Here is a 72,089-nt window from a genome sequence, read left to right as displayed (position 1 = left end):
TACATTCAGGTGTAAGGACTATAGGTCCAAAAACATTACGTTTATTTAGTGAATCCAATTCAACCTGGATGACATCTTTTCATTTATCCAATCCTGTCGATTTTTACATTCAACAAAAGATTTTGGTTCACGATCTTCATTATCATTTATGATGTCGATTGCCACATTATAAGAAAATATATCATCAATTTCTTTTATATCTTTTCGGTTCCATTTTTTTCCAGTATTAATATAATTGATAGAGATTTCACGATTCTCGTCAGTTTGTGGTTCTGACAGAACATTTTCATCATCATGTGTTTTTTCAGGAACATCATTCTCTATTTTGTGATCATCGTGTGTTTCTTCATGAACATCATTTTCTATTTTGTGATCATCGTATTTCTCTATGAATTTTCTTTTTCGAGGATTTTTATCCTTGGAATCGACTGGCCTTCCACGCTTCAGGCGTTTTATGACATCATGAGCTTTTTCAATTTGTTTTTTTGGAATTTCAATTCGAGCAGGAGCATTTACATCATGTATATATGATTTAGTTATCCCTTTTGTATCTGTAAATGCATCTGGTATTTGATTTGTTATTCTTTGCAAGTGCACAATTTGTTGTACATCTTTTTCACATATTTTTGTTCTTGGATCCAGATGTAACAATGATGATACATACCATGTAATTTTTTTTCGTTATGTTTCTTGTCTCCCCCTAACATTGGGAAGATTTCCTCATTAAAATGATAATCAGCAAAACGTTCTGTGAACACGTCGCCTGTCTTAGGTTCAAGATATCGAATGATTGATGGACTATCATAACCGATATAAATCCCAATCTTTCTTTGAGGCCCCATTTTCTTTCGTTGAGGTGGTACAATAGTCACATACACCATACATCCAAAAATTCTCCGCTGAGAAATGCCTGGTTCTTTACCAAATGCAAGCTGCAATGGGGAGTATTTATGATATGCACTTGGTCTGATGCAAATTAATGCAGCAGCGTGTAAATTGCATGTCTCCATATAGAAATAGGTAGCTTTGTTTTCATAATCATTGGTTTAGCAATCAGTTGCAGACATTTAATCAATGATTCAGTCAATCCATTCTGTGTATGCACATGAGCAACATGATGCTCAACAATGATTTCTATAGACATACAATAATCATTGAAAGTCTGGGAAGTGAATTCACCAGCATTATCAAGTCTAATTTTCTTGGTTGTATAATCGAGAAATTGATTCCTCAATTTTATTATTTGAGCAAGTAATATTACAAATGTAACATTTCGAGTTGAAAATAAACATACATGTGACCATCTTGAGGCATCAATTAATACCATAAAGTATCTAAATGATCCACATGGTGGATGAATTGGTCCACAAATATCACCCTGAATACATTCGAGAAACATTAATGATTCAGTTTGGATTTTGGCTAATGATGGTCTTATAATAAGTTTTCCAAGAGAACATGCTTTACATTGAAACTTATTATTTTGAAAGATCTTCTGGTCTTTCAGCGGATGACCATGTGTATTTTCTATAATTCTTCGCATCATTGTTGAACCAGAATGTCCTAATCGATCATACCAATTGATTAATATTGAAGAATTATCAACTACCATGTTTGATTCAATGAGACTTATATGTGTATAATGCAATCCAGTAGGGAGCATTGGTAGTTTTTCAATCACATATTTCTTTCCTGATTTATATGTGATAAGACACATATATTTCTCATTCTCTTCATTCATTTTTGAGTATCATACCCATGGGAATATATATCATTAAAACTCCAAAAATTTCTTTTTGATTGTGGTGAATACAAAGCATCATTGATAAAAAAATTTGTACTATTAGGTAACAAAAATAGTGCTTTACCACAACCTTTAATCAAGTCTACAGGACTTGATATTGTATTGACCATTGTTTTTGTTGGTTTTAGTTCCAAGAAATATCTTTTATCTCGGAGGATAGTGTGCGTAGTACCACTATCAGGTATGCAAAATTCAGCTTTGTTCATAGCATTTTCCATATTTGAACTTCAAAAAAATTATGCAATGAAATAAATTACTGACAATACATTTATAAAAATAAAATACAATACAAAACATATGTAAAAATATATTACACGATAAAGCATTATCATACGAGTACATGGAAAATTAAAATATTTTACATATTTATTCCACCAACAAATTGATCATTTTCCGAGAAATCAATCAGAAAATCTCCAGCATCAAAATGAGTTGAATCACTTAAAGTTTCAATGTGTTCAATGAAGTTGGTCTCCTTCTCTTTCCCCTTTATTGATTCTTTATAAAGTTCACAAGGTGCTAAGAGGCTCGACAAATACCGGACCAATGTCCTGGAGTACCACATCTAAAACAAGAACTTTAAAATCTTTTTGAGTGATTCTCATTAACACTTGTATTCTCATGATGTCTTTTCACTGGATGGTTTGGGACGCTCTTTTGAGATGAGTTATAGAAGTAACTATCTCGATTATTTCAAAACCACGGCCGCGCCCACGACCACGAACACTTCCACGTCCACGTCCACGACCTCGATTTCGTCCTCGACCAAAATCTTGTCTATAACTTTGATTTTGGTTTCCAGATTTAAACTCATTTTTGCTTACGACATTTAATTCAGGAAATACCGTTGAACCAGTGGGTCGTGCCTGATGATTTCTCATTGACAGCTCGTTATTCTTTTCTGCCACAAGGAGACATGAGATAAGTCCAGAATATCTCGAAAATCCATGCACTCTATATTGTTGTTGTAGAGTTATATTCGATGCATGAAAAGTGAAAAATGTTTTTTCAAGCATTTCTAATTCAGTAATCTCGTGCCCACAAAATTTTAATTGTGAGATTATTCTATACATCGCCGAGTTGTAATCACTTACTTTTTTAAAATCTTGGAATCTCAACGTATTCCATTCATCCCGCTTCCCTTATATGTTCTAGTGAATTTTTGTCATGATGCATTGCACAAGTACTTTTTTGTGGAAACGATTTACATCCATTCAACGTATTAGTTTTTTAATTTCACTAGTATTTTTTTGTAAACGATTTACATATTTTCTAGTGAATTTTTTTCATAATTCATTGCACAAGTACATAATTTATATTAGGTATTTATTTATTAAAGTTATATTTGTGTTTCAATAATTATTTCTGTTGCATGTTATATACTTGTTTTAACAACACCAGAGCACAACACTAACTTCTGATACACACATCATAATTAATTTCATGTTCGTTTATGATCAACAACACTTTTTCAAGTGGTATCAGAGTCAACTCTTGATATACTAAGTGATTGATTCAGGTTTACTGTTTTTTTACATGAAATATAATTATAGCTCAATGGACTCATTGGCTTCAAGTGATGCCATTAGACCACCGGTCTTGGATGGATCAAAATATGCGTTTTGGAAAATTAAGATGAGAATGTAGATAAATCCATCGAGGAACGAGCTTGGAAACGGGTTCTGGATGGTTGATCACCACCTAGAATTGTTGATGCAGATGATGACAGCCGAGTTAAATCTGAGAGTGCATGATCTAATTATGAGGTTACCATCTTTACCACTCTTGATGTAAATATGTTCAGCCTTATTTCATATTGCACATCTGCCAAAGACGCATGGGACATTCTCCAAAAATACTGTGAAGAATCAGAAAGTGTTCGTAGAACTAAACTAAAGATGCTGACCTCCAAATTTGAGAGCCTCATGATGGAATAAAATGAGACCATTGGTAAGTATAAGTATGATCGAAGCATTTGGGACATAACTAATTAAGCTTTTAGTCTCGGTGACCCATTTTCTAATGAAAGGCTTGTCAGCAAGGTATCGAGATCCCTTCCAGAACGGTTTACATCAAGATCTATGTCATTGATGAGTCAAAGGACACGTTTACATTGAATCTGGAAGATTTGATAAGCCCCCTTGAGACATTTGAGATGAATTTCGATATACAAAGAATAGATAAGAGGAAGGTCATTGCATTACAAGCTTTTGATGACTCTTTCAACAATCTAATTCAGGAAGCAAATGAATCTAATCTCGGTAAGGAGTCAATCTCCTTAATTACTAAGAATAGAATGAGAGACAAGAAGAAAATTATGCAATCACCGAAACCTTCTTTTTTGCCCTTCTGACGAAAATAAACTGCATAAACCTCCTGGATATGGTATTATGCAAATGAGTGTGCCAATAGACTTCAGTTTTCTTGAGTTATGAGGATTCTGATGAAGAACTTGAATCCAGTAAATGGGATGATTTCACCTCTATGTCTGGCATTTTGAAGAATACAAGCCAACTACTAGTCAACCCACTTGGTGTTCCAACATTGGGCTGCAACACCATCTCAAAATCATTGTGCTTTAATGCCAAATCTCTTGGGAACTCAGACTGTGAAAAAATTCAGGAATATGACCAAGAAGAGCATACTATAGAGACTGTCCAAATGATGTATGAAGAGCTGTATGATGATTGGCTCAAAATAAATGAGACAAATTTGATACTTTCGAAAGGAAATATTGAGTTAAAAAGCAGTTTGTCTCCATTTGAAATCTTATTGAGTAGAAAGGATCTTAAACTTTGTAAAGTCAATGATGATCTTGAGAAAACCTCAAAAACTCTGGTAAAATTCAACTCAAGTTCATCAAATATTGACTCAATACTAACAATGGGAAATGATAACAGAGCTAGTCTTGGATATGTTGAAAGCGTATATCAACATGGTGAATCTTTCAACTTCGGATCAAAATCAACTGTGTTTGTAAAGGAAAGTGAAGACAATTCAGTCTCCTTGATGGTTGCCCTACTGTGAAGACTATGTCAACCTCAAAGCTAGTCTCGGAACAAAGGTCAAAACAAATCAAAGTTCCCTCGACTATTTTGAAAGTTAATACTCCAGTGAAGGTTTCACAAACAAAGAATCTAGTGTCAACCTCTAAACCAAAGCAAATAAAGAAGCAGTTTTTCTGCCACTAAAGCCATAAGCCTGGGCACATCAAGCTCTTACGCTACAAACTAAGAGATGACTTCCTGAATTGGCAATTAAATCAGGTGTTCAACAACACCAAGCACAACACCACAGTAAAAAATTCTTCCACAAGGAAAATATAGGTACCCAAAACTGTTATTCGATGCAATTTCATTTATACTTCTTTAAAAACTAACATTACAAGTACGTGGTACTTTGATAGTGGATGCTCAGCCACATGACCGGATCTATAGAACATCTCAGGGATTTTGTTGAAGTAAAAAGTGGGCGTGTAACCTATGATGGTGGTGCTAAAGAAATGATTGTAGGCAAAGTAACCCTAAATGTTGATGGGCTTCCTGAACTTCACAATGTTCTACATGTTGAAGGACTTAATTCAAACTTAATAAGCACAAGTCAACTCTGTGATGATGATTTGCATATCATGTTCAGTAAAAATAATTGTGAAGTTTTTAATGATGCCAAAGTTTATGCAATCTCAGATGATCGTTCTGCTGACAATTGCTATCAATTAGGAGAAGATGGTGATTATCGAAGTGCTAAGGTAAGTGATTTGGACCTATGACATCAAAAACTAGGACACATTAGCTTCCAGACATTGAAGAATCTGTGTAAGTTTGATGTTGTGAGAGACAATTTGAGTTCAGGTAATGCATATATCTGTGGATGGTGTCAAAAGAGTAAGCAAACCCGTGTTCACACCCGGTGTTGCAACACTTTGGGACAACAAGGTGCCTTGAATTTTTGCACATGGATCTAATGGGTCCAATGGATGTTGAAAGCTTGGGTAGTATGAAATATTTGTTCGTTTGTGTTGATTATTTTTATCGTTTTACTTAGAGAAAAATATGATACTTTTGATGTTTTTAAGAAATTGCATGCAGACTAACAAATTTGCATGAAGTGGGGGTGGTCAAAATTAGAACTGATAATGGTAAGGAGTTCGAAAATTCTCATTTTACTTCTTTGTGCGATAAGAAAGGTATTACTCATGAATTTTCAGCTCTTAAGACCCCTCAACAAAACGGCATAGCTGAAAGGAAAAATCGAACCCTTCAAGAAATGACTCGGGTCATGCTAAGTTCTTAAAATGTGTCAAAACGCTTCTGGGCCGAAGCTTTAAACACTGCATGTCACGTTCCCAACCGTGTATTTTTAAGGAGTCTATCTACCATGACATCCTATGAAATCATCATGAGAAAGAAACCAAAACTTAAATATTTTCATAGCTTTGGTTGTGTTTGCTACATTTTAAATTATCGAGACCATCTTGCAAAATTTGGTTCCAAAGGTGATAAATGCCTATTTTTTGGATATTCAATGAATAGTCGGTCTTATCGTGTGTTTAATTGAGAACTATGACAACTATTGAATCAATTAATATTGTGTTTGATGATTTTGCTGACCTAACAAGAATAACCAAGGAGATGATATTGAAGGACTGTTGGACGTAAATGAACCACTGACCATAAATGGTGTTGAATCTGGTGTTGAGACTAGTGAGACAATAACCAACACAACAACATCGACAGGTGAGGCAACACCCATCACAACACCGCCTCTGAACCGAACAGAAACACTGGAGAATGTGGACCATGATGATGGGCATAATAATTGGTTTAGTATGCATGAGCTTCATATTTTCCCAGGTAAATCACTCTTGTTTTGTGTCTCACATTGAACCTAAGAACATTAACGATGCACTAAAATAAAAATTCTGGGTCAATGGAATGCATGAAGAACTTTAACAATTTGTGCACAATGATGTATGGGATTTGGTCCTAGACCATCAAATATCAATATTATTGGAACAAAACTAATTTTCTAAAATAAAACAGATGAATCCAATAACATTGTTCGAAACAAGGCTCGGTTGGTAGTTCAAGGATATACACATGTTGAGGGGGTGGATTTTGATGAAATCTTCGCTCCTGTATCCCGAATTGAGTCAGTCCGACTGTTGCTTGCCATAGCTTGCCACATGCATATCAAATTGTATCAAATGGACGTAAAGAGTGCTTTTTAAAATGGAATTTTTAATGAGGAAGCACATGTAAGTCAACCAAAATGATTTGAAGATTCACATTACATGGACCATGTTTACAAGCTGAAAAAGGATCTATATGGACTGAAACAGGCTCACGAGCGTGATATGGTAGGTTGGCTGTTAATTTAATCAAATTGGGCTTTGAACGAGGTGAGGTTAATAAAACCCTCTTTATTCCAAAATTGAATCATGATATTTTGATTTGCCAAGTCTATGTAGATTATATTATTTTTTGTGTTTCCTCAAAAAAACTGGTTGATAACTTTGTTTAGTGCAAGTCATCGCAATATGAAATAAGCATGGTATGGAAGTTGAATTTCATTCTTGGATTGCAAGTTAAACAACTACATGATGGTATATTTCTGTGCCAATCCAAGTATGATACGAATCTGGTTAAAAAGTTCTTGAATGATAGTTCTAAGCATATGAAAACTCTTATGGGGTTAAATGAAAAATTTGTTTAAAGATAATATCACCGAGGGTGTTGACAATGCCATGTTCCGCAGCATCATCGATAGTCTTTTGTACTTAACTACTACACGCCTCGATATTATGTTTTGTGCATGTTTGTGTGCTAGGTACCAAAAAAATCCAAAAATATCATACCTAAAAGTTGTGAAACACATTATTAGATACATTGCATGTACACTAGAGTTAGGTTTGTGGTACACACAAGAGACAAACACAAATTGATAGGTTTTTCGGATGCTAACTGGGCCAAAGATCTAGATGATAGAAAGAGCACTACTTCTAAGTCAAAATAAAGATGGAAAAATCTACCTATCTAGAGGAGTCTTTGAAGACTGTTATTCAAACGTGGGAGCTACTACTTCTAAGTCAAAATAAAGATGGAAAAATCTACCTAGACGAGTTTTTTGAAAATCGTTCTTCTACTGCAGGAGCTACCATGCCTAAATCAAAGCATTTTTGTGGAATTATTGACTCATAACCAGTGGTATTGAACGATGGTGTTGCCAACATCAAGTTCAAATACAACACAACTTATACATTGCCTGAAATTTTGATAATTCATCATATTGGAGGCATATTTAGGACATGCATATTGATTTTTGTTATGTGAATTCATCATGTCCAGTGACATATCAGTATCTGACCTATGACAGTTGATAAAAACTTTGATTACCCAGATTTTGAATTTATGTTACTATTTGTGTCAGTGAGTTATAATCGACATGTGTTTTAACTGGATAGTCTTCTGGAATCATCACAACTGAAGTTTGAATCATTTACCGTTTGATTTTGGGGGTAAAAACGGTGTTTTGGGTGAATTCATAAATATTATCGTTGGGACCGGGGGCGTCTGTTACGGTAGTGCGATTACGATTTTTTCCTTTATATTATTTGATTATTTATGCTAAGAGTGTCTGCAATGTAATTATTATAATGATTCAACATTTGGCTTCTATCTTTTTCGCAAAATCTTACTTTCCTTGCAATTCCTTCGTGATAACTCTCTCTTTCATTCTTGCTTAATCTAACAGATGGCTGGCAATCAATTCGACCCATTGGATATAAGGAGTGAGATGGCTGCCAGCCGTGGTTTTCCACCCGGTGTAGAAACACCGACCTCAACACCACCAACAACACACCCCACTTAGATTCCGCTGTAGATGGTTCCTGCTGCCTCGGAGGCCATCCCATTGGAAAACTCTCGCTCCGAGTGAACCTGGTAATGAATGGGACATAAAAAATCCACTGGATTACGAGGCCTATCGGAGGGCTTTTTCCCCCCTCAACCTATGCGGAGGCGCTCCAAACGACAAGCAGGGTATGTCCCTGATTTTACTCCAGCAATGAAATCACAGGTCTCCTCTTTCATTACAAATGTTTTGGACCCTGATTTCCCTTTTGGGGATTATTCTAATGGGATTTTGAACCGGTGGCTCATCCAAAACCAGTTGTTGCTGAGAAGCTGTAGAACCCGTAATTTGGACTGCGTATAAGCCATGCATAATTTCTAGTAATTTAATTGCAGGAGTATTTAATTCTTTCCTTTAAATTTATTTATTTTAGCAGTAGTTTAATTGTCACTTTTTTCAGTTAAATAAGTGAGGCCGGACCGGAGATGGAGTATTGAGATAAATTAATAAAGACTTATTTAAGAAGTGGTGCTATAGCATGTTCATTTCATTACATTTCAAAAGTTCGTGTATTAAGATTTTTAAGTTGCATTTCACGTTCGAACGAGGATCGGAGACCAGAGAATTTTCAGGAAAATTTATTTTATTTCACGATTAATTTTTATAAATTAATTTAGAGCATTTTAAGTGTATTTTTCTATAATAGGATTTTTATTAGGGTATTTTTACCCGCGAGACTTTATTTTTAACGGTACGTGAATTTTATCAAATCGGAGGACTTTTTAATGGTTCGGTTAATATTTTAAGAATCTTTTCAACTCGATATATTTTTTCAGGAGTGCGTTTGGATTTAATGGGTCAAATCTTAAGCTCGTTGGGCTTAATTCTCTTTTAATCTTTTAATTATCAAATTAGGGCCCATTATCTATTAGTTTATTATATAATTAACACCTAAACAACAAATTAACCTAAACCTAATCTCAAAACAGCCGACACCACCCCTCCCCCAGCTGCTCTCTCTCGGTTACAGCACCGTTCTTCAAGAAAAAAATTACGGTGGCCTCTTGTCCTTGCAAAGGGAGCTTCCATTTCTCGTTTTTTTATCGTCACGCATCAAGACACGCATATATTCTTTCCTTTGTATCATTCATGCCATTATTATGTAAATTTGTGTGTAAGTGCATAGCAATGTTTCGATCCAGCCATGAAGGGGGAAAAGTTCTCGATTTTTTTGTTTGTTGTGTTCATTCATTTGTTTTGTTGTGGCTCACGGCTTTGATAATCTGTGCAAGGGGCTGTGGCTTGGGGCTGTTAAGGGTATGATGGTAGTGTCACGATAGAATCTTGGTGTGAAAATTGATCGGCGCTGCTGTAGGAGGAGAGACCGAGAGGGGTGCCTTGGGTTTTGTTCGGTAGGGCATGACTGAATGATTTGGAGGTGCTGCGATGCATGGGCTCGAACCAAGCGGTGTTTCAGACCGTGTAGAGTCTAGTAAGAAGTTAGGAATGAGCCATGAGTGTAGGGTCGAGGGGGAGGCTCGATCCTTGGAAGTCTAGCGTGAATCATGTTGAAGGTGCTAATTTCGGTTGGTTCCTGCACGTGGCTTGTGCAGCGGCCTGTTGTATCGGTTTAGCTTGGGTTAGAAGGATCATAGGACCCTATTGATGTGCCTTAAGTGCTGGACAGGTGGGGTAATAAGGGAGGACCGAATGCTTAAAGAATTGGGGGGCATGTGATGTAATAGGATTATAAAAATGGGAAGGACCGTGAGTTTTGTGGCTAAGGCTGAAAATTTAACCGAGGGTCTTTAGGCCTGATATTAGAAATTTAGGACCTTTGAACTGTTTTTAAAATAAGGTAAAAGTTGGGAAAGTTTTGGTTACATTTCGGGTCGATTCGGGTTAAAAATCGGGACCCCGGTCGAAGTTTTAAAACGAATTAGATAAGTTATGATACAGCCTCGAGTTTACGTTTAAGAATACTTTTAATAATGTTTTGGGACATTTTAAGGAGTTCGGTAAGTTTCGGGTAAATTTTAGAGGTCCAGGGTTAAAACGTTAATTTTTGGGTTTCCAGGGGCAAAATGGTCATTTTGCACTCGGGACGAGATTTTGGTCCAAACAGCGCCCTGAGCACAAATCATAATATTTTTGAAATGTTCATGCATTACGTTTACGATTTTTACGCTATTATAATAATTATGGTACATGCTTAATTTAAAGGAATTAAGTGAGAAAGTGAAGAGCACTCCGTCTCCACCGCGCCGCGTCATTATTTTGTTTGTTTTCAGTCAAAACAAACCAAGGCATGTTTATATCTTCTTTCACTCTTCAATCAAGTCATATAGGTATTTTTAAATATAGCAAGTACATGATTTTAATGCAAGAAGATCGAAATTGTTCATATTTAATTATGCCATTTAATTATATTACGTGCATGAAAACAGAAAATGATTATTTTTGAGATTTATGCGATATGGCTTGTGGTGCATTCACTATGTGGGAGCATTATTTATACGGTCGCCAGTGACCGCTCAGTTCAGGTTGGTACCACCCGGTCGCCAGTGACCGATCAGTTCAGGATGGTACCATCGGGTCTTCAGTGACCGCCAGCTCAGTTCCAGGCTCCCCGGTAGTCAGTTACCGATCAGTTCAGCTTAGTGCAGTGGCCACAAGCGTAAAACATAATCTCAACAGAAAATTTTATCAGTTATTTCAGTACAGGCTCCAAGGAGCAAATATTTTTACTGTGATTATCAGTTCAGTTATGCACGTATTATAATTGCTCAGATCAGTTTATTTTCAGCATGAGTACAGATTATTTTCAGCATGCCTCATGACATGATATTTTACCCCATGCATATTTTTACTCAGATTTTACTCGTTACCTGCGATATATGCATGCTGAGTCTTTAGGCTCACTAGACTTGATTGTTGTAGGTACTGATGAGGTCAGGGCCGAGGGCGGGGACCAGTGAGCCAGCTTGGGTCGGCAGTAGTGGCACCCGAGGACCTCAGTGCAGCAGTGTTATTTTATTCCGCAAACATTTTATCAGTTATTGAACATTTTTTTAAATTTGTTATTGTTGGCAAATAATTATTTCCTTCCGCTGCTTTACTTTTAAACATCAGACTTGATTCATCAGCGATTTTATGAATGAGGCCAGTGAAGTTCTTTTAAAAAGAAAAATTTTTAATTTTCCGCAAATTTTCAAGCAAGCTGTTTTAGGGCCTTCACAGAAGCCTTCAAGTTCATTTTCTGCGAGGCCAAGTAATGCAAACGCCTCCTCTGATGGTGAACACACACTAGCTGACATCCTTGCAAGTTTAAAGGAAGAAAGAATTGGAAACCAAGTAGAACAGGAGTCTAATGATGAGCCTGACCAAGAAATGACTCAAGAATTTGAAGAGAATCGTCCGGGTTCTACCTCAGTTCCTCATCTACCTCTGATTTTGAAAATGAAGAACTCATTGAAGCAGAGTCGTCTGATGAAGACTCTGAACCAGCTGTCTTTTGAGAGAAGAAAAACGTAGCCCCTTGAGAAGAGAAAAAATTTAATAGAATTAAAGTCTCTAAGGTGAGAGAATAAAAATGTATCCATAATGTTTTATGGTTTGTATGTGACAATATATATATATATATATATATATATATATATATATATATATATATATATATATATATATATATATATATATATAATTGGTTATCTGTAGATTTTTATATATATAGTATTAAAAATATAAATACTATTTGACTTTTTAAATTTTACAAAAACTAATTTTGATACCACTATATTTCTATAAAATTTATAAAAGTATCACTAGACTATTAAAATATTCCACAAAAGTCAAATAATATATTGAAAACACCATTAAATCTAAATAATTAAAAAAAAAATTTTTAACTTACAAAGATATTTACCATTAGTTTAATTATATACCTTCAATTAAATATATTAAAATTATATTGAAGAAAAAAAATTAAAGAATTTTTTTAAATATATTTTAAAGCAAACAAGTAATAGTATCTTCATGCTTTAGCAAAAGATGAAATTTAATAATGCTACTAAAATAATACTTTATGTATATGACTAATTCTTATGCTTGAAAATTAACAATGTTATTACCCTAATAAATATTTAAGAAAAAATCTAAATTCCCAACAGTCTAGTTGAATATCGTTTGAGTCTATATTCTACTTTAAAATAATAATTACGTTTTCTAAGAAAAAAGGATATATATATATATATATATATATATATATATATATATATATATATATATATATATATATATATATATAATAAATCGGATTTACACAAATCCAACCGAACTAAAACATATCAAAATGGAAACAACCAACCACCGACTCCTATTCCAATACGTCCTTCTTCATATTTTATGTTTATATATATATGTATGCCGATTTCAACGAAGAAGAGGGAACCAACGTTTCTTGTGGAAGAATAAGAAATCAGTAGTAGGGGAAGCTCGAGCGGCGGCGGTGGACGCATCGGCTGGCCAATCTGATTAAGGAACGGTGAATCCACCGCTACTGCCTGAGCCATTTCTACTGCCTGTTTTCTTCTAAATATGCAAGACTGAGTGGTCTCGGATCAGTCGAAGAATAAGAAAGATGGTATGTCGTAAATCTTGGTGCCCATTTTTTTAAATGTAAAGTTTTCGTTATAATAGTTGCTTGATCATGTGCTCTTTCTCCATAATTTGTGTTCTTGAATCGATGTTCATTTTCTTGATATATTCATCAATATTGAATCTGCAAGTTAATTTTTGTTTGGAAAACAAGTTTAGTTTGATCAGACGATATCTTTCATATATTCATATTAAATTTTTATGTGTTGAATTCAAGAAATTCATGTTCAATTCCTACGTTTCAAGAACAATTTTAATTTCGATTCCTAAATAAATTCATTGTTTAGTTGTCTCACTACAAATAAACAGAAGTTTAAATTCTTGAATTTAGTTAAAATCAAACTGCTGACTTTTTCCAACCTAAATCTTCTGTTGGGATACTTTCATTCTAACAAGTACCGTAAGTACCAAACTAAAATCGAGAAACGGTATTTCACAATTTCTCTTATTTGGATGTAAAGTTTTTCATTGTTCTTCTATATGCCGAGAAATCTCCTTTATATATATATCGATTTTAACAAACAACCGACGTTCGTTTGGAAAAAGAGAAATCGGAGAAGTTCGTCTCATCACGAAGATGAGTACGTTCGGGAAGATGACGATGAGTCCACCCGGCGGCGAGATGATTTCGGTATGAATGATTTTCTTGAATACGTTTGTTGAAAAATTCACAAAAATCTTGGAGTTGATATTACTCAAATTTTTTTACATACCAATGGAATAATAGATTAGTTTTTTCACCAAAATTTTCTGCCATTAAGATTTTTAGTGAAAGGAATTTTGAATTGTTAATTTCATTTTGAAGATATTATTTTTTATCTTATTTTAAAATGTTATTTTTGTATAATATAATGTTTGTTTTTTTTTAAAAAAAAACTAATAGTTGGTAGACCATTTGTTAAGAGTGAGACTTGGACTAACTCAACCCCAAAAGGAATGGGTGATCTAACTATGGGTAGTCCAATACATAACGATCGAACCTGAGCTCTGATACCAGGTTAAGATTGAGATTTGAAACTAACTCAACCCAAAAGTTAGCTCAAGGGAAGGATTGTCCAAGATCATATATACAATTCCTAAATATTTTATCCAACTAATGTGAGACAACTAACACCTTCGTTCTTCTTTTACGCTCTTGATCAAATTCACCGAAAAAGCATTCCTGCAGTTGCACCGCACATTTCTCACAAGAACGTGCTTCGTCGTTGCTTTAAGATCCGCACGGCTATGGATGAAGGCCAATGGACCAGTAGTACTGTATTAATTTATAGGTAATGGATTTTATTGGTTGCTGGATGTTTTATTCTTTTAAATTAAATTCGACTATTAGTTTTGGTCCTTTAAATAACTTAAAGGTTTTATCATTTATTGTTTTATGTCTTAAATTCAAGAAACTTCATGCATGTTCCTACGCTTTAAATGTCAACATTTCTACCATGATTTGACGAAGTGGGATTTTTGTTTGATCTCGGTTTCTCTCGTGTCCAAATCACAGCGAAAGTTTTAAAATTTTATTTTGACATTCAAAATATTATTTGGACACTCGGTTGATTTTAATAAATTAATATTCATAGGGCGTTAGAAATTTCATACCTTTGGTGAATTAATCACACGGCTCCAACTATTTCGGGTTTAGCGGAGATAGCTCTTTGATGAAAACCCTACGACCTTTCTTCAAGAACTCCTTTCTTCTAATAAGGTTCACGACTAGATGGTGATCCTCTCTTAATTTGCACTAGAAAACTAGAAGATATTTTTACGTTGGAGATTGAAAACGAGAGACGGCTCTAGTAATGGCAATTTTCCCCACATGTTTGGGGCCCCACAGGGAAAACTCGAAACGGGAATGAGGATCCCCGATTTTTCGGGTTCGGGTTCGGGTTCGGGGATTTTTTTAAATCCCCAATGTAATTCGGGGCAGGTATGAGATTACTATCCTCATCCCCGAAATCCCCGAACCCGCCCCGAAAATAATATCAATAATAAAATAATAATATTATTAATATTAGTAATATAATAATATTATTATTTTTTAAAATATTAATAATCTTATTATTATTAATATTGATATTAATATTAATATTATCTCTAATAATAATAGATAATAATAAGTTTTTGTTTGAAAAAATCTCTAAATTCGTCATCGTTTTACCATATTAATATTTTTGAAACGGGGATGGAGGCGGGGATGGGAAGTTGATCCCCGGTTTTGGGGATTATCCGAACCCAAAAAAGCGGGGAATGGGGCGGGTATGGGGGTGGGGATGGAATTCGGGGATGGGGATGGCAAACCCGCCCCTGCCCCGGCCCATTGCTATACCTAGACGGCTCAAAGTTTTCCTTCAAAAAGAAGTGGCCTACTTTCTCAAGCTTTGGAAGAGAGGTTTTTCGAAATTTGTGAAGGTGGTGGCTATGGTTTTGACTTCTCAACACTTATTTATAATTAACTCTTGACCTAACACATATAATTAACATTAATGGGATTGATTAATTAATTGAACTAGTCCAACTAGTTTAATTAATTTAATCAAAGTCCGTTAAACTTTAATTATTAAGTATGTTGGACTTGTACTCCTACAAGCCCATTAAACATACTTCTCACTAATTTTAATTTAATATTTAATCAACTGAACTTTTGAGTTTAATTAATTAAATTCATTATAAATTCAACATTTGAATTTATTATTTAAATTATAAATTCAACTCCTTGAATTTATATCACCTTCAAAATTTAATATCTAATAAACTCAATATTTGAGTTTAATAAATTAAATTCTCAAATTTTATAAATTCAACTCCTTGTATTTATTCTCTCAAAATTTAATTATCATAAATTCAACTCCTTGAATTTACTATATAATATAAATTCGGCTTCTTGAATTTATTCTCTCAAAACTTAATTATCATAAATTCAACTCTTTGAATTTAATATATAATATATATTCAACTTCTTGAATTTATTCTCTCAACGGGAACAAACGATCCAGTTCTTGTGTGACCCTCAATGGTTCAGAGATACAGCTAGCCGTGGGTTCACAACCCTTTGTGATTTAGGACATAATCCTTTATCCGGGCTTACCCTAGTTAGCCTCATTCTTTTCATCAACACATTGATCTCATTTCTGATTGCATCCATCGGATCATGGTAAGAGCGTCTAGTAGCATCGCTCCATGATCCCCTAGGTATCACTAATAGTGCCTGCAAGAACCAGTCGATTATGATTAACGTACAGTACGGTCCCTTCATCTCATATATCACGATCGAATCTGCAACTATTGGTTCATCGAGGGTTGCATATTAATTCGATAACTATATGTGATAACTATAATAGTGGCATCGCGTGTACTATTTGAGAACTCTTTCTCTAACATACATCTCATACTCTGGCCAGAGATTCCATGCACTATTATTTCATCAGATCACACAGGATATCAACACCCGTAGGTGAGCGGAGAATCCCCGACTACAACGCACTGGCTCATATATGTGTCGCAACTGTACCCAACCTCGCCACCTGATGACTTTCCTGGAGCCGGTAAACAATTCAAAGCACAGCCCTAGCATATAGAGCCTCAGTGTTGTCCCGGGTCATAAAGACTAATGGTTTACAATCATAACCACAGACTTATCCTCTCGATGAATTATAACCACTTGGAAAGTTCGAGAGATGATTGTTCGATATAATCATCATATGACTGCCCATCTGTATGTTTGGACATCTCTATGCCCTTACAAAGAAACGCGGTACACAATATCACATATGCTAGTCTCGAGCTCAAGCGACATTTATCCATGTTTTAGGTGGCTGAATCAACTAGAAATGAATTTAGATTAGACAGTGTTTACAAATGAGTTTCAACATTGAATTACGATTCATTTGTATTAAAGTATAATCAAGGACTTTATCTATGTTGATCGCATGGATATACAGATAAAGTGAAACGAAACCATTAAAAGTTAAGTTATATTAAAATAAAGATTGTTTATTACAACTGAGTCAATAAAATCCCTAGACAACCGTTGGCTTGCAGGGCATCTACTCTATCAATTTTACCTAAAGACAAATTGAAAATATTATCACAAGTGGGTTACGCTGTTGTTACATCTGGTGATAATCAAACTCGAGGTTGTAAATGGCGGGAGGCGGGGGGCGGGGGGCGGTCACCTCGGCCGCCTAGGCGGTTGAATTTTTTTAAGTAATTTTTTTTTATAGATAATCATGTAATAAAATAACAAATAGTCATCATTTTTTATGTGAAATGTTCAATTAAATAATATTTTAGTACAAAGAAGATTCATATAATATAATATCATCTATATACGTAATTAATGCTATTATGCTAACAAAGTAATATAATTACTTTCGCCAAAAAACTGAGTTTAAATTTCAAAGTTTCAATCAATTATCCATCATTAGAACAAGTAATGGGCCAAACATAACTAATGTGTGGTGGTTGAGACTTGAGAGTGAAAACCAAAAATAAAATAAATAAAGTGATGTGTGCTAGGTTTTTTATATTAATATTAGTTGACTTTGACTAGGTTTTTAAAATTGTTGACTAGGTTCTTAAAATTGTTGACTACAACTTAAAAATTTTGACTGTCCGTCTCGCCTGCCTGCTCGCCGCCTAGCCCGTCTGCTCGTCACCTCGACCCGCCTCCCCAACGCCATATAGCTTGGGCCGCCTAAAACACCTGCTTCATTTATAGGCGATGCAGTCGAGGGCGCCTATCTGTTAGACTGCCATTTAGAACACTGATTAAACTGTGCTTATAGACCGATTTTATATTTAATAAACTTTTGGGTGTTTTAGGGTGCAATAATTGTAGTTTGGGCTTAATATTTTTCGTGAATTTCTCATCTTAATATGGGTTTTTATTTTGTGACACCCTAAAAACAAATGTGCATAAATGTATTTTTATTAGTATAAATTTTACTATTTTCATTTTTGAATTTTTTCACCTTATTTTTCGGTACAAATTTTGTTTGTCCAAAGTATCTAGAAATACATTAAAATACATCACAATACACTTAAAAATTCATCAAATACTATGAGGTTCCCATTCCAAAACCAAATGCCCAAAAAGCAATTAAGTACAATAATTATTAAGTTCAATGTAAAATAATTTATAATTAGGTTCAATACATAATTAGGTTCAATACATATGTTTAATATAATATAATAATTAGATACAAGAATATAATAATATTAAGTTTGGATAAACATAACATTTTTTTTATTTAATAAATAAATAATACAATTAGTAAGGATAAGCATGGAATTTTGGCTATATACATACCTGAACACTTGTTCATTTTCATTTCGAAACCAACCGAGAAGAAGAAAGAAACGGAAGAGGAAGAAGAAGGAAAGGGAAAAAAGAGGAAGAAAAAATAGAAGAAAATGCATACTCCTTTCCAAAAAATTTCGATAAATCATCAACTATTCAACTCATATCTGAAAACAATATAGCACTGGAGGTGATGTAAGAAGATTGATCAAAGAACAAGAAATCAAAAAAAGATATCCCGAGAAATGGCAACGGAATCCCGTTTCAAGTTAGGTATTTTTCGCTCATTTTTCTTATAGTTACACACCAAACTAGAGGTTGACTTGAACACAAAAGTTGTACCTTTCGTTGCATAGATAAGGTTCATACCGTCCGTCGTCCCAAAATATTGCCGGAACTAACATTTTGGGAATGCCGGAGTACCGTAGTTCACCATAAGACGGTATTTAAATCTGGTATTGATCGGCTAGGAATTTGAAAATGCTTTCAACATAAGAAGTAAAGATCTTGCAAAGTTACATAACCTGGAAAAGACCCGGCCGCCGGAAGGCCAACCACGCACCAAAACCGTCGGCGTGTGTACCACACGTGCCGCCATAACGGCATTTCTCTTGTGGCCGAACCTCCCAGGTGATGTTTCGAGTTTGTCAAATTTCCTAATGCTTAGAGATATTCTCTAATTAATATGAATTTGTGAACTTAAGTAAAATCAACCGGGTTAAATTTTGAACAAAAAAATAATCTGGAAATAATAAGCTATTTACTTAAAACTCTAACATATAAATATCATTTCTAATATATTTTTAGGACTTGCTCCAACAACTCGGATTACTAATAGAGCCTAAAATAGTTATCAGGTGAGAAAATTACTATTTATTCTTCTATTAAATCCTTTGGCATTTGGCCTGGAAATTTCAATAGCTGTTATTTAATGTTAAAATATCATCTACAATTCATTTCAATTACTGATATATTTTCTTGCATATTTATGAATAGATTGATATACCATTAATGAATGGAGTCATGGACAATGGATTTCGGTCCGGAAATTGAGTCCACTGGACAACGTGGCTTCGGCCCGAAAAATGAGTCCAATGAACAACGGGTCAAAAGTCTTGGGTATATGGTTCATCTGAACAACGCGCACCGAATACTTCGATCCGGAGAATGGTTCATCCGGCTCGTCAAAAGTGCTCAATTAGAGCCACCAATGTTAATTTATGAAAATTTCATTTATCTATTATTTCATTGCATGTCATTCATAACATCTAAATTGTTATGCCTATTACTTCATGCATAATTATGATGAAGCGCTATTTTAACTTATTTAAAAGACATATATACTAGTTTAAACTCACTAAGTCCTCCAAGACTTAACCCTCTGTTTTTTTTCGTCTATTGTAATTTCCAGACACATGAACCTAGAATTGGAACATGAGCAAAAAACTGAAGCTGAAATAAGAACATTTGAAAGTCGGGATGTCGTTTATAAATAAATGTTAAACTTCCGTTGTAAAATAATTGTACATATTTGAAATAAGAATGTAAATATTTGTATATAATCTTTAAATGATAGTAGAAAATATTTAAATTTTTGTCTACAATATCTATTTAATAATAATAATGGTAAAAATAAAAATAGCAGTTCAATCAAGAAATCTTGAAGGTAAATATGGCACTTAGTAAGGGAATAATTATGAATTCCTAAACTGGGCGCCACATATTTTAAGTTGGATTAATGTGTCTGGGATGATTTTTTTCTAAAAGGAAAAAAAACAAAAAAAATAGGGATGGAAGATTTCAGGACCAAATTTTTTTTGTTAATGCCCACACATAACAAAACAGATAAATAATAATAAAAAAAAGTCCTCCACATTTGGATATGATTTTCCTACCGCATTTGAATAATATTTTCCTCCACATTAGGTTCGAGTAAAATTCCAAAATAAAGAATCACCCAAAACAAACCCAATTTATCGAGGGCAAAAACTTGTGTGAGACGATCTCACGGGTCGTATTTTGTGAGAAAAATCTCTTATTTTGGTCATCCATGAAAAAGTATTACTTTTTTTGCTAAGAGTATTACTTTTTATTGTGAATATCGGTAGGTTGACCCGTCTCACAGATAAAATTTGTGAGACTGTCTCACAAGAGATCTGAACTTAAATTTACATATTAGTATAATTAAGGGCAAATTTGGTCAAAAATATTTTGGCATCCTTCTAATATAATCAGGTATTATAATTAGTATAGAAGTATACATACTATAGATGATAATGAAGGGATACAAAATTTATTCAGGGTTCTTCCGAAAAATCATTATCTTATGAAATGATCGAAATTATTAATTTACCAAACTGACTAAAGTCCTGAATGAGGAAAAATATTATTTTAAAGAAGTTATTATTAGTAATAACAAATATTAATTTATCGAGATTTTATCATAGTATATTTGTTAAAAAAATTGATTATAATCAATTACTTGACAGAAACACTAGTAAATATTTGAAAAGAAAAACCCCTAAATATTCGGCACTATTTTTTCCCCTAATTTTTTTTATTTTATTTTAAAAAAATTATATAATGTATCTTGAATATTAGGCTCTCCATAATACAATATGTATTAGACCCTTTACCATTCATCGTCGCCGATTGTCCTCCTTCCATCGATGACCCCTCATAAGAACACAAAAGTTCCTTTCGTTTGGATTTAAATCAAGAACTGAAGAATAAGAAAGCAATGGTGGCGGCCGCAACAGCCGCAGCAACGGATCCATATATGCTAGTTGAATCTATAATAGCAATTGTCGGATTACGAAACGTTGAATCCATTGCTGCTGCTGTTGCTGGTCACCACTTCCTGTTTTCTTCCTCTATATATATATATATATATATATATATATATATATATATATATATATATATATACATGCGAGAATGAATCAAGAAACAGGTACTGCGAATTCTTGTAAATTTTCTTTAACTTAGATGTAAAAATAATTTCATTGTCATGTTTGTTTTGTGGCAAGATTGTTTTTCGTACATGTTCTTGCAAGATAGTCACTGCTAGCTTCCCTGAGGCACACTCGATTTATATGTGTTTTTATTTTATGTTTATATATTTAAACCATATAAGAACTGTCCTCTGTATCGAGTTTAATGAGGCATATCATGTTGGTTTAAATTCTTGAATTTAATTTTTATTGACGAACAAAATCTTTGAAAATCGTCGTCTCTTATACGTTGAAATTGTTAGTAAGTTCTTGAAATGTTTCTTGCAAGTGTGTGTGTGTGTGTGTGTATAAGAAAAATCTATTTATACTGATTTCAACTAATAAAGAATCAACGTTTCTTGTGGAAGAATAAGAAATCAATAGTGGGGGAAGCTCCAGCGTGGGCATGGCGGCAGGTCATGTTGATCAAAGAATGCTGAATCCACGAGCCGCCTCTACTCCATGTTTTCTTTTATATATACAAAGACTGAGTGGTCTCAGTTCATGAAGCAACGAACAAGAACTGACGATATTATAAATCTTGTTATCCTATTTTTCTGTCGATGTAAAATTTTCATGATTCTTGTTCTGGTTTGAATATTGAATCTGCATGTTATTTTTTTGTCTGAGAAAGCAATTTTGATTTGATCAGATGACAACTTTCATGCATGTTTCATATATTTATGTATAATATTAAATTCAAGAAAGTATAGAGATAAGAACATTTGTAATTATCTGATTCCTAAATAAATGCATTGTTTAGTTGTTTTAATAAAAAGAAAAATAAGCAGAAGCATAAGTTGGTTTCAATTAATCTTGAATTTAATTAGTTGGTTTTTATAAATAAAAGCTTCCAAAAACCGTTTCTTATAGAGGATCAATGTATGTATATACGTGTAATGGTGAAATGCTATAACTTAAATCAGTCCTATAAATACAAATATATAATTTATAAAAATAGATTTTTTTTTTTGTGAAGGTCTTGAAACAGGTCGACTCGGTCCATATTTGTAGTTAAAATTATACTTTTAACACAAAAAACAATATTTTTTCATGGACTGGCTAGAATAAGATTTTCATCTCATAAAATTGATATGAGATGGTATATAATAAGAGTTTTTTTTAATATATATAGTGTCGAAAATATTGACTTTTATTCCTTGAAAACTTTTTATGTTTTTGTTGGATTATGTAAATTCACACACGTTTTTTAGAGAAAAGGTTCCAAGGTGACCAATGATGGATATGATTGATAATTAAAGATCTTTTTTATTTTCTTAAATTAAATTAAACTAAATTAGAAAAATATCCCATCATTAAAAATAGCTATTGCATGATAAAATCGTTAAAATAACAAAAACAAATATGAGTTTCTATAATAAAAAAAAATTTATGAATGATTAATTTTTAAAATAGGTGGGTTTTATATTGCCAATTATTTTTTATATATGGCATGATGATGTGTAACTAGTCATAATGAGTTATTTGAACTACGTCTCACATTATTTTTTGTGTAAAATTTTTAAATAAAAGGCATTTTCACGATTGTCTCTTGTTTTCGTGTTTGCTTGAATAAGTTGTTTTTATTTTTTGAAAAAAAATAATAAGTATTGTTATGCGATATAGATTTTATTGGTAACATGATAAAAAATTTAAGAGTAAATGTAATAAAAATTATTGATATTAGTAGATAAATGGTATATTTTTATTAAATGAACAAAATGATGCAACAAAATAAATAATGGCCCCAAATTGTGAACGTTCATATAAGAATTAAAAAATTAACGAGGCTACTAATTCTTATTGATATTGGAAATAAACAAAATTAGAGAATTTTAAAAAATAAATCTGCAATACATAATTTACGTAGATTTTAATACTGACTGTGGGCAATGTAACAAATAAATAGAAGAGAAAGTTTTGAACTTCTCTCTAGTACACATATATATATGTCTCATGCAGGAATAGCAGAACCACCATTACACAAAGAGCTTAAACATGTAACAACAATGTTGAGTTAAACGTATATGAGTGAAAGTAATATTTGGATAAAGACCTTCAGAAAATCTCTTTTGAGTAAAGTTTTTGACGTTGCACTATTTAATCTGGTTAACTGAGTGAGCCGTAAAAAAAAGATGTTCAGATCACAATGGGTAAGTTTGTTTCTACTTGGGACATGGAAAACAGAAGATGAATTGTAAGAGTGATCTCGAAAATAATATGTGACAACACCAGAAGTGTGACAATCTGAAATTCCAGCAGTAGCAGCAGCTAGCAAATTTCAGCAGAAGCTAAAAATTCCAGCAGAAGCTAAAAATTCAGCAGAAGCTAATATTTCAGAAGCTGGTATTGTTCCAGCAGATTGAAATCCAGCAGCAGACAACAGATAAAATCCAGCAGCAGCAGTAGCACGAAATTCCAGCAGACAGTTACTAATTCAGACAATAACTTGTAACTGAATCATTTAACACGAAATAAAGATTGTTAATGTCAGATTATGACCCTTAATTGGGAGGCTAACAGTAAGAATTTCACCTATAAATATCACCCTCAAACCTCTGAATTGGTTTACCAAAATCTTGAGTTATCACTTGAAATTAGAGCTAAGAGAGTGCATTTTCGAAGCTGTAAAATCCAGTAGCAAGGCAAGCAGATTTCCAGACTTCAACCGAAATTCTTTAAGCAAATTACAGTAAGTGAGCTTATATATAAATATTGATCGAGCAAAACTTACACAGTGAAATCCAAATAAAAATATGGTGTTGTATGCTCAAAATTTATCGCAAGTGCACGATGTCAAGTAATAGTATAGTGTACGTGAGTACGAGTATCGTTCCACTGAAGACTGTGTTTAACAATTATTATTCCAGTTATTAAAACTTTAGCAACGAAATTTGAGTGATTGTTTTATAACTAATAAAATTTAATAAAACTAAATAAACAAGTTCAAAAATTTAATGATGAGATATGAATGCTAGATCAATTGATTAAATTTCAATGATAAATGAATTTGTTGGGAATTCTGGTTCACCTACCCCTTATTAATTTGTTAATTCGTTCAATCGTGTTTATATGCTTCCAACAGGATCTCCTATTCTATTGAACACTCTCTCTCGAGCTATGCCAAACTAGTTCTACTCAATGAAGTAATTAAATATCTTTAATTATTTATCACGAGTGAATCACATTCCGATATATGAAATCCCCTAGTTTTCGACCTAAGGACTATGACTATCGGCACGTATCCAATCTCATATCTCTATGTAAATTGTAGATCCGTGGATTATACTACTCGATCATATCACTCGTTATTCTCTCGAACTCACTCGTGATATGAAAACGTGTTAAAGTTAGCTACGCTTTAACGACACAATAAAATAACAGTATAATCAAGAATCACGCAACAATCGAATATAAATTAATTCAAATCAAAGTTTGGGGTAGGATCCCATTGAATCCCAACAAATATTAAGGTTTAGCTACTAGAATTCATAGTAAAAATAAACGCAACAACGTTTAAAATGAAGAAACTAGATTAGAAATACTAGGCGAGACGAAATCTGCGAAGAACGATGCCCGGAAAATCACGAATCTTCAATTCCAAGCTTTTTCTCCAAGATTTCTCCTCTTTGGCTGTTGCAATCTCTCCAGAATCGTCCTAGAATACCTCACAAACGTCCAAACTCCCCTACCATATCATTCTCCTTCAGAAAATAAGGAATGGAATCGTCTAATATTTTTTCCAAAAATACACTCGCGCCCGGGCGGATATAAGTTTCCGCCCGGGCGGATGTGTTTCGCAACAAGAATTTTTTCCCAGATTTTTGCGCGCCTGGGCGGACATGACTTTACGCCCGAGCGGATGACTCTCGATTAAACTTCTTTATCCAAGCTTGAACGCGCCCGAGCGGATGCAAATGTGAGCCCGGGCGGAGGTCTCTCGACTTTCTTCCTCTTTTTTTCAGTTTCTTCACAAATCTCCTGCATTTTCGCCACTAAACACATGAGCGACACAAAGACATAGATTATGCTAAAACAACACAAAATGCACGAAATCTAAGTGATAAATGCAACACAATGCAACAAAACACGATATGAAAAACAAGTAAAATCCACCTCTATCAACCCCCCAATACTAACCTTTTGCTCGCCCTCGAGCAAAACAGGTGGCAAGACAAAACTGGAACGTGACACAAAGTAACCCGACAGTGAACTCATAATCATCAACTAGCCTCAGCGAAACTCAACATATTCCCTTGTCGATCAATACAAACATAAAATCTTCGCACTTTCTTAGGTCTAGACATGGTTTCAAATAAAGCATGAACGTGTGTGTTTTGTTAGTCCTAGCAGCGCACATGACAGAGAGATCCATTTCCAATCATTGTAAGAGAATTAAATCAGCCTGTTAGTGTAAATCTTACTCTCCTTTATTCCACTGCACTCGGTATCCATCAGCATGTAACTATTTTCCTAATTTTTTTCTTTTTTTGAATAGAAATGCAGTAATGAAAGGACTATATTTGAACTTTTCATTTCAGATTCAAATCCATGCTTTACATTTCTAGCCAGGAATTGGATTTCATTCCTTTATTCGGCTCCCCCAACACCTTACATCTCCAACTTTATCCAGGAATAGGATTTCATTCCTTTATTCGGCTCCCCCACACCTTACATCTCCAACTTTCTCTTTTTTTTTGTTGCTGATAGATACCTCGATTCAAGAGAATATAGTCAAGCTCAATTCACACCGTCAAACATCTTTGTTCCTCTCTTTAGTTTAAAATTTTCACCATCTTATCATGCATGCTTTTAGTTCTAACATTCGTGTAAAGAGAGTTCAATACTCGAAATAAAACTTCATGTCTCTACCACAGTAAGTGCTAAAGAAATGCGAGTAGACGATCAACAGGGCATGTCTCATCACTTCTTAATCATCCTTGGCTAACAAGTACTATATCGAATACTGTCGGCTGACACACAAACATATGCAAAACAACTAAAACTACATGCCAACGAACAATACGAACACAACACAAAACGACAAAAACGACATAACACCCATCCACCCCCCAATACTAAAGTCAAGCATTGTCCTCAATACAACATACGATAGAACAGCGACAGATAGTGCATAACAAAACAGATGCAATGAGACTGAAACATGCAACAAAAATAGAAATATACAAAATGATCGAAAGGAAATGCGCGAAATAAAAGGAGGGGACAGAATTAACTCCCCTCTCAAAGATCATCCTCCTCGTGTGCCTCGGGGGGAATGACACCAGCCTCCGGCTCTGGGACATCGGCAAATTGGAACTGGAATGGTGGCGGGAACGCTGGCATGGGTGGTGGGAGATGTCACGCCCCGGGACGGGGGTTGGTTGACACCGGCGTTGCTCTCAAATATTACATTCGAAAACAACAAGCCTCAGAAGTACAGAATCTCATAAACCGGTCTTTTAGTCATAATACGAAATAAATCAATTGTCTGTTACAACTCGAATATTGATGTTTTACAGCGGAAATGTAAAACCAAATATTACAGTATCTTAACAGATGCAGCGGAATAAAAATAAACATAAACTGAGAACAACAGTCTTCTTCACCAGCCCCAGAACTGGATCTGTTCCCCTTCTTCTAACATTTCTTCAGTACTCTTATCTGAGATGAGTTTGTTGGGTGAGTGATATGATTGTCACTCAGTAAGCAGGGGAGGGAATAACTCCCAGTTTTCGAAATCGTTTTCAACAGAAATAGTAATACAATAATATACAGAAAACTCGTATTTTCATAACAGAAATCAGAATTCAGAATTTACATGTTTCAGAACAGAAATCAGAATTATTAAGCACTGAGCACGTTAGTGAATTTCATGACTAAACTGATATCAGTCCCCTATATGTTCTCTCCTCTAAGGGGTGAGGCCAGAATCAGAATCAGAATCAGAATTCAGAAATGTTCAGAATATATATTCCTACCATTAGTTCACTAGGGAGTTTCAGTGCTTCAAAATCAGAAATCAACATACAGAAACTGTACTTTAAAACAGAATTATCAACGGATTTCAAGATATTTATATATAAGCCCACTTACCGTAAATTGCTAAAGTTTCGGTTGAAGTCTACTGAAATCTGCTTGCCTCGCTACTGGATTTTACAGCTTCGAAAATGCACTCTCTTAGCTCTAATTTCAGGTGATAACTCAAGGTTTTGGTAAACCAATTCAGGTGTTTGAGAGTGATATTTATAGGTGAAATTCTGACTGTTAGCCTCCCAATTAAAGGCCATAATCTGACATTAACAATCTTTATTTCGTGTTAAATGCTTCAGTTACAAGTTCAAGATGAATCAGTAACTGTCTGCTGCTTCTTCGCTCTTCTGCTGCTGCTGCTTTCTCGCTCTTCTGCTGTTGGATTCTGTCTGCTGGAAATTACATGTCTGCTCTGCTGGAAAATATCAACTTCTGAAATATTAGCTTGATGCTTGAATTGCTAGCTTCTGCAGGAATTTTCATTTGCTACTGAAATTGCTAGCTGCTGAAAAGTCGAGTTCTCACATCCCTCCCTCCTTATGAGAAGTTTCGTCCTCGAAACTTGGCTAAACATGATTTTCAAAGAGATAGGGATATTGTGCTCGCATCTTTCTTCCAACTCCCAAGTGGCTTCTCTTTCGGTGTGGTTGGACCATTGTACTTTGACATATGGAATAGTTCGTCGTCTCAGTACTTGGTCTTTGAAATCCACAATTCGAATCGGAATTTCTTCATACTTCAGCTCTTTATTTAGATTGCCTTCAACCAACAGTGGTCCAGCTTCCAGAATATGACTAGGATCGGCAATATATCTCCGCAGCTGCGAGACGTGGAATACATTGTGAATTCTTGACATGTCGGGTGGGAGTGCTAATCTATAAGCAAGCGTTCCCACTTTTTCAAGAATTTCAAATGGTCCGACGTATCTGGGATTCAGTTTCCCAGCCTTATTGAATCGGATTACACCCTTCATGGGTGACACTTTTACATATGCCTTCTCTCCAACTTCGAATTCAACGGGTCTTCTTTTCAAGTCAGCCCAACTTTTCTGTCGATCTTGTGCAGCTTTTAGTCGCTCTTTGATCATATCAACTTTATCCACTGTTTCTTGGATCAGTTCAGGTCCAACGATGGCTTTTTCTCCTACTTCATCCCAATACAGTGGTGATCGACATTTTCGTCCATACAGAGCTTCGTATGGTGCCATTTCAATGCTGCTGTGGTAACTATTATTGTATGCGAACTCGATTAAGGGCAGATGCTCGCTCCAATTACCACTGAAGTCCAAGGCACATGCTCTCAGCATATCTTCTAGAGTTTGTATTGTCCTCTCAGTTTGGCCATCAGTCTGCGGATGGTAGGCCGTGCTAAGAGTAACCTTAGTCCCCATAGCTTGTTGAAAGCTCTTCCAAAATCGAGATGTAAATCTAGGATCTCTATCTGACAGTATGCTAGCTGGAACTCCATGCAATCGTACGATCTCATTCATGTGCAATGTGGCTAGCTTATCCAAATTATAGCTCATGCGGACAGGTAAGAAATGCGCAGATTTTGTGAGTCTATCAACGATTACCCATACTCCGTCATGACCTTGTCTCGTCTTTGGTAAACCCACAACGAAATCCATAGAAATATGCTCCCATTTCCATTCTGGAATTTCTAGAGGTTGCAGAAGTCCTCCAGGTCTTTGGTGCTCTGCCTTGACTTGCTGGCATACGTTACACTTGGAAACAAATATCGCCACGTCTTTCTTCATTCCACTCCACCAAAAATTTTTCTTCAAATCTCTGTACATCTTGGTACTGCCAGGATGAACTGAAAATTTTGACTTATGTGCTTCAGACATTACTTCTTGTCGAAGGTCATCAATGTCTGGTACGCACAATCGTCCGTTCATCCACAAGATTCCTTTGTTATCTGTCTCGAATTCTGGTGATTTCCCTTCTTTAGCTTGCTCTTTCAGCTTCACTAGGGTGGAATCTCTATCTTGACTCATCTTGATTGTCTCTCGAAGACATGGTTGTGCTGAGATTGATGTCAGGATCACCTTACTCATATTCTTTCGACTTAAAGCATCTGCTACTTTGTTGGCTTTGCCTGGATGGTATCTTATTTTCAAGTCGTAATCCTTCCTGAGTTCGATCCATCGTCTTTGTCTCATATTTAGTTCCTTTTGTGTGAACAAATATTTGAGACTTTGGTGATCAGTGAAAATCTCACACTTTGCTCCATAAAGATAATGTCTCCAAATCTTTAGTGCGAATACCACTGCAGCTAGCTCGAGGTCATGCGTTGGGTAATTTTGTTCATACGGCTTCAACTGCCTTGATGCGTATGCAATCACCCTTCCCTCCTGCATGAGTACACATCCTAAACCTTCTTTGGATGCATCACTGTAGACGGTGTAGTCCTTACCCTCCATAGGTAATACTAGCACTGGTGTGGACGTAAGCTTCTTCTTCAAAGTCTCGAAGCTTTGCTCACATTTTTCACTCCATTGAAATTTAGAGTTCTTCTGTGTGAGCTTGGTGAGGGGTATGGCTATTGAAGAGAATCCTTCAACAAATTTTCGATAATAGCCTGCTAATCCCAAGAAACTTCTAATTTCTGTCACCGTCTTTGGTCTAGGCCAATCTGAGATTGTCTCTACTTTCTTAGGGTCCACAGATATTCCTGCTGCTGATATTATGTGTCCCAAGAATGCGATGTTCTCTAGCCAGAATTCGCATTTCTTGAACTTGGCGTATAGTTCATTTTCTCTCAGTTTCTGTAGGGTGAGACGAAGATGTTCTTTGTGGTCTTCTTCACTTGACGAATATACTAGAATATCGTCGATGAATACCACAACAAACTTGTCTAGAAATGGCTTGAACACTCTGTTCATGAGATCCATGAATACTGCCGGAGCGTTTGTTAATCCGAACGGCATCACTGTGAACTCATAGTGTCCGTACCTTGTCCTGAAGGCTGTCTTTGGGATATCGTCTGATTTGACCTTCAATTGGTGGTAGCCTGACATTAAGTCGAGCTTGGAAAAGACTGAAGCTCCTTTGAGTTGGTCAAACAAGTCATCTATCCTTGGAAGCGGATACTTGTTTTTGATCGTGATCTTGTTCAGCTCTCTGTAATCGATACACATCCTCATGCTTCCGTCCTTCTTATTTACAAATAGGACAGGAGCTCCCCACGGAGATGCGCTTGGTCGGATTTGCTTCTTGTCCAACAACTCTTGAAGTTGCTCTTTGAGTTCTTTTAACTCTGCTGGAGCCATTCGGTATGGTGCTTTTGAGATTGGTATAGCATCGGGCACTAGGTTAATCTCAAATTCCACTTCGCGATCGGGAAGTTCGCCAGGGAGTTCTTCTGGAAAGACATCTGGAAATTCTTGTACTACTGGAATCTCTTCAAGCGTGAGTGTGGTTTCTTTCTTTACCTCGCTTAGCATAGCTAGGTAAACTTCTTCTCCACTTTTCATGGCTGCCCAAGCTTGAGAAGCAGAAAGAAGAGTCTTTCGTTCTTTGGTCTTTCCATGAAATAAAAGTTTCTCTTGGTGTGGAGTTTGGATGGTTACCGTCTTTCCATGACAGTCTACTAAGGCATGATTCTTGGCTAACCAATCCATTCCAAGAATTACGTCGAATTCCACCATGTTTATTTGAATAAGGTTTGCCTTGAAATTCTGATCTTTTATGAGAACACTAATATCCCGATATAGAGTGCAAGTTTCTAAAATTCGATTTGCAGGAGTGGCTACTCTGTATGGTTCTTCTAAGTTATCAGGCTTAGCTCCTAGCTTCTTGGCAAATCTCTTAGACATGAATGAATGCGTAGCACCACAATCAAATAACACATAAGCATGTATATTATTGATCAGAATGGTACCGGCTACGACATCATTTGAGTTGTCCGCCTCTTCTTGAGTGATAGCGTAGACTCGAGCATTTGGCTTGTTCTCCTTAGGCTTATTTGGAGTTGATCCTCCTGCTGGTCCATTCCTTGGATCTGGAAGAGGACATTGAGCAATGCGATGGTCCATCTTTCCACAACGGAAACAAGCTCCAGAATTCCTACGACATTCACCCGTGTGTGTGAATCCGCAAGTTTGGCACTTGACTCCTTCTTTGTTTGATTGATAAGAAGTGGTTCCCTTAGATGGAGCACTAGTAAATTGGTTGCTCGAAAACCTAGGCCTCTTGAATTGCTGGCCCGATTGGTACTGGCTTTGCTGAGGACGTTTGAGTTTGTTCTCGCCTTCACGCCTCTTGATGTCATTCTCAGCCCTGATGGCGGCTCCCATCAATTCCTCAAAGCTGTTGGGTTCTAAAACGGCAAGAGCAGATTGAATACGGCTGTTCAATCCCTTCTTGAAGCGATGCATCTTCAAGGCTTCATCTCCCATGATGGTTGGGGAGTAAGTTCCCAATGAGTGGAACTTGGACGAATACTCCACCACTGTCATGTTTGGTTCTTGAACCAAGCTTTCAAATTCTGACAGCTTTTGCACTCGAACTGCTGTCGGAAAATACTGCCTCAGGAATGCCTCTTAGAACCTTTGCCAAGTGATAGGTCCCGCCTCTAACATAGCTGGTGAGACTCCTTCCCACCATTTGGCAGCTTTATCTACAAGAAAAGGTGTAATCACCTCTACTCTGATCCTTTGGGGAACCTCAAGTAGTCGCAGATGATTTTCCACCTCTTTCATCCAATTCTGTCCGACCTCTGGATCGGTGCTTCCATCGAAGTTAGGAACTCTTGCTCTTCGGAGAGCCTCATAATGTTGCTTAGTCCCATTCTGAGCTGGAGGTGGTGGTGGTGGCTGGTTAGCATTAGGGTTCGCTAACCCTTGTAACGTGGTTGCCACAATTGTGGCTATTGCCATTAAATCCACTTGGCTGAGGCCGACTGCTGGTGGTTGTTGTTGTTGCTGCTGCGGTTGTGCATCCTCATCGTTGCGGTTGTTGTTGTGGTTGTTGTAACGAGGGTTGCGGTTGTTTCTCACTGGTCTTCTGTCCATTTCCTACAAGTACGAAAGTTCTAAGGTTGATGACAAAATATGGACTCAAGAAAAGAAACAAAATGATTGAGTAATTGCTCGTAATTTAAATATGAAACCAATGGATAAAAATAACTTTTATTGATTTCCCAAGAAAGTGCAATTACAACTGAATTTCGAAATGAAAACAGAAATGCAAGTGGGACAAGTGTTATTACAACTACTACTACTGGTATTCTAATCTATCACTTCTCCCAAATCTAAATCCATAAGATCCTCTCCAACTTCTTCTTCCTCTTCTGGTTCTTCTTCAGGCTCATCTTGGTTGGCTATTACTGCTTGTAGACGCTCAATTTGACCATGCAGAACTGCATTCTGGTCGCTAAGAACTTCAACAGTACTCGGCAACTCATGAATTTGAGCATCAGTCTGCTCACTATACTGATTGTGCTGGTGCACAAGTTGATGATTTTGATCCTTAAGAATTTGGATCTTGTCAACTAGTGTGTCACGTAGCTCGATGAATTCTGCCACCGTCTCTTGGGATATTTCAAACTCTTCTTGAGCCTTCCTATTCCTCCCTTCTGCTTCATGCAGATAGTGAGCATATCGTTGAACATCATTTGTCAAGTGTTCTGCTCGACGCTCTAATTCATCTTTGTCCAGCTCTAGACAATAGTTATGTTGCTTGAGTTTCTCTAGCTTCCTTTCTAGGCTCTTAATGTAGCTACTCTGGTCAGTCATATCCTACATCCAAAAACATGAGATTCAAGGTTCAGAAATGATCTCAAGAATATAGGTCGAGTTATAGACAAATACTGGAATGAACAGAATCAGTACTGCCTATACAATTAACAGAAGAAATAGCTCAAAAATTTTCGGTCTCAGAATGGTGTGAAAATTTTACTAAAAATCCTTCACATCAAGAACATGAATGGTACCAAGTTTGGTGCAAAAATACTAAGTCAATTGAAAATGAAAATTCCTCAAAGTTTAAAAATTTTGGAAAATTTTACGGAAATGATGATATCACTATCCAAACGATGGATTTCTGGGTTCGTCGGTGGTGCTAGAACGATGAATGGTTCTAGGTTAGGTTCTCCTCGTCGAGAGCTTTCCAACGCCTACTTTTAATGGTAAAAATTTCTCCTGGATCAAAAGTTATGGCCGTTTGAAGTTTGCGCGAAAAACACCTCAACTTCTATGCCATTTTACGAGGTCTACTGCATTTGCTTGCTGGAGTACACTTGCTACTGCATTCAGTCTGCTACTTTTCCAGCATTGTCTGCTGTATTCCGAGTCTACTGACCCAGTCTTCTGCATTCAGATCTACTGGTTTCCTTCTACTGGTTCTGGTTTCAGACTACTGGTCTTATCCTACTGTTTTTCGTCTACTGGTTTTGGCCTACTGAATTTTTTTTTTTTAAAAAACTCGTTTCAGTAGTCTATTACAGTAGCTTAATTTCAGTAGTCTATTTCAGTAACCTTCAGAACTTATTCTCAGAAGTCTATAAGAACTTATTATTTCTAATTCCTCTTCCCCAGATTATGAAACCCGGGTTTGCTCTGATACCACTTCAATGTCACGCCCCGGGACGGGGGTTGGTTGACATCGGCGTTGCTCTCAAATATTACATTCGAAAACAACAAGCCTCAGAAGTACAGAATCTCATAAACCAGTCTTTTATTCATAATACGAAATAAATCAATTGTCTGTTACAACTCGAATATTGATGTTTTACAGCGGAAATGTAAAACCAAATATTACAGTATCTTAACAGATGCAGCGGAATAAAAATAAACATAAACTGAGAACAACAGTCTTCTTCACCAGCCCCAGAACTGGATCTGTTCCTCTTCTTCTAACATTTCTTCAGTACTCTTATCTAAGATGAGTTTGGTGGGTGAGTGATTTGATTGTCACTCAGTAAGCAGGGGCGGGAATAACTCCCAGTTTTCGAAATCGTTTTCAACAGAAACAGTAATACAATAATATACAGAAAACTCGTATTTTCATAACAGAAATCAGAATTCAGAATTTACATGTTTCAGAATAGAAATCAGAATTATTAAGCACTGAGCACGTTAGTGAATTTCATGGCTAAACTGATATCAGTCCCCTATATGTTCTCTCCTCTAAGGGGTGAGGCCAGAATCAGAATCAGAATCAGAATTCAGAAATGTTCAGAATATATATTCCTACCATTAGTTCACTAGGGAGTTTCAGTGCTTCAAAATCAGAAATCAACATACAGAAACTGAACTTTAAAACAGAATTATCAACGGATTTCAAGATATTTATATATAAGCCCACTTACCGTAAATTGCTAGAGTTTCGGTTGAAGTCTACTGAAATCTGCTTGCCTCGCTACTGGATTTTACAGCTTCGAAAATGCACTCTCTTAGCTCTAATTTCAGGTGATAACTCAAGGTTTTGGTAAACCAATTCAGGTGTTTGAGAGTGATATTTATAGGTGAAATTCTGACATGTTAGCCTCCCAATTAAAGGCCATAATCTGACATTAACAATCTTTATTTCGTGTTAAATGCTTCAGTTACAAGTTCAAGCTGAATCAGTAACTGTCTGCTGCCTCTTCGCTCTTCTGCTGCTGCTGCTTTCTCGCTCTTCTGCTGCTGAATTTTGTCTGCTGGAAATTACATGTCTGCTCTGCTGGAAAATATCAACTTCTGAAATATTAGCTTGATGCTGGAATTGCTAGCTTCTGCTGGAATTTTCATTTGCTACTGAAATTGCTAGCTGCTGAAAAGTCGAGTTCTCACAGGAGAAGGGCTGGGTCGACACCACTGTGACTCAGCGATAGGCGAAGCATGGCATCAGTAGCCGTCTGGTACGTCTGAGTCACGGCCTGCCACTGTAGCTGATGGTCTGCAAAGGCAGCGAATTCGTCCATCCGGTCCTGCAGTAGGCGACGGCGAGGTCGCGGGGCCGGTGGTAGGGGGCTGCTGTGGCACGGGATCAAAAGTGTAGCCGTCCCAGATGGGGCCAAACTGCGGTAAAGGCTTCCGCCGCACTGCCAATTTCTGTAACCAGCTGGCGTCATCGAGGGCCTTGGTCGGTGGTAGCCACTCATCGTCATCCTGAAAAATGACTCCAGCGCTCGTACATAGCTCTGTGATAATGTGGGGGAAGAACAATGTCACATTCGGATTATGAATGCTCAGATCGATCTGCGAATGGATTATCCTGCCCACATTGAGTGGCAATTGAGTGATCAAAGCATAAAGCAGTAGCCCTCGCTCCCTCTGGACTTAGCTCGTGTGCCCGACTGACATCAAACGTGTGGCCAGGAATGCATACCACAACGAAGCCGGGATCAGCAGATATTTTTCGGCAAAACAGGTGTGTGAGCCCGGTGTCTTCCACGGAGACCTCGGATAACATATTCGCTGCATCATCAGGTCCAAATCCGGTTCGGCCGCCCATGCCACATAAACTGAGTTGTCTACCGCCGGTGTCTCAAGCACCCTATTAAGCTCCGCTGCACTAAAATCAACCAACTTCCCTCTCACAAATGCCTTACCTTCACTCCTCTCAGCTGCATTGGCATAGAATTCCCTCACCACGGGTACCACCGCGGCTTGCGGTTGACGACAAAATTTACCCCAACTTCTATTCGCAATTTGATTGATAATATCTATATATTGCTCAAATTGGAAACCTCGTTCGCGAAGCGGAGCTCTATGTATTTTTGCATGCTCATAACGTTCCCTAGCCGCCGGATTCACAAATAATTGGGAATTATGAGATGACGAAGAAGAAGCACCAGTGACTTACCCGAGCCTTTTTAGGCGCCAATGTTGTTGATTATTTGAGAAGAGCAATGGTAGCCCGGAGTAGCAACCGTTTCGCCGGAGAAGACTCTGCCGGAATTCGGTGGCGGCGAGCGGTGGCCGGAGATTTTGTAGAGGTGGTCGGAAAACACCGTGGTGACCGGAAATTTGTGGTCTTGATGTTGAGTAAGGGTGGTGACACCTAATTGTACCTGAATTTGACACAAGACAAGAGATTTGAGTGAGATTGATGGTGGATGGGCGAAAATCGGAAGAGGGAGGCGAGGGTTGTTGAATGGGGGAGAAAGGAAAGATAATGCAGATTATTAATCTGCGCGATCCGCCCGGGCGGACATAAGTTTCCGCCAGGGCGGATAGTCTTCGAATTTTTTTTAAATTTTGAAAAGGGCGCGCCCGTGCGGATGTAAGTGTTTGCCCGGGCGGAAGCTTCACGGCTTTTTTTCCAATTTTTTTTTTTGAAATAAAAACAAAACACAGTAAAAGAAAATAAAAAATTACTGACAAGAAAGAAAAATCAAATTAAATGCAAGAGAAGGGAAAGAAAGGTAGTTCTCAATTTACAGTCGAGAGCTAGACTGTCGGTCGGTCTCAGTTTGAATTGTCTTTGAACCGGGTGATTCCAAGTTGTGGCTCAATTATGCCACCCATGTAATGCTTCAGTCGTTGAGCATTGACCGTGAATGTCCCATCCTTTCCATCTTTCAATTCTATAGCTCCCGATGGGTATACTTTCGAAATTACGAATGGACCGGACCATCGTGACTTCAGTTTACATGGAAACAGTCTCAACCGGGAGTTATAGAGCAAGACATTTTCACCTTCTTGGAATTCCCTTTCGATGATTCGTCTGTCATGAGCCCTCTTTGTATTTTCTTTGTAGGACAGAGCTAGATCATAGGCCAGATTTCGGAACTCTTCTAACTGATCCAATTGAAGCAAACTTTGTTCACCTGCATTAGTAAAATTAAAGTTCAGTGCTTTTGTGGCCCAGTATGCCCGATGCTCTAACTCTACAGGTAGATGACATGCTTTACCAAACAAAAGCCTATACGGTGTAGTGCCTATAGGTGTTTTAAAAGCAGTCATATATGCCCAAAGATCATCATCTAACCTAACCGACCAATCTTTCCTACTCACACCTATCACTTTCTCCAAAATTCGCTTTATCTCTCGGTTCGACACTTCCACTTGACCACTCGTCTGGGGGTGATAGGGGGTAGAGATCTTATGTGTGACACCATATTTGCTCAAAAGTTTTTCAAATAGTTTGTTGCAAAAATACGTGCCACCATCACTAATGATTGCTCGTGGTGTTCCAAATCGGTTAAAAATGTTTTTCTTTAAAAATTTTAGGACCACTTGAGCATCATTAGTGGCGTACGCTTCCGCCTCTACCCACTTAGACACATAATCTACCTGCAACCAAGATGTATTTTTTCGTGAAAGAACTGGGAAACGGTCCCATGAAGTCTATCCCCCACACATCAAAAACCTCACACTCAATGATATTATTTAAAGGCATTTCATGACGGTTAGAGATGTTACCTGACCGCTGGCATTTATCACAATGTAGCACATAAGAACGAGCATCTTTAAAGAGGGTTGGCCAATAAAAGCCACATTCAAGTACCTTGGATGCCGTCCTTGTTGGTCCGAAATGACCACCTACCTCACGGTCATGGCAATGGTTGAGAATTTGATCGAACTCTTCCTCTGCAACACACCTTCTTATCATGGCATCTGCACAAATTTTGAACAAAAACGGTTCCTCCCAAAAATAGTATTTCACGTCAGAAAAGAATTTCTTTCGTTGGTGAAACGATAGGTTTGGTGGAGGTGTGCCTGTGACAAGAAAGTTAGCGAAATTTGCATACCAAGGACAATTTCTCACCTCAAATAGTTGCTCATCAGGGAACCAATCATTGATAGCGAGATCGACAGAATCATCACAAATAAATTCTAATCTAGACAAGTGATCTGCTACCACATTCTCAACACCTTTCTTGTCTTTGATTTCTAAGTCAAACTCTTGCAGTAATAAAATCCACCGAAGTAAGCGTGGCTTTGCATCTTTATTAGCAAGTAAGTATTTAAGGGCAGAATGATCAGTGAATACAATTACTTTGGACAAAACAAGGTATGAATGAAATTTGTCAAGTGCAAATACTACTGCAAGTAATTCCTTTTCAGTTGTTGCATAATTCAATTGAGCCTCATCTAAGGTCTTACTTGCATAGTAAATTGTATGAAATACCTTGTTTTGTCGCTGGCCAAGTACGGCCCCCACTGCAGTGTCACTGCCATCGCACATGATCTCGAAGGTAGATCCCAATCCGGTGCTACCAAGACAGGAGCCGTCACCAAGCACTCCTTCAAATCCTCATATGCCTGTAAACAGTCAGAATTGAAATCAAATGGCACATCTTTCAAATGTAAGGAAGATAGAGGTTTGACAATTTTTGAAAAATCTTTTATAAAACGCCGATAAAAACCGGCGTGGCCGAGAAAACTTCTAACTCCCTTTATGGATGCCGGAGGTGGTAAGTTCTTGATAACTTCAACTTTCGCCTTATCCACCTCTATTCCGTGCTCCGAAATCTTGTGCCCTAAGACAATTCCCTCTTGTACCATGAAATGGCACTTTTTCCAATTTAGCACCAAATTCGTCTCCTCACATCTCAACAACACCACCTTCAAGTTCTGCAAACAGTCATCAAAAGAAGGGCCGAAAATAGAGAAGTCATCCATAAAAATTTCAAAAAAAGTTTCTATCATATCATGGAATATAGCGGTCATGCAACGTTGAAATGTGGCAGGGGCATTACAAAGACCAAACGGCATGCGGCGAAAAGCGAAAGTTCCATAAGGACAAGTGAAAGTGGTTTTCTCTTGGTCATCAGGTGCAATGGTGATTTGATTATACCCCGAATATCCATCTAGAAAACAATAAAACTCATGACCCGCTAACGTCTCAAGCATTTGATCAATAAAGGGAAGGGGAAAGTGGTCTTTTCGGGAGGCATCATTCAATTTCCTATAATCAATGCACACACGCCATCCCGTAACAGTCCTGGTGGGTATTAAGTTCATTATTATCATTTGTAATCACAGTAATCCCACCCTTTTTTGGCACACACTGAACCGGGCTTACCCATGCACTATCAGATATAGGATAGATAATACCTGCATCGAGAAGGTTAATCGTTTCTGCCTTTACTACCTCTTGCATCTTTGGATTCAATCTTCTCTGAGGTTGCACAAGAGGTGAGTACTTGTCTTCCATCAAGATCTTGTGCATGCAGACTGATGGATTGATCCCTTTGATATCCGCCACCTTCCACGCAAATGCACCCATGTGCGCTTTCAGAACCTCCAACAGTTTGTCTTCCATCGCATCTGTCAAAGCAGCAGAAATAATGACAGGTAATGTGTTATTCTCACCTAAGTAAACGTACTTGAGGTGTGGAGGCAACGGATTTAGCTCAAGGGTTGGTGGCTCCTCCATGCTTGACCTTTGAGGGGTCAAATCTCTTCGTTCTCCTAGATCCTCCAATCGCATCCTCATTAGCTTTCTCCATGGATGGTTGACATTAAAGTGTGGCACTATTTCAGCTTTTTCTTCATCCAATTCCTCTTCTCCCAATTCAGTAGTGATAGTGGCCTCCAAAAGGTCCCTAAGAGCATCCTGCACATAGTGAGACACAAGAGAGTCAAAAGCATCAATTCTAAAACAACTATCAGAATGCAGTGTGTGCTTAAGTGCATTAAAAACATCAAAAGTAATCTCTTCCTCGCCCACTCTTAATCTCAACTTCCCTTCTTGTACATCAATCAGTGCCTTGCAACTTGCAAGGAACGGTCTCCCCAAAATTAGAGGCATCTCTGTATCCTCCTCCATGTCGAGAACCACGAAATCCGCAGGAAAAATGAATTTGTCTACTTTCACTAGCACATCCTCAATCACTCCGCGGGGGTACTTGACAGATCTGTCAGCCAGTTTCAAGGACATCCTCGTCGGCTTAGGCTCTCCCAACCCAAGTTTCCTAAACACAGACAATGGCATAAGATTAATACTTGCACCAAGATCACATAACGCTTTATGAAAAACAACATCACCAATCATGCAAGGAATAGAGAAAATCTCTGGATCTTTGAGTTTCGGTGGGATTTTGTTTTGCACCAAAGCGGAGCAATTTTCAGTTAAGTTCATTGTCATGTGATCCTCCAACTTCCTCTTATTAGCTAAAATGTCCTTCAAAAATTTAGCATAACTAGGCATTTGCATTAAAGAATCGGCGAAGGGATTATTGATATGCAATTTTTTAAATACCTCAAGAAACTTACCAAATTGTGCATCTAGTTTTTCTTTTTTCAATGCTGCAGGGAAGGGTGGAGGAATAACAATTTTTGGTTGTGCAGTGGGTGTTAGTGTAAAGTTAAAAGACTTACCTTTAGATGTCGCAGTTTGCTCATCCACTGTTTGAGTTTTCTTTTTTCTCTTGACTCCAAAACTTTCCCACTCTTCAACTCAATGGCCTTCACTTGCTCTTTTGGATTAGTCTCTGTGTTACTTGGCAAAGTGCATGGCTCTCTACTTGCTATCATCTTCGCTAACTGACAAATCTGACTTTCAAGCCCCTTTATCGACGCATCCTGATTTTGAAGTCTAGTTTCAGTGGATGAAATAAACTTAGACATCATTTGCTCCAAGTTGGACTTTTCTTCTCTAGGAGGATAGGATCTGTACATCGGTTGTTTCCCATATTGTTGTCCTCCTTGCGGTCTATTCTGACTTTTTGACCGCCCCATGAGAAGTTGGGATGTTGCCTCCACCCAGGATTGTATGTGTTCGAATAAGGGTCATTCCTTGGGCGGTTTTGGACTCCCACTTGATTCACCGGTGCCTCATTTTGCACATAGAAGGGATTTCCATCTTGACAGTCTTTCACATAGTGTTCCCCTCCACATTTCTCACAGAATATCTCTTGCAGACGCATAGCTGTGCAACCCATGTTCAAGCCATCCAGCTTCCTGTTCAATGCATCCAGTTGTGCAGTAATAGCAGAAAAATCAGTTACCTGGTGAACTCCTGCACTTCTCCGCTGGTTGTTCCTGTCAGATTGAGGGTGATAACTGCTAGCAGCCATCTCCTCCAACAACTCATATCCTTCTTCCGCAGTCTTCCTCAACAGGTTTCCACAAGCAGCGGCATCTATCATTGTATGGTTAGGAGTAAGCAAACCATAATAAAATGTTTGAACGACTAACCCAAGTGGTAACTCGTGATGTGGGCATCTTCGTAGTAGATCCTTGAAGCGTTCTCATGCCTCATATAAAGATTCCTGATCGAATTGAGCAAATGTTGTAATGTCTGCCCGCAGCTTCATGGTCTTGGAGGGAGGGAAGTATTTGACGATAAATGCTTTCGCCATGTCCTCCCATGTAGCGATCGAACCTACAGGCAAACAATTTAACCACGCTTTAGCTTTATCACGTAAGGAGAAAGGAAATAAACGCAACCTAACAGCATCATCAGAAACTCAATTGAATTTAAAAGTATCGCAAATTTCAAGAAAATCCGCGATGTGCATGTTTGGGTCATCCATTGCAGTTCCTCCAAATTGGACTGTGTTCTGAATCATCTGGATTATGGCTGGCTTGATTTCAAAGTGATTTGCCCGCACGATAGGCCTCACAATGCTAGGGCGTGCACCCTCCAAAGAAGGTTGGGCATACTCCAGCATTGGTATGTGGCGCGGTATCTCCACATGTCTATCTTCACGACGTTCCTCCTCTTGATCATTCATTTGCCTCTCCATCAGTTCTTTTAGTCTCTGCAGCTGTCTCCTCCTGCGGAAAGTTCTTTCAATTTCCGGATCGTACTCAAGCTCCACGTCAAGTGACTTTGGCATGCACTGGAAGGAATATCTGTAATAAAATATGGAGTGTTAGCTCAAGAGAAATAAAATAATGCTAACGGAAATAACTAAAAATAAAATTGTAGATTAACAGTCCCCGGCAACGGCGCCAAAAACTTGATCGAGCAAAACTTGCACAGTGAAATCCCCAATAAAATATGGTGTTGTATGCTCAAAATTTATCGCAAGTGCACGATGTCAAGTAATAGTATAGTGTACGTGAGTACAAGTATCGTTCCACTGAAGACTGTGTTTAACAATTATTATTCCAGTTATTAAAACTTTAGCAACGAAATTTGAGTGATTGTTTTATAACTAATAAAATTTAATAAAACTCAATAAACAAGTTCAAGAATTTAATGATGAGATATGAATGCTAGATCAATTGATTAAATTTCAATGATAAATGAATTTGTTGGGAATTCTGGTTCACCTACCCCTTATTAATTTGTTAATTCGTTCAATCGTGTTTATATGCTTCCGACAGGATCTCATATTCTATTGAACACTCTCTCTCGAGCTATGCCAAACTAGTTGTACTCAATGAAGTAATTAAATATCTTTAATTATTTATCACGAGTGAATCGCATTTCGATCTATGAGATCCCCTAGATTTCGACCCTAAGGACTATGACTATCGGCACGTATCCAATCTCATATCTCTATGTAAATTGTAGATCCGTGGATTATACTACTCGATTATATCACTCGTTATTCTCTCGAACTCACTCGTGATATGAAAACGTGTTAAAGTTAGCTACGCTTTAACGACACAATAAAATAACAGTATAATCAAGAATCACGCAACAATCGAATATAAATTAATTCAAATCAAAGTTTGGGGTAGGATCCCCTTGAATCCCAACAAATATTAAGGTTTAGCTACTAGAATTCATAGTAAAAATAAACGCAACAACGTTTAAAATGAAGAAACTAGATTAGAAATACTAGGCGAGACGAAATCTGCGAAGAACGATGCCCGGAAAATCACGAATCTTCAATTCCAAGCTTTTTCTCCAAGATTTCTCCTCTTTGGCTGTTGCAATCTCTCCAGAATCGTCCAGAATACCTCACAAACGTCCAAAATCCCCTACCATATCATTCTCCTTCAGAAAATAAGGAATGGAATCGTCTGGTATTTTTTCCAAAAATACACTCACGCCCGGGCGGACATGACTTTACGCCCGGGCGGATGACTCTCGATTAAACTTCTTTCTCCAAGCTTGAACGCGCCCAAGCGGATGCAAATGTGCGCCCGGGCGGAGGTCTCTCGGCTTTCTTCCTCTTTTTTTCAGTTTCTTCACAAATCTCCTGCATTTTCGTCACTAAACACATGAGCGACACAAAGACATAGATTATGCTAAAACAACACAAAATGCACGAAATCTAAGTGATAAATGCAACACAATGCAACAAAACACGATATCAAAAACAAGTAAAATCCACCTCTATCAAATATCTTGAAATCCGTTTGATATTCTGTTTTAAAGTTCAGTTCTGCATGTTTGATTTCTGATATATGATTTTGAAGCACTGAAACTCCCTAGTTAACTAATGGTAGGAATATATATTCTGAACATTTTTGAATTCTGATTCTGATTCTGGCCTCACCTCTTAGAGGAGAGAACATATAGGGGACTGATATCAGTTTAGCCATGAAATTCACTAACGTGCTCAGTGCTTACTAATTCTGATTTCTGTTCTGAAACCTGTAAATTCTGAATTCTGAGTTCTGTTATGGAAATACGAGTTTTCTGTATATTATTGTTTTAATGTTTCTGTTGAAAACGATTTCGAAAACTGAGATTTATTCCCGCCCCTGCTTATTGAGTGACAATCATATCACTCACCCACCAAACTCATCTCAGATAAGAACGAGGAAGAAATACTAGAAGAAGAAGAGCAGATCTAATTATGGGGCTGGTGAAGAAGATTATTGTTCTTAGTTTATGTTTATATTAATTCCGCTGTACCTGTTAAGACACTGTTATGTCTGGTTTTACATTTCCGTTGTAAAACATCAATATTCGAGTTGTAACAGACAATTGATTTATTTTGTATTATGAATAAAAGACTGGTTTCTGAATTCTGTACTCTGAGGCTGGTTGTTTTCGAATGTAAATTTGAGAGCAGCGCCGGTGTCAACCAACCCCCGTCCCGGGGCGTGACAAGAAGTGAGGCACATCCTTTCCTGAACTCACGAGTCTAACAACCCGATTAATTGACACTCAAGTATGTGCAGCCTCTGATGTCCATCCACTGCTTAATATGTGGATCTACATTGCCACAAGTATTATAAGGAAATAAAATTACTTGACTAACATATATTTTTGGTCCAATTGTAGCACTTGATCCTAACAAAATACTTTGTAATTCGTACTTATTACGAAAATAGTTAACTAAGTTACTATAAATCTCAACCACCTATAAACTATATATATATGAAGATAAGAAGACCGCACATTTATACTCATTCTTTTGAACCAACCTTGGATCCAATTGATGCTGCAGGCCTACATCCATGAAAGCTAATCCAAGTGCTTTTTCCCAAACACAAAACTCAAATATTCGTAATCCTCAAAAGTTTCAGTTCTATAGTGTATTTGTTTAAAAAGAAATCGACAATGAACAATACTAATTATATATGTATATTTTATTATTCTAACTAGAAAAAAATCCCACTTTAAAATAATTCTCTTATATTTTGTTAGGATCAGAGAATTTCATCGTCTCGATATCTCATCCAAAATCGGAGTTATGACGGATAAGTTTATAATAGTCGTTGTTCCGATGTTTGAACAATTTTTTTTAAAATTGATATTAGGTATTAGTCTTTTGACACTAAAAACTTTTGTTTAGAGCAGAAAATATTTTCTTTCTATAGTTTTTTTATTTATTAAATACACAATTACTATCACGTCAAAAAATTACTTGTGACTATTTTCTACCAATAGACATGATCTTGTAATCACATAAGAATTTTTATACTTCAATATGAAACGAACATATTTTCCTCAAAAAAACAAAAAATATTATGTATTTATATACCTTTGAACATTTTATCCATAATGATTCAAAAATTTCGTGAAACATACCTTTGAAATTTTATTGCAAGAACCAAAGAAAATAGAATTAAAGTCGCTAAAATTAGTGACGGTTTTCCATCAAGTCCGTCGCTAATTTTAACGACGATTTTTCATGATTTCCGTCGCTAATTTTTTCAACAAAATAAAAAAATTACTTTTAATTATTTAATAAATCTAAAAAAAACTTAAAATCTGACTATGCTAACAATATTCATGATCAAATTTACAAAAAAACTAAAACGAAAATTTTACTCTAAATCAAGACTAAAATCGTGTAAGTGAGAAAAATTTTAAGTGTCATGAAGTAGTGTAAGGAAAATGGACCGAAAACGTGGATATTTATGGACAATTTGCGACATTTTTTGGTTAAACCATCGTTTTCATTAAACTGTCGTCGATTTAAAAATATCGACGATTTTGCTAAAAAAAAGTTGTTATAGCAAAATCGTCGCTATATTTGCTAAATCTGTAGGACCGAGCGCTTGCCGCTTTACCAAAAGTTATAGCTAGTAGTAATGGTGCAATTCAAATCTTTTAAACTGCACTGTCACGCCCCGAAACTCGGAGTTGACACCGGCGCCGTTTAACAATCACACAATAAACTGAAACCAGTTCATAATTCATAATTTCAACGAAATAAACATTGTCTTTACAAAACCGAAATCTCAAAAAGACGACAGAGTTTAATATGGAAATGTAAAACTGCATAATAATAAATTTAAACTTAATCTAATTTCTTGAGCATTCACCATCCGCAGAACTGCTCAGGTTCTTCCTCCTCAATTTCTTCTTCAAGCTTATCTGGGAAGGGTTGTAAGAGGGGTGAGTATTTGGGAATACTCAGCAAGTGGGGGAATATCGAGCACAATAAAACAACATGCATAAATTTCGAAACACATGACTTGCATACTGTGGGGACCCGGACGCTAATTTGATTCTTAATCATCTTTGGGACTAATTAATCAATTATAATAAACAGGGTCTAATTTTTTTTTTAGCATAGACTATTACATGCGGAACGTAAGGGCATTCATCTATTATACATATCAGTATAAATTAAGGTGTGAGTCTTGTACATCATATATTTATTCAAACTAAGGTTTAACAACTAAACATCAAGTGTCCAAATCCTATTTCTAATCAACGTCCGTAGTCTCCACTCTATTCACGATCTCTCTTCATCTCCTTGACCCTAAACCTATCTCACCTGTTGTCATACACACATACAAACAAAACAACAGCCGGATAACTCCGGTGAGAATTATATTCCCAGTATAAATCAACGAAACATGCATTTCATATAACAGATATAAAAGCATGAAGCATATATTCATAACATGTATCGCAATCAGAAACATGAATCAATATCAAACTATAAATCATACTCTGTACATGTACCACAATCGGGGACACAAACTAATAATACTATATCAATTTCTAAGAACTTAATCCATATAAAACTGTCAATCAGACTCGTGACTCCACATCTAAGACTAGACTCATTCCTAGTCTAGGGATACCGGTTTCCAGACATTGGCATTCCTAAATCGACCAACAGTAATAGAAGAAACTCCGATTCTATCCACGTCGATATAACCAAACATCCTTTGTCTTTACCTATCCATCACAGACTGTGGCACTATCGCCAATACACTATCTTGTGACATCGTGCAATGTGCATGTGGCGATCTCACCACTATCAGGCACTTCTGCCACAAGATCACTTGTCTAATACTCGTCTAATATATGCTTCCTATAAATCAATAGAACATCATACAAAATCAAATCAATGCATATAACAACAATAAGTATGTGATTTAGGGAAACTTAAGTATATCCTACTTGAGTCGATCTCCCAATACCACATTGAATTATACCTTTGTCTTCTCGATCTGACGAAGTCGAAGTCTCAAAGTCAAATCTGTCCATATCAACTCTGAAATGACAATATACAACCCAATTTAACACTTTCTCCGATCAATACTTAATTCAGAACATAATCTGATCAATGTCAACAATACAACGATACAATCTCAATCAAACTAATCTGGTTAATATCAATCTTCTGATGTTTCAACAGTATAGCGATACAATTGCTTGTATACACACACACACACACACAGATATATATATATATATATATATATATATATATATATATATATATATATATATATATATATACTCACACGTTGCACATATAAGGGGCAAGTGGCTTGTTCTTATTCTGCATGTCGCGCGCATATGCGCGCCTAAGCCCCGCGCATATGCGCCGGAATTTCTATCCGGTATTTGCTACTTGAGTGCTCGCGCATATGCGCGCACTGACACCGCGCATATGCGCGAGACCTACTGTCTCCGCACATTATCCCTCGCGCATATGCGCGCCTCCATCCAGCGCATTTGCGCCAACTTCTCTGCCATGCTCGCGCATTCAAGCCGCGCATGTGCGCGAGTACACACCCTTGCACATATATTCGCGTCTTTTCTCACCTTTCCCAGGTCCATTTCGTTCCGGCTATAATCACATCAATTAATCAAGAAGTCATTCCAGATTAATCTCAGATTACTGTAATCAAAATCTCGGGTATTACATATACATACTTCATAAACATGGATAACATTTACCAGCCACTGTGATTTATCTAACTTTCTATGGTTTACTGACATCAGTCCCTAATTTTTACTCCTCTAAGGGGACGAGGCCGTATAGCGGTTATATCCCCCACCACGTAAGGGTACTTCATGGTTGGGATTCCCACCCATATACAGTCGACTCCTCACAGTGCATTAAAACCGAATGACATAACACAAAAAGAGTAGGAAAAGAGTTGTACTCGACCGAAGTTTTTATCCAAAACCGAAAAATCACATATGCATAACCGAAATTTTAAGATTTAAAAACAGCCCGCTTACAGTATAATTGATGTTAAAGACGTGGATGCTCGGCTCGGAAATAGGGTCGCTTCTTGCTCTTGCTCGGACAGCGCCTCGGCTTCGAATTTTGGTCTAACGTCGGGACGATTTTTGGGCAATATTTCGGCTAAGGGGAGGCTGCTGGAATTCGAGATTATTTAGCAAAGGATTTCGAAAATTTGGGGTGGAGAATGAGTAGAGATTGTGTGGTATTTATAGGTGAGGGAGATGGATCTAATTTTGGCACTAAAATCCTACCAAACTTTGCTTAAAATCTTTCAAAATTTGGCTCCAATCCCCTTGCTTAATTTCGAAAATATAGTTCCCTAAGTTGTGAGATTTCTTGATCTCATGGCCCTTGATTTGGCTTGAAAATATGGTGGCTAGATCCAACGGTTTTGATGCAAAGTTTTGATGATTTCCTTCCAAATAACCAAGCATCTATTCCTCACAAAAATCTTGGCAATCAATCTAAGGGAATTTCAAAATTATCTAGCATTATTCATGCATGAATTCTTCTAATTGGTATGATATCCCAAATCCTATAGATCCCTTACTCCAATTTTCGAAAATAATCATGCATTAGAGTAAATATTATTAACTTGATACCAAAGATTTCCAACAATATTCTCCATAAGCATAACCTTATTTAAAATACTAAAAATCCTATGCTAAAATTCCTTACACTTATTAATTATATGGTAAGAAAAATCAGATCTTTACATCCCTCCCTCCTTATGTGAAGTTTCATCCACGAAACTTGAGTTGGCTTGGTCTCCAAATAGGTAGGGATATTCCTTCCGCATCTTTTCTCCAACTTCCCAAGTTGCTTCTTGCTCTGTGTGGTTGGACCACTGCACTTTGACATAGGGAATAATACGTCGTCTAAGAACTTGTTCTTTGGTGTCCAGAATTCTGATAGAGACTTCTTCGTATTTCAGTCCTTCTCCCAAGTTCCCTTTGACCAAGAGCGGTTCTACTTCTAATACGTGAATCGGGTCTGGAATGTACCTTCTCAATTGGGACACATGGAACAAGTTGTGGATTCTTGACATGTTTGGTGGCAATGCCAGCCTGCATGCTAGCATGCCCACATTTTCCAAGATTTCGAATGGTCCAACATAACGAGGGTTCAGTTTCCAAGCTTTACTGAATCGGAAAACTCCTCTCATAGGCGAGACTTTTACATAAGCCTTCTCGCCCACATTGAACTCTACAGGCCTTCTTTTAAGATCGGACCAGCTCTTCTGTCGGTCTTGAGCTGCCTTGAGCTTTTCTCAGACAATTTTAACCTTGTCCACTGTCATCTGTACTAGCTTGGGTCCCACCACGGCTTTCTCTCCCACTTCATCCCAGTAAAGTGGTGACCGACATTTCCTTCCACAAAGGACTTCGTATGGAGCCATTCTGATGTTGTTGTGATAGCTGTTGTAGTATGCAAATTCAATTAAGGGCAGATGAGTGCTTTAGTTGCTACTGAATTCAAGAGTGCACGCTCGCATCATATCTTCTGAGGTCTGTATGATTTTCTCTGTTTGCCCATCGGTTTGAGGATGATAGGTTGTACTTAGGGTCACTTTCGTTCCCATGGCCTCTTGAAAGCTCTTCCAAAAGCGCGAGACAAACCTCGGGTCTTTATCAGATAGGATGCTTACTGGAAATCCATGCAGTCTCACAATGTTGCTCACTGGCTATCGTGGCTCTGCCTAGACTTTGGCAATCCTACCACAAAGTCCGTGGAAATATGCTCTCACTTCCACTCGGGGATTTCCAGAGGTTGCAAGTAATCCTCCAGGTCGCTGGTGTTCTACTTTGACCTGTTGGCTTACATGACATCTAGAGACGAATTCAGCTACATCTCTTTTCATGCCATTCCACCAGAAACTATTTTTGAGGTCCCTGTACATTTTCGTACTGCCTAGATGGACTAGAGAATTTCGACTTGTGCGCCTATGCCATTATCTCTTGACGAAATTTATCGATGTCGGGTACACACAGTCTTCCTTTCATCCTTAAGATTCTCTTGTCATCAATTTGATGATCCAGAGACTTCCCTTCTCTGACCTGCTCCTTAATTTTGGTCAGTACGGGGTTTCGATCTTGGTTTAACTTGACGGTCTCCTGCAGACATGACTGGGCCGAGATGGAAGCTAGAGTTACTTTGTCTGGGCCCTTCCGACTTAGCGCATCAGCCACTTTGTTGGCTTTACTCGGATGGTAGCTTATGGTCAAGTCATAGTCCTTTAGAAGTTCGATCCATCGTCTTTGCCTCATATTAAGTTCCTTCTGAGTGAACAAGTACTTGATACTTTAATGGTCTGTGAAGATTTCACATTTAGCACCATAGAGGTAGTGTCTCCAAATTTTTAAGGCGAAGACAACCGCTGCTAGTTCCAAATCATGAGTAGGGTAGTTCTGCTCGTGCGGTTTCAACTGCCTTGATGCGTAGACGATCACTATTCCTTCTTGCATGAGTACGCATCCTAAACCATTCTTAGAGGCGTCACTATAGATAGTGAATCTGCGGGCAGGATCAACACTGGCGTGGATGCGAGTTTCTCTTTCAATGTCTGGAAACTCTTCTCACAATCCTCATTCTAGATGAATTTAGAATTATTTTGTGTGAGTTTCATCAGTGTCACGGCTATCGAGGAGAACCCATCGACAAACTTCCGGTAGTAACCTACCAATCCAAGAAAGCTTCTGATATCAATGGCGTTCTTCGGTTTTGGCCACTCTGTAATTGCTTCTACTTTCCTTGGATCTACTGACACTCCTGCTCTCGAGATTATGTGTCCTAGAAATGAAACACTCCTTAGCCAGAATTCACACTTGCTGAAATTAGCATATAGCTTATTCTCTCTTAAGGTCTGCAGAGCAAGGTGAAGGTGCTCTTCATGGCTTGTCTCGTCAGGAATAGACGAGGATATCATCGATGAATACTACTATGAACTGATCCAAGAATGGCTTGAATACTCTGTTCATCAGATCCATGAATGTTGTCGGTGCGTTGGTCAGACCAAAAGGCATCGCTATGAATTCATAATGCACATACCTAGTTCGAAAGGATGTCCTGAGGATATCTTCAGCCCTGACCTTCAACTGGTGATAACATGTCCTCAAATCCAGTTTAGAAAAGACGGCGGCTCCTTTAAGCTGATCAAACAGATCGTCTATCCAAGGTAGAGGGTACCTGTTCTTGATTGTGATCTTGTTCAATTCCCTGTAGTCGATGCACAATCTCATACTCCTGTATTTCTTCTTGAAGAAAAGTACTGGAGCTCTCCATGGAGACACACTCGGTCGAATCTGCCTTTTATCTAGAAATTCTTGGAGTTGTTCCTTCAGCTCCTTGAGTTCGGCTGGTGCCATTCTATAAGGAGCCTTAGAGATTGGTGCAGCACCGGGAACCCGATTGATCTCGAACTCTACTTCGCGGTCCGGGACAGTCCCCGAGAGTTCTTCGGGAAAAACATCTGGTATCTCTCTAACTGTCGGGATCTCCTCCAGTTTCAGCTCGACTTCTTCTTTTATTTCACCGACCATTGCTAGTTAGATGTCTTCTTCGGATTTCATGGCTCTCCAAGCTTGAGTTGCGGAAAGTAGTGACTTTCGTTCCTTGGACTTGCCATGATACACAACTTCTTATTAATTAGTAGTCTGGAGTCTGACTTTCTTCCCTTTACAATCTACTATCGCATTGTTTCTTGCTAACCAATCCATTCCTAGGATTACGTCGAAATCGACCATGATCAATTGTTTCAAGTTGGCACTAAAAGTCTGCTCACTAATACTGATTTTACAATCTCTGTAAATTTCGTGAGTTTCAATGACCCTACTTGTAGGTGTGGCTATAAGAAAGGGCTCATTTAGTTTCTCGGGCTTACAACCTAACTTCTTAGCAAATCTCTTAGATATAAAGGAATGGGTAGCACCACAGTCAAATAATGCATAAGCAGACACTTGCTGAATAAGTATGGTACCTGACACGACTTCATTGGCGTCGTCTGCCTCCTCCTGAGTCATGGCAAAGACCCTGGCATTAGGTTTGTCCTCCTTTGATTTACTAGGGCCTGCTCCTGCGTTTGGCCCAGTTCCTCTGTTCGGGCCTGCTGGTCGGTTGGCGACGGTAGAACACTCTGTAATTCCGTGCCCTGATTTTCCACATTCAAAGCATACACCGCTGGCCCTTCGTCATTCTCCAGCGTGCTTGAAGCCACATGTTGGGCATGGCTTGAGTTCTTGATAGCTACTGGCGGGGGATTGCCCTATGGGAGGTCCACCTGACTGATTGAGCCTCTTGAACATTGGTTTTCCCTGATAAGGATGGTTGTTAGGGGGTCACTTGTTCCTCTTTTTCTCTTCTCTTCGACGAATGTCAGCTTTGGCTCGGATAGCCGCGCCCACCAGGTCTGAAAAGTTGACAGGTTGGTAAACTGCTAGAGCTGATTGGATTCTGTTGTTCAACCCCTTCTTAAAGCGGTGTAATTTCATAACTTCATCCGCCATGATTGCTGGAGCATATGATCCAAGGGCATTGAACTGGGAGGTGTACTCCACGACTGACATGTCTGTAGTTTGACTGAAATTTTCAAACTCACTCAGTTTCTGCAGTCTGACCTCGTCTGGATAATAATGTTTCAGGAAAGCTTCTCTAAAACGCTGCCACGTGATTTGTCATGCAGCTGTCATGGCTAGCGAGATTGCTTCCGACCACTTTCCTGCTTTATCCTCCAGGAAGGGCACTACCACGTCCACTTTCAGTGCATCCGGGACTTGCAACAGCCGTAGATGAGTCTCCACGCTTTTCAGCCAGCTCTGGCTAATTTCAGGGTCGGCATCCCCACTGAAGGTTGGACACATGCTCTTGCGGAGTGATTCATAATGGAACTTGACTCCGTGCTGTGGTGGAGGTGGTGGTGGTTGATTGGCGTTCGGGTTCAATAACCCTTGCAGTGTTGTGGCCATGATCGTGGCTATAGCCATCAGGTCTGCTTGGTTAAGACTGAACCCAGGTGGTGGTCTATTATCGCCTTCGTTGGCATTGTTGTTGTTTGCATAACGGGGGTTGCGGTTTTGTCTTGGTGGTCTACCGGCCATTTCTTACAATTTAAACCCTTCTAAGAATTTGATGTGCTTAACGACAAGATTGAACAAATAAGTTATGCTGGAACAACTGAAGTTAATAAATAAACATAACTTTTATTAATTTTGAATATAGAGAAAACAACTGGATGAAACAAATAGTACTGAATGAAAACAAATCGTATTGAATAACATAGCAACAACGATAAAATAACTCCTAATAATAAAGAAAGGTCACTAAGGAACCCTAGTCATCTATCTCTCCGTCGCCAACTGCTGTTATAGGCTCATCTATCTCTATCGGCTCCTTCTCTTCCGGTTCCTCCTCTAGCTCTTCCTCTTGAAGTATCTCCACCATATGGATGAGCTGTGCGTTCTCTTTCGTGAGCTGGGCCACCTATGCCTTAAGTCCATGTATCTCTGCCTCAGCCACGTCCATCTCGTCATTCCAATGCTCCTGATACTGCAGATGATACTGTTTCTTCTGCTTGAGTTGGTCATTTAGAGCTTCCACCTGTTGGGTCAGACGTTGGTTTACATACGCGAGGCTGTTCATGGCCTCACACGAATTCTCTAGTCTCCTCTTACCCTTGGCATTCTGTTGTTTCTCTTCCTCCAGTTCCTTGCTCTAACGCTCCATATCCTCTTGTAACATTCCATGTTGGTACTTGCCCTATTCTATGACATCTCTTAGGTCCATGTTATCACCTCTAACTAGCTCACCCTGATAGATAGACTGGTTAAGGCGGACACGAATCTCCTCTTTCTCAGCAGCTAAAATCTCGACCTCACTCCTCCTCTCACTCAGTGTGGCTCTAAGTCGCTGAATCTGACGGGACTGATAGTGAAGGGCAAGCTCCTTCAGAAGAATGACAGCTTGGGCATGGGTTTGGGGTCGCATGGGAGTAGATGGAGCCATTTCCTGAAATCAAAAATTGAAATGCTCAGAATCGGAAAGAGACAACATATAATAAGGAACAATACGCAATATATATGAAATTTTCAAAAATTACATAAATATATTTTTTTCCAAAAATGGAAAGTTTGGAATTAGACATATGGGTTCGAAGAATATGTCGAGAGGATTCCAGAACAATCGACGGATTCGAATTCGGAATTTTCTACGAGAATTTATAGGGTCTACGAATATTTCCTAAAACGGCAAAACGACGTTTCGGAGGCCTAAACAGCTCGGCCTTTCTCAAAATCCCACCGAATTTTTTTTAAAAATTTTCTCATTTTCCCCAACCGGATTATGAACCTAGTGGCTCTGATACCACTTAAATATCATGGCCCGAAACTCGGAGTTGACACCGACGTCGTCTAACAATCTCAAAATTGAAACAACAAGCCTTTGTAGTACAGTATAAACCGAAACCAGTTTATAATTCATAATTTCAACGAAATAAACATTGTCTTTACAAAACCGAAATCTCAAAAAGACGACAGAGTTTAATGCGGAAACATAAAACTGCATAATAATAAACTTAAACTTAATCTAATTTCTTGAGCATTCACCATCCCCAGAACTGCTCAGATTCTTCCTCCTCAATTTCTTCTTCAAGCTTATCTAGGAAGGGTTGTAAGGGGGTGAGTATTTGGGAATACTCAGCAAGTGGGGGAATATCGAGTACAATAAAACAACATGCATAAATTTCGAAACACATGAATTGCATACATACTTCATAAACATGCATAACATTTACCAGCCAATGTGATTTATCTAACTTTCTATGGTTTACTGACGTCAGTCCCTAATTTTTACTCCTCTAAGGGGGGCGAGGCTGTATAGCAAATATATCCCCCACAGCGTAACGGTACATCATGGTTGGGATTCCCATCCATATACAGTCGACTCCTCACAGTGCTTAAAACCGAATGACATAACACAAGAAGGAGTAGGAAAAGAATTGTACTCGACCAAAGTTTTTATCCAAAACCGAAAAAATCACATATGCATAACCGAAATTTTAAGATTTAAAAACAGCCCGCTTACAGTATAATTAATGTTAAAGACGTGGATGCTCGGCTCGGAAATAGGGTCGCTTCTTGCTCTTGCTCGGACAACGCCTTGGCTTCGACTTTTGGTCTAACTTCGGGAAGATTTTTGGGCAATATTTCGGCTAAGGGGAGGCTGCTGGAATTCGAGATTATTCAGCAAAGGATTTCGAAAATTTGGGGTGGAGAATGAGTAGAGATAGTGTGGTATTTATAGGTGAGGGAGATGGATCTAATTTTGGCACTAAAATCCTACCAAACTTTGCTTCAAATCTCTCAAAATTTGGCTCCAATCCCCTTGCTTATTTTCGAAAATATGGCTCTCTAAGTTTTGAGATTTCTTGATCTCATGGCCCTTGATTTGGCTTGAAAATATGGTGGCTAGATCCAACGGTTTTGGTGCAAAGTTTTGATGATTTCCTTCCAAATAACCAAGCATCTAATCCTCACAAAAATCTTGACATTCAATCTAAGGGAATTTCGAAATTATCTAGCATTATTCATGCTTTAATTCTTATAATTGGTATGATATCACAAATCTTGTAGATCCCTTACTCCAATTTTCGAAAATAATCATGCATTAGAGTAAATATTATTAACTTGATACCAAAGATTTCCAACAATATTCTCCATAAGCATAACCTTATTTAAAATACTAAAAAATCATATGCTAAAAATTCCTTTTATTAATTATATGGTAAGAAAAATCGGATTCAAAAAAACAAAAAATATTATGTATTTATATACTTTTGGATAGTTTATCCATAATGATTCAAAAATTTCGTGAAGCATACCTTTGAAATTTGATAGCAAGAACCCAAGAAAATAGAATTAAAGTCGCTAAAATTATTGACGGTTCTCTATCAAGTCCGTCGCTAATTTTAACGACGGTTTTTCATGATTTCCGTCGCTAATTTTTTCAGTAAAATAAAAAAATTACTTTTAATAATTTAATAAATCAAAAAAAAACTTAAAATCTGACTATGCTAACAATATTCATGATCTTAACAACACTTTAAATTTACAAAAAATTAAAACGAAAATTTTACTCTAAATCGAGACTAAAATCGTGTAAGAGAGAAATTTTAAGTGTTGTGAAGTAGTGTAAGGAAAATGGACCGAAAACGTGAATATTTATAGACAATTTGCAACATTTTTTGGTTAAACCGTCGCTTTCATTAAACCGTATATAGCGACGGTTTTGCTAAATCTGTAGGACCGAGCGCTTGCCGCTTTACCAAAAGATATAGTTAGTAGTAATGGTGCAACTCAAATCTTTTAAATCGCTCAACAGCTCAAGTACCACGGTTCGATCATTCTACCAAACAAGGATAATTGTCGCACCCAACAATCTCCCTCCCAATAATTGCACTCCTTGCAATCAATGGGAACGACCCGTGACCTTGGCTCTGATACCAATTGTAGGACCGAGCGCTTGCCGCTTTACCAAAAGATATAGCTAGTAGTAACGGTGCAACTCAAATATTTTAAACAGCACAACAGCTCAAGCACCACGGTTCGATCGCTCTACCAAACAAGGATATTTATTGCACCCAACAAAATCCGTCGCTAAATTTAGCGACAGTTTCATCCAAACCATCGTTGGTTTAAAACATGCGACATTTTTGCTTAAAACCGTAGCTATATATAGCGACGGAATAAAGCAAAACCGTCGCTAAATTTAGCGACGGTTTCGTGACGGTTTTAGCAAACCGTTGCTAAATATAGCAACGGTTAAATGAACCGTTGTTGTTTGTCCAAAAAACACGTCAATCGAGAACGGTTTTCTAAAACCGTTGTCGATTGTCCAAAAAATACGCTAATAGACAACGGTTATAAACCGTTGTCGTTGACCCTAAAAAACGCTCAAAGACAATGGTTTTCTAAAATCGTTGTCTTTGACCCCAAAAGAACGCCAAAAAACAACATTTTTCGTTGTTTTTTGCTTAAAAAACAAGCTAAAATACAACCGTTTTCACTAAAGCCGCTGTTAAAAATTATACGACAACGGTTTTAGTAAAAAAGGTTGTCGTAGGTGCGTTGCTGAAAGCCATATTTCTTGTAATGACGTATCTCTAGTGTTGTAAGGTTTGTATGCGACTATTTTTATATAAAAGAAAATTGGTTATCTGTAGATTTTTATATATATAGTTTTCAAAATATGAATACTATTTGAATTTCAAAATTTTTCAAAAATCTAATTTTGATACCACTGTATTTCTATAAAATTTATAAAAGTGCCACTAGACTATTAAAATATTCCACAAAAGTCAGATAATACATTGAATACACCATAAAATCTAAATAATTAAAAAGATTTTTTTTTTTTTACTTACAGAGATATTTACCATTAATTAGTTTAATTATATACCATCAACGAAATATATTAAAATTATATTGAAGGAAAAAAAATTAAAGAAATTTTTTAAATATATTTTAAGGAAAACAAGTAATAGTATCTTCATACTGTAGCAAAAGATGAAATTTAATAATGTTATTAAAATATTACTTTATATATGATTAATTCTTATGCTTGAAAATTAACAAAGTTATTACCCTATTAAATTTTTTATTTTAAAAAATCTAAATTCCTAACCATCTAGGTGTATATCGTTTGAGTCTATATTTTACTTTAAAATAATAATTACGGTTTTTCTGAAAAAAAAAGGTAATATATATATATATATATATATATATATATATATATATATATATATATATATATATATATATATATATATATATATATATCGGATTTACACAAATCCAACCGAACTAAATCATGTCAAAATCGAAACAACCAATATATATATATATATATATCGGATTTACACAAATCCAACCGAACTAAATCATGTCAAAATCGAAACAACCAACCACCGACTCCTATTCCAATACGTCCTTCATATTTTGTGTATATATATGTATGCTGATTTCAACAAAGAGAGAACCAACGTTTCTTGTGGAAGAATAAGAAATCAGTAGTGGGAGGCTCGAGCGGCAGCAGTGGACGCATCGGCCGGTCAATCTGATCAAGTAACGGTGAATCCACTGCTGCTGCCTGAGCCGCCTCTACTGCCTGTTTTCTTCTATATATGTAGATTGAGTGGTCTCGGATCAATCGAAGAACAAGAAAGATGATATCGTAAATCTTGGTACGTACCCACTTTTTTTAATGTAAAGTTTTCGTTATAAAAGTTGGTTGATCATGTGCTCTTTCGCCATAATTTGTGTTCTTGAATCGATGTTCATTTTCTTGATATATTCATCAATATTGAATCTGTAAGTTAATTTTTATTTGGAAAAGTGAGTTTAGTTTGGTCAGACGATATCTTTCATATATTCATATTAAATTTTTATGTGTTGAATTCAGGAAACTTCATGTTCCTACGTACGTTTCAAGAACATTTTTAATTTCTATTCCTAAATAATTTCATTGTTTAGTTGTTTCACTAAGAATAAAAATAAACAATCGGCATTTAAATTCTTGAATTTAGTTAAAATCAAACAGCTGACTTTTTCCAACCTAAATCTTCTGGTGGGATACTTTCATTCTAACAAGTGCCGTAAGTACTTTCATTGTTCTTCTATATGTCGAGAAATCTCCTTTATATATATCCATTTTAACAAACAACCGACGTTCGTTTGGAAGAGAAGAAATGCTTTGAGAAATCGGAGAAGTTCGTCTCATCACGAATGATGAGTACATTCGGGAAGATGACGATGAGTCCATCTGCGGCGAGAGGATTGCGGTATGAATGATTTTCTTGAATTCGTTTGTTGAAAAATTCACAAAAATCTTGGAGTTATGATTACTCAAATTTCTTTACATACCAATGGAATAATAGATTTGTTTTTTCACCAAAATTTTCTGCGATTACGTTTTTTCGTGAAAGGAATTTTGAATTGTTAATTTCATTCTTGTTTTAAAATGTTATTTTTGCATAATATAATGTTTTTTTTTAAAAAAAAAAAATCTAATAGTTGGTAGGCCCTTTGTTAAGATTGAGACTTGGACTAACTGAACCTCAAAAAAAACGAGTGACCCAACTATGAGCAGTCCAATACATAACAGTCGAACATAAGCTCTGATACCATGTTAAGATTGAAGCTTGAATTTAACTCAACCCCAAAAATTAGCTTTAAGTGGAGTATTGTCCAAGATCATATATACAACTCTTAGATATTTTATACAATTGATGTGAAACAACTAACACATTCATTGTTCTTTTACGCTCTTGATCTAATGCACCGAGAAAACATTCATGCAGTCCGCACCGCACATTTCTCACAAGAACGTGCTTCGTCGTTGCTTTAAGATCCGCATGGCTATGGATGAAGCCCAATGGACCAGTAGTACTGGATTAATGTATAGGTAATGGATTTTATTGGTTGCTGGATGTTTTATTCTTTTAAATTAAATTCGACTATTAGTTTTGGTCCTTTAAATAACTTAAAGGTTTTATCATTTATTGTTTTATGTGTTAAATTCAAGAAACTTCATGCTTAAATGTCAACATTTCTACTATGATTTGACGACGTATGTTACATCTGCTGATAATTAAACTCAAGGTTGTAAATGGCGGGAGGCGGGGGCGGTCATCTTGGCAGTCTAGGTGGTTGAATTTTTTTGATTTTTTTTTGTTTATAGATAATCATGCAATATAATCACAAATAGTCATCATTTTTTATATAAAATGTGTAATAATAATGTTTAAGCACAAAGAAGCTTCATATAATATAATATCATCTATATAAGTAATTAATGCTATTACAAAGTAATATAATTATTTTTACCAAAAAACTAAGTTTAAATTTCAAAGTTTTAATTAATTATCCATCATTAGAACAAGTAATAGACTAAACATAATTAATGTGTGGTTGTTGAGAGTTGAGAGTGAAAACCAAAAATAAAATAAATAAAGTGATGTGTGCTAGGGTTTTGATATTAACATAAGTTGATTTTGACTAGGTTTTTAAAATTTTTGACTAGGTTCTTAAAATCGTTGACTACAACAAAAAAATTTTGACTGTCCGCCTATCCCGCCTGCTCGTCGCCTAGCCCGTCTGCTTGTCGCCTCGACCCGCCTCCCCAACGCCATATAGCTTGGGCTGCCTAAAACACTCGCTTCATGCATAGGCGGTGCGATCGAGGACCGCCTACCGCTTAGACCGCCATTTAGAACACAGATTAAAATTTGCTTATAGGCCGATTTTATATTTAATAAACTTTTTATGTGTTTTAGGGAGCGATAATTGTAGCTTGGGGTTAATATATTTGAATTTCTCATCTTAATATGGGTTTTTATTTTAAGTTGGAACAATGTGTCGGGGATGATTTTTTCTAAAAGGAAAAAAAAAAAAAAAAATAGGGATGGAAGATTTCAATTTTTTTTGTTAATGCCCACACATAACAAAACAAATAAATAATAATAATAATAAAAGAGTCCTCCACATTTGGTATGATTTTCCTACCGCATTTGAATATTATTTTCCTCCACATTAGGTTCGAGTAAAATATCAAAATAAATAATCACCCAAAACAAACCCAATTTATCGAGGGCAAAAACTCGTGCGAGACGATCTCACTGATCGTATTTTGTGAGAAAGATCTCTTATTTGGGTCATCAATGAAAAAAATATTACTTTTTTTGCTAAGAGTATTACTTTTTATTGCAAATATCGGCATAGATGACTCGTCTCACAGATAAAGATTTGTGAGACCATCTCACAAAAGACCTACTCTTTATCGAGATATATTAAAGGAAATAACATCCACTAACTTTTCTTATTTTATGTTTTAGTCCACTAACTTTGCAATTCAACGAAAATAAGTTAATTCCATAAAAACTCACTGTGTTTCAATCATATTTGTATCATATTCTTTGAATTAAGGCAAAAACTTATGTGAGACGGTCTCACGGGTCATATTTGTGAGACGGATCTCCTATTTGGGTTGTTCATGAAAGAGTATTATTTTTTATGCCAAGAGTATTACTTTTTATTGTGAATATGGGTAGGGTTGACCCGTCTCACAGATTAAGATCCGTGAGACGGTCTCACATGAGACTCACTCTTGAATTAATATTAAAAATAAAATCCATTTTACATATAAATTTATAAAAACACAAAAAATCCTATAAGATTGTCTAACTTGTCAATTTTATGAGACAAATCTCCTACCTGATTCGACTCATTAAAAAATATTATTTTTTATGCTCAAAGTATTGTTTTTAACCCTGAATATGGATTGTATCAACTCGTCTCATTAATATAGATCAACGAAACCGTCTCATGCCTACTATTATAAAAGCAAAGGAGTGATATTCATTGTTTTAAATAATTAAATATTATTAATTATATAGCCTAATCAAATAAAATTCGCATCATAATGTTAGTACAGTTACCTCTCTGGAATCAATTTCGAGAACACAAAAATTTAAGTGAGACGATCTCACATATCAATTTTATGAGACACGTATTCTATTTAAGTGACCAATGAATAAATATTATTTTTATGCCAAAAATATTACTTTTTATTGTAAATATGAGCAAGATTGACACATCTCACGAATAAAGATCCGTGAGACCGTCTCACAAGAGACTTAATCTTTCACGAAAGAACACACTTGTGGCAACAACTCTTCATTATATTTGATTATTGTTTGAGAACACGACACTGGAGCTTTTGGATGCAATGAGAAAAATTAGAGATTAAATCTTACTAGATTTAATTTTTTTAAAAAAAAACAAACAAACAGCAATAGAATTATTTACTAAATTGTTTTATTTATTTTTGTAATTTTAGAAAATTATTAATTTATGATATGGACGCCTGACATGACTATACGTTTTATAAGGGTCTTCCAAAAATTATCATCACGTCAAAATTGTTAATTTAGCGATTAGACCTAAATTAGAACTGATACAAAAAAAAAAAAAAAATATTTAGAATAGATCTCTTATGAGACGGTCTCACGAATCTTTATCTATGTGACGGGTCAACCCTACATATATTCAAAATAAAAAGTAATACTCTTAACATAAAAAGTAATGTTTTTTAATGCATTGATGACCCAAATAACATATCTATCTCACAATATACGACACGTAAGATCGTCTCATACAAGTTTTTACGTATTATTAACTTACCTACTACTAATTTAAAGAGGTTTTATTGTACTATATTTGTTAAAATTTTGATTATAATCAATTACTAGGCAGTAACACTAGTAAATATTTGGGGGAAAAACCCTAAATATTCGGCACATTTTTTCCCCTAATTTTTTCATTCGATTTTAGATTTTGAGTGGGTCTCATGTGAGACCGTCTCACAGATTCTAATCTGTGAGATGAGTCAACCCTACCCATATTCACAATAAAAAGTAATACTCTTAGCATAAAAAATAATACTTTTTGATGGATGACCCAAATAAGAGATTTGTCTCATAAATAAGACCCGTGAGACCGTCTCACTCAAGTTTTTGCCTAGATTTTATATAATGTAGCTTGAAATCCAGTTATCCAGTCTCTCACGGCATTAAAAAAAAATATGAAAATTTTGATGATAAATTTTTAGAATTACTAATATATACATGAACTTAAATTTACATATTAGTATAATATAATTAAGAGAAAATTTGGTCAAAAATATTTTGGTGTCCCTCTAATATAATAAGTATTATAATTAGTATAGAAGTATACATAGTATAGATGATAATGAAGGGATCAAAAATTTATTCAGGGGTCTTCCGAAAAATTATTATCTTATGAAATGATCGAAATTATTAATTTACCAAATTGACTAAAGTCATGATTGAGATAAAAATATTATTTTAAAGAAGTTATTATTGATAATACCAAATATTAATTTATAGAGATTTTATTATAGTATATTTGTTAAAACTTTGATTATAATCAATTACTTAACAGAAACAATAGTAAATATTTGAAAAGAAAATACCCCTAAATATTTGGCAATATCGTTTTCCCTAATTTCTTTTTATTTTAAAAAATTTATATAACGTATCTTGAAGATTAGGCTCTCCATAATGCAATATGTATTAGACCCTTGACCATTCATCGTCGCCTATTGTTCTCCTTCCCTTCCATCGATGGCCCCTCATAAGAACACAAAAGTTCCTTTCGTTTGGATTTAAATCAAGAATTGAAGAATAAGAAAGCAGTGGTGGCGGCTGCAATAGGCCGCAGCAAAGGATCCAGATATGCTAGTTGAATCCATAGTAGCAATTGTCGGATTACGAGACGTTGAATCCTTTGCTGCTTCTGTTGCCGGTCACCACTTCCTGTTTTCTTCCTATATATATATATATATACATGCGAGAATGAATCAAGAAACAGGTACTGCGAATTCTTGTAAATTTTCTTTAACTTAGATGTAAAAATAATTTCATTGTTCCCGTTTGTTTTGTGGCAAGATTGTTTCTCGTACATGTTCTTGCAAGATAGTCACTACTAGCTTCCATGAGGCGCACTCAATTTATATGTGTTTTTATTTTGTGTTTATATATTTGAACCATTAGAGAACTGTCCTCTGTATAATGAGGCATATCATGTTGGTTTAAATTCTTGAATTTAGTTTTTATTGACGAACAAAATCTTTGAAAATCGTTGTCTCTTATACGTTGAAATTGTTCGCAAGTTCTTGAAACTTTTCTTGCAAGTGTGTATGTGTGTGTCTATATATATATATATATATATATATAAGAAAAATCTATTTATTCTGATTTCAACGAATAAAGAATCAACGTTTCTTGTGGAAGAATAAGGAACGTTGAATCCACGAGCCGCCTCTACTTCCTGTTTTCTTCTATATATGCAAAGACTGAGTGGTCTCAGTTCAAGCAACGAACAAGAACGGACGGTATTGTAAATCCTGGTGACTGGTACTATATTTTTCTCTGGATGTAAAATTTTCACAATTCTTGTTCTGGTTTGAATATTGAATATGCATGTTATTTTTTTTCTGAGAAAGCAAGTTTGATTTGATATGTTGGTTTCAATTAATCTTGAATTTAATTAGTTGGTTTTTATAAATAAAAGCTTCCAAAAACCGTTTCTTATACAGGATCAATGATGTATATACGTGTAATGGTGCTATAATTTAAATCAGTCCTATAAATACAAATATATAATTTATAAAAATATTTTTTTTTGTGACGGTCTTGAAACAAGTCGACTCGGTCCATATTTGTAGTTAAAATTATACTTTTAGTATAAAAAACAATATTTGTTATGCGATATAGATTTTATTGGTAACATAATCAAAAATTTAAGAGTAAATGGATTAAAATTTATTGATATTAGTAGATAAATGGTACATTTTTATTAAATGAACAAAATGATGCAACAAATAAATAATGGCCCCAAATTGTGAACGGTCACAAAAGAATTAAAAAATTAGCGAGGCTACTAATTCTTATTGATATTGGAAATAAACAAAATTAGAGAATTTTAAAAAATATATCTGCAATACATAATTTCCGTAGATTTTGATACTAACTGTGGGCAATGTAAAAAATAAATGGAATGAGAAATTTTTGAACTTCTCTCCAGTACACATATATATGTCTCGTATGGGAAGAGCATAACCACGATTATACAAAGAGCTTAAACATCTAACAACAATGTTGAGTTAAACGCATATAAATTAAAGTAATATTTGGATAGCGACCTCCAAAAAATCTTTTGAGTTAAGTTATTGACGTTGCACAATTTAATCTGGTTAGCTAAGTGAAAAAAAAAAAAAAAAAAAAAAAGAGATGTTCATATCATAATGGGTAAGTTTGTCTCTGCTTGGGACATGGAAAACAGAACATAAATTGTATGAGTGATTTCGAAAATAATATGTGACAACACCAGAAGTGAAGGGATCAAAAATTTATTCACGGGTCTTCCGAAAAATCATTCATTATCTTATGAATTGATCGAAATTATTAATTTACCAAATTGACTACAGTCGTGAATGAGATAAAAAAAATTATTTTAAAGAAGTTATTATTAATAATACCAAATTTTAATTTATAGAGATTTTATTATAGTATCTTTGTTAAAATTTTATTATAATCAATTACTTGACAGAAACACTAGTAAATATTTGAAAAGAAAAACCCCTAAATATTCGGCACTATTTTTTCCCCTAATTTTTTTTTCTTTTATTTTAAAAAAATTTATATAATGTATCTTGAATATTAGGCTCTCCATAATACAATATGTATTAGACCCTTTACCATTCATCGTCGCCGATTGTCCTCCTTCCATCGATGACCCCTCATAAGAACACAAAAGTTCCTTTCGTTTGGATTTAAATCAAGAACTGAAGAATAAGAAAGCAATGGTGGCGGCCGCAACAGCCGCAGCAACGGATCCATATATGCTAGTTGAATCTATAATAGCAATTGTCGGATTACGAAACGTTGAATCCATTGTTGTTGCTGTTGCTGGTCACCACTTCCTGTTTTCTTCCTATATATATATATATATATACACATGCGAGAATGAATCAAGAAACAGGTACTGCGAATTCTTGTAAATTTTCTTTAACTTAGATGTAAAAATAATTTCATTGTTCATGTTTGTTGTGTGGCAAGATTGTTTCTGGTACATGTTCTTGCAAGATACTCACTGCTAGCTTCCATGAGGCGCACTCAATTTATATGCGTTTTTATTTTGTTTTCATATATATAAACCATAAGATCAGAACTGTCCTAAGTATCGAGATTAATGAGGCATGTCATGTTGGTTTAAATTCTTGAATTTAGTTTTTATTGACGAACAAAATCTTTGAAAATCGTCGTCTCTTATACGTTGAAATAAAGTTCTTGAAACTTTTCTTGCAAGTGTGTGTGTGTATATATATATATATAAAATAAAAATCTATTTATACTGATTTCAACGAATAAAGAATCAACGTTGTGGAAGAATAAGAAATCAATAGTGGGGGAAGCTCGAGCAGCATCGGTGGCCGCGGCGGCAGGTCATGTTGATCAAGGAATGCTGAATCCACGAGCCGCCTCTACTTCTTGTTTCTTCTATATATGCAAAGACTGAGTTGTCTCAGTTCAAGCAACGAACAAGAACTGACAGTATTATAAATTTTGTTATCCTATTTTTCTTTGAAGGTAAAATTTTCATGATTCTTGTTATGGTTTGAATATCCAATATGCATGTTATTTTTTTTCTGAGAAAGCAATTTTGATTTGATCAGATGACAGCTTTCATGCATGTTTTATATATTTATGTGTAAGATTAAATTCAAGAAAGTATAGAGATAAGAACATTTGTAATTATCTGATTCCTAAATAAATGCATTGTTTAGTTGTTTTAATAAAAAAAAAATAAGCAGATCGAAGCATAAGTTGGTTTCAATTAATCTTGAATTTAATTAGTTGGTTTTTATAAATAAAAGCTTCCAAAAAGGCAAAAACCGTTTCTTATAGAGGATCAATGTATATACGTGTAATGGTGAAATGCTATAATTTAAATCAGTCCTATAAATACAAATATATAATTTATAAAAATAGATTTTTTTTTTTTTTTTTTTTTTGTGAAGGGCTTGAAACAGGTTGACTCGGTCCATATTTGTAGTTAAAATTATACTTTTAACATAAAAAACAATATTTTTTGTAGACCGGTTAAATTAAAATTTTCATCCCATAAAATTGATATGAGATGGTATAATAAGAGCTTTTTTTTAAATATATATAGTGTCGAAAATATTGACTTTTATTCCTTGAAAACTTGTTATGTTTTTGTTGGATTATGTAAATTCACACACACTTTTTTAGAGAAGGTTCCAAGGTGACCAATGATGGATATGATTGATAATTAAAGATCTTTTTTATTTGCTTAAATTAAATTAAATTAGAAAAATATCCCATCATTAAAAATAGCTATTGCATGATAAAATCGTTAAAATAAAAAAAATGAGTTTCTATAATAATAAAAAAATTATGAATGATTAATTTTTAAAAAAGGTGGGTTTTATATTGCCATTTATTTTTTATATATGGCAATGCGATATTATTTGAACTACGGCTCACATTATTTTTTGTGTAAAATTTTTAAATAAAAAGCCATTTTCACGATTGTCTCTTGTTTTCGTGTTTGTTTGAATAAATTGTTTTTATTTTTTGAAAAAAAAAAATAAGTATTGTTATGCGATATAGATTTTATTGGTAACATGATCAAAAATTTAAGAGTAAATGGAATAAAAATTATTGATATTAGTAGATAAATTGTATATATTTATTCAATGAACAAAATGATGCAACAAAATAAATAATGGCCCCAATAAGAATTATAAAATTAACGAGGCTACTAATTCTTATTGATATTGGAAATAAACAAAATTAGAGAATTTTAAAAAATATATTTGCAATACATAATTTAGTAGATTTCGATACTAACTGTGGGCAATGTAAAAAATAAATAGAATGAGAAATTTTTGAATTTCTGTCCAGTACACATATATATGTTTCATATGAGAACAGCAGAACCACGATTACACAAAGAGCTTAAACATATAATAACAATGTTGAGTTAAACATATATGAATTAAAGTAATATTTGGATAGTGACCTCCAAGAAAGCTCTTTTGAGTAAAGTTGTTGACGTTACACCATTTAATCTGGTTAGCTAAGTACTGAATCGTAAAAAAAAAAAAAAAGAGATGTTCACATCATAATGGGTAAGTTTGTCTCTACGTGGGACATGGAAAACAGAAGATAAATTGTAAGAGTGATCTCGAAAATAATTTGTGACAACACCAAAAGTGAGGCACATCTTTTCCTAGACTCCTGAGTTTAACAACCCGATTAATTGACACTCAAATATGTATGGCCCGTGATTTCCATCCATTGCTTAATTTGCGGCTCTACATTGCTACAAGTATTATAAGGAAATAGAATTACTTGACTAACATATATAATTTTTGGTCTAATTGTAGCACTTGATCCTAACAAAATACTTTGTACTTTGTCCTTAATTTACGAAAATAGTTAACTCGGTTACTACAAATCTCATTATAACCACTTATAAACTATATATATATATATGTGTGTGTGTGTGTGTGCTTTCTCCCAAAGAATTGAGCATTAATGTCTGGTCTTCTTTTATATATATATATATATATATATATATATATATATATATATATATATATATATATATATATAACTATTGAATCAATTAATGTTGTGTTTGATAATTTTGCAGACCTAATAGGAATAACCAAGAAGGATGATACTGAAAGACTATTGGATGTAAGTGAACCACTGACCAGAAATGATGTTGAGACCAGTGAGGGAACACCCAGCACAACACCGCCTCTGAACCGAACAAAAACACTAGAGAATGAGGACAATGATGATGGGTTTAATAATGAAGGAAAGGATACTCCAAGCAAGATTCAGAAGAACCATCCATCATCACAGATCATTGGTGAGGTGCATGATGATGTTCCCACAAGAAAGAAGGAAAAATTGGACAACCAAAAAGTGATTGTTTTAGTATACATGAGTTCCACATGTTCCCAGGTAAGTCACTCTTGTTTTATGTCTCACATTGAACCTAAGAACATTAACGATGCACTGAAAGACGAATTCTGGGTCAATAGAATGCATGAAGAACTTGAAAATTTTGTGCACAATGATGTATGGGATTTGGTTCCTAGACCATCGAATACCAATGTTATTAGAACAAAATGGGTTTTCAAAAATAAAATAGATGAATCTGGTAACATTGTTCGAAACAAGGCTCGGTTGGTAGCTCAAGGGTATACACATGTTGAGGGGGTGAATTTTGATGAAACATTCGCTCATGTATCTCGAATTGAGTCAGTTCGACTGTTTCTTTGTCATAGCATGCCACATGCATATCAAATTGTATCAAATGGACGTAAATAGTGCTTTTTTAAATGGAATTTTGAATGAGGAAGCACATGTAAGTCAACTGAAAGGATTTGAAGATCCACATTTCATGGACCATGTCTTAGGGTGTCAAAATGCGACACGACTCGTCAACCGACCGACCAACATGAAAAATCATGTTCGGGTTGGGGTTTTTCGGGTTGGGTGGATTCGGGTTAGTGCTATGTTAGGCGGGTTTCGGGTTGGTCGGGTTGGGTCGCGGGTTGACCCGCGAACTTTTTTTTGAAAATATTACCTATATTTTTATATATTGTATGTTTGAACAAAATTTATTGTATATTTATATGATAAATTTCATCATTTAATATTTATTTTACGTATTTTTATTTTTTAAAATTTTTTTATTTGATTTAGTAAATATACTTTTAGTTTTCTACGATTAAATTTTCAAATTTAAATCGAAAATTTTGTTATTATGTTTTAAATTAAAATATTATTTTTATTTTTTGAATTTTTTTCATTAATTTTTTAAAAAAAATTAATAAAATTCAGGTTAGACGGGTTGAGTCGGGTTATACGGGTTCGTGTTCGGGTTGGGGGTTTTCGGGTTGCTTCGGGTTCGGGTTGAAAAAAAATTTCGCGGGTTGACTCGAAGCCCGACCCAACTCACCCGATTGACACCCCTACCATGTCTACAAGCTGAAAAAGCCTCTATATGGGACTGAAACATGCTCCACAAGCATGGTATGGTAGGTTGGCTGATTATTTGATCAACTTGAGCTTTAAACGAGTGAAGTTGATAAAACCATCTTTATTCAAAAATTGAAGCATGATATTTTGGTTTGCCAAGTCTATGTAGATGATATTATTTTTTGTGATTCCTCACAAAAACTTGTTGATAACTTTGTTGAGTGCATGTCATCGCAATATGAAATGAGTATGGTAGGGAAGTTGAATTTCTTTCTTGGATTGCAAGTGAAACAACTGCATGATGGTATATTTCTGTATCAATCCAAGTATGCTAAGAATCTGGTTAAAAAGTTCTTGAATGATAGTTCTAAGCATATGAAAACTCTCATGGGGTCAAATGAAAATAAAGATAATGTTACCAACGCTGTTAACAACATCATGTACCATAGCATTATCGGTAGTGTTTTGTACTTAACTTCTACACGCCTCGATTATTATGTTTAGTGTCTGTTTGTGCGCCGAGTACCAAGCAAATCCAAAAATATCACACCTAAAAGTTGTGAAACGCATTCTTAGATACATTGCAGGTACACTAGAGTTAGGGTTGTGGTACACACAAGAGACAAACACAAATTTGATAGATTTTTCTGATGCTAACTGGGCCGGAGACCTAAATGATAGAAAGAGCACATCAGGTGGGTGTTTCTACCTAGGGAATAACCTTGCGTCTTGGTACAATAAGAAGAAAAATTGTGTGTCTCTATCCACAGCTGAGTCTGAGTATGTAGCAGCTGCTAGTTGCTGCTCACAACTTGTTTGGATGAATCAAATGATTGAGGATTATGGTTTTCACAGTGTCATCATGACTGCATATTGTGACAACTCCAGTTCTATAGAAATTTCTAAGAATCTTGTTCAGCACTCTCTTACAAAACACATAGACATAAGACATCACTTTATTCGAGATTTGGTTGAAAAATGCATAATTCGACTGGAGTTTGTTATGACTGAAAACCAACTGGCTGATATATTCACGAATTTTTTGGACTTTGAGAGATTTTTCAATCTTCGGAAGTCTCTCAGCATGTGCTTACAATAATCACACACCCATGTTGTCATTGGTGTTGCCAACACCGATGACAACACTATTCATGCTTGTCTATTTTTAGGATGCTAGGCATATTGCATAATTATAATCATCCTATTTTAGTGTGTTACGTGTACAATTTATGGAAATCTCCTAGTGTGCACCCCGATAGAGATCAATTTTCCAATTAAGGTTTGTAGGTGTTTTGTGCTCAATCTCAATAATCAAATAATTGAGGAATCTTATGAGAATCTTATGATCTTTTTTATCATGTCTAATATGAAAATGTGACTTGAAAAACTTGACCAGTTTGGTGAAAAACAGAAAAGATGTAGAAAAGAAAATAAAAATATCAGAAGAAAAATGGAAAAAGCTACCTAGATGAGTCCTTTGAAGACTGTTTTTCTAGCGTAGGAGCTACTACTTCTAAGTCAAAATAGAGATGGAAAAAGCTACATAGATTGAGTCCTTTGAAAACCGGTCTTTCTATTGCAGGAGATACCATGCCTGACCAAACATTTTGTGACAATATTGATTCATAACCAGTGGTATTGCACAATGGTGCTGCCCAACAAGGGACGGATCCAGAATAAGAGTTGGGTGGGCTTGAAACTCAATATGATAAGTTATATCTTTATTAAAAAAAGTACATCATATCGTTCAACGAAGTTGTGCCTACGTGATTTAAAACATAAAATTCATTCAATAATAGAATTTACATCAATATGTTTAGCTAAATCTCGGTTCAATATAGACAGTGTCAAACAATCGGCAAGAAAGTCATCCTCCATTTATTGCGAAGGTTCCGTCTTCACATGCTTCATTGCTTTTTGGGGAAAAGCCGTTCAATAGTGGCAGTTAGAACAGATATGTCAAAACAAGATGAATCAATCTAGTCAACATAACATAAACAATTGACCGTCCACTTCTCGGTCCAATTGCTTGACACAACTCAACAAGTGTAGAAACCTTTAAATTCTGCA

General features: G+C 36.0%; 2 protein-coding genes and 1 non-coding gene across 3 annotated transcripts; 1 reads left to right on the top strand and 2 right to left on the bottom strand.

Moving 5' to 3' along the window:
- Nucleotides 1-41,714: 41,714 nt before the first annotated feature.
- LOC140815742 (small nucleolar RNA R71) lies at nucleotides 41,715-41,820 on the top strand. Its single transcript, XR_012114391.1, has one exon. It is a non-coding gene; the product is annotated as a small nucleolar RNA R71 (small nucleolar RNA).
- Nucleotides 41,821-49,076: 7,256 nt separating this feature from the next.
- On the bottom strand, nucleotides 49,077-50,264 carry LOC140815615 (uncharacterized). The gene is made up of 2 exons (XM_073174691.1): nucleotides 50,112-50,264; nucleotides 49,077-49,628 (listed from the first exon to the last, which is right to left on the bottom strand). The coding sequence occupies exons 1-2, from the start codon at nucleotides 50,262-50,264 to the stop codon at nucleotides 49,077-49,079; spliced, it is 705 nt and encodes a 234-aa protein (XP_073030792.1).
- A 1,741-nt stretch (nucleotides 50,265-52,005) lies between these two features.
- LOC140815614 (uncharacterized) lies at nucleotides 52,006-52,926 on the bottom strand. The gene is made up of 2 exons (XM_073174690.1): nucleotides 52,703-52,926; nucleotides 52,006-52,546 (listed from the first exon to the last, which is right to left on the bottom strand). The coding sequence occupies exons 1-2, from the start codon at nucleotides 52,924-52,926 to the stop codon at nucleotides 52,006-52,008; spliced, it is 765 nt and encodes a 254-aa protein (XP_073030791.1).
- Nucleotides 52,927-72,089: the final 19,163 nt, after the last annotated feature.

This window comes from Primulina eburnea, chromosome 15 (genome assembly GCF_022965805.1).
Source record: "Primulina eburnea isolate SZY01 chromosome 15, ASM2296580v1, whole genome shotgun sequence".
Lineage (NCBI taxonomy): Eukaryota > Viridiplantae > Streptophyta > Magnoliopsida > Lamiales > Gesneriaceae > Primulina > Primulina eburnea.
The sequence above is the reverse complement of the archived record's forward strand: the minus strand, read 5'-3'. Positions and strand labels throughout refer to the sequence as shown.

What these genes read in the sequence shown, in the direction of transcription:
- LOC140815615 (XM_073174691.1), bottom strand. Translation starts at nt 50,264, where the DNA reads ATGTACAGGGACCTCAAAAATAGTTTCTGGTGGAATGGCATGAAAAGA. An exon ending in CTGGAAATCCCCGAGTGGAA is followed by an intron (nt 49,629 to 50,111) that starts GTGAGAGCATAT and finishes GTCTGAGAAAAG; the next exon opens with CTCAAGGCAGCTCAAGACCG.
- LOC140815614 (XM_073174690.1), bottom strand. Translation starts at nt 52,926, where the DNA reads ATGTCAGTCGTGGAGTACACCTCCCAGTTCAATGCCCTTGGATCATAT. An exon ending in GAAGAGAAAAAGAGGAACAA is followed by an intron (nt 52,547 to 52,702) that starts GTGACCCCCTAA and finishes AGAATGACGAAG; the next exon opens with GGCCAGCGGTGTATGCTTTG.